Source organism: Schistocerca cancellata, chromosome 5 (assembly GCF_023864275.1).
Source record: "Schistocerca cancellata isolate TAMUIC-IGC-003103 chromosome 5, iqSchCanc2.1, whole genome shotgun sequence".
NCBI classification, from domain to species: domain Eukaryota; kingdom Metazoa; phylum Arthropoda; class Insecta; order Orthoptera; family Acrididae; genus Schistocerca; species Schistocerca cancellata.
This window is the reverse complement of record NC_064630.1, coordinates 779,634,568-779,706,656: the sequence shown is the minus strand read 5'-3', so window position 1 is coordinate 779,706,656 and position 72,089 is coordinate 779,634,568. Positions and strand designations below refer to the sequence as shown.

General features: G+C 41.8%; 1 protein-coding gene across 1 annotated transcript; it reads left to right on the top strand.

Annotated features, from left to right (window-relative positions):
* The first annotated feature begins 13,924 nt into the window (after positions 1–13,924).
* On the top strand, positions 13,925–63,705 carry LOC126187711 (tubulin alpha-8 chain-like). The gene is made up of 6 exons (XM_049928957.1): positions 13,925–13,945; positions 17,817–18,036; positions 36,323–36,624; positions 38,657–39,184; positions 62,980–63,291; positions 63,493–63,705. The coding sequence occupies exons 1-5, from the start codon at positions 13,925–13,927 to the stop codon at positions 63,268–63,270; spliced, it is 1,362 nt and encodes a 453-aa protein (XP_049784914.1). The 3' UTR covers positions 63,271–63,291; positions 63,493–63,705.
* The last annotated feature ends 8,384 nt before the right edge of the window (positions 63,706–72,089 follow it).

Below are 72,089 nucleotides of genomic sequence, written 5' to 3'. Positions count from 1 at the left end.
TCTTTACTAACGATGATTATTTACTGCAGTATCAAACAGAACCATCTGGCAAAGATCATGATGGTGACACTTTGAGTCACACGATCTTCTAAATACTACCACACTATACTGTGTGCGCCATGACCTGGATACCTCAGGACCATGGGGTTTTAGGAAGTATGGGATCCAGTGACGACAAGCAACATGTATAGTGCTGCTCTGCACACCAAAAACGCGTAGTTAGCGGTGTAGATGTATTACAGTATCAGCCGAGATGTCTATAAGAATGCGAGATGCGGCTGGTACAGTTCCCAAGCTTGACAGCTGCATGGAAGATTGTGATGATGCAACGTTAGCCTGGAGGGTTACCATAATATATAAATGAATCTGATTACGTTTTAAGTAGAACTACGACGTGTGTTTTGGTGAAACAAAACGCGTAATCTACACTCAGGTACTCAGTCCGCGCTTATGAACCCTCTATAGCAGTACTAAACGGCTCAGAATATATTATTTTTTATACGAGCACTCACCAGAACACACGTTTATGCAATCGATTTCCACGTTAAACAATTAAAATCATAGACAGATGGATAATATTCTGCACATGTCAAACACATTTACTCGATTATCCAGATAGATAAGAAAAAATTATGCTTAAAGATTCCAAATGACAGCACTTTCGCTTATAACCTCTAATAGTGGTTGTAATTACACTGCTTTACGTGAATACCACGATGCTGGGTGTAGAGTGGATGCGGTTTTATCATCTGTGGTCATGACATTCCGTTAAAAAGACACCCAGGCCACTAGACTTGGCCACTGTTTCTATGTTTCGATACAGTGTATCGATACGTGGAATTGTTTCAGTGTTTCGGAACGGCTGTGGTTCACTGTTCCGAAACAGTGGTGTTTCATTCCGTCCCTGCCTCGGATAACCGGACCAGATTCCATCTCGAGCCAGACACAGAAACTGTGTCGTTGTTTCGAAATAAGGCTGTTTCAGTCCACCTGTGCTTGGAGCGGACTAATTGTATCGAAACAGTGATGTTTCATTCCGCTCTGTGTCGGACGAGATTCGGGCTCGGCACAGGTACTGAAACACATTTAACATACCACTTCATGAAACACTTTCAAGAGCGTCGAAATCTTTTTGACAAGCAATAGCATGAAGCTTAAGATATCCGAAAATAAAGCTTCGTTTCTTGCTGACTGTCCTATTTCGAAGTGGCGTAACATCTGCTTCATAAACACTAACCAAACAATAAAACAACGCATACTATTCACATTCAAAATAATAAATATGTGAAAATCATTCAGTTAAATTACACTTTTTTTATAACATACGCTCCTCTATTCATGTACAGTAATCATATTAAGAAACGCAAGTAAACCTACAACATTTTGAATAAAAAAAGGCTTAGAATGACAGTTATTAGACATATACATAAATTTGATGTAGGTATAATTGCAAGCAATCTGTTTGGCATATCACTGATAGTGTAATGGTGAACGGGAAGGGCTGGGAAGCATGGTGAATTTATAGTAACGGTTCGAAACACCTTGAAAGACAAAATTTTTTTCTGTTATGTTTTGTTATTTATTCGAATTATTTGGCGTTATTTGTGAGTCTATAGTCACTGTGCATATTATCCACAATCATTCCCTTTGTGTGCTTGGAAATTGGCAGGATGGGTATATTACCCATACTAACGGAATGTGGGAATCCCAGTAGCATGTCCGTTGTTTCTGCACTTTGCTCCTACCTCCAGTTCCGTTCGTGGTGGTTCTTCTGTCTTCAGCTATGGCTGTCCTCAGCCAATTGAAAAGTATGAAAGTCACACGACACGAAAGGAGCGCATTTGCTGCAGGAAATACGAAGCTGCCTAAGTGATAGTTTCATACTTTCTGCGATATGATTAGCGGTCTCGCACCTCATTCGTGTTTATATGGACATACGTATACAGTAGACATTCAAGATGATAAAACGTGTAGGTTTATTAGATTACAAAACACAAACTGTTTCACTGTTCCGAAACAGCGTATCGAAACATTACATTGCACTGTTTCATTTGTTTCGAAACAGTTTCGTGCTTCAGTTTGCCCATCTCTACAGGCCACTTCGTAACAAGAGAGTAAATCCTCAAGTTTTAAAATAATAATAATAATAACGTACGACGGTAGAACTTGTAATACCAGATGGCTACAGAAGATCGCAGGCCTGCAGGCAGATACAGCTATTGCGCGATCCTGACGATTCGGCTGCGAGACAGCCATGACCTAACGTTCGACATCGTAGCATGGTGGGCACACAAAACAGGAATAGGGCTGACAGCATCAGAACTCGCATGTCTCTCTCCCTCCAGTGTGCGTTAATTCACATCCAAAACACTACATTGTATATGAGTCGAAAGCAGTAAGTTTCCCACTACTAATACCACCGGAAAGAACAATCAAAAAAGGGTAAATGTACGACAAATGCGATTAAAAATCAGATAGACACCGAGCAATAGTATTAGGAGCTAATCTGAGTCATGTAGGTAAAAAGAATGCTACCCATGTTGTCCACAAAGTTCTCATAATTTCATCTATAGCAACATAAATATGCAATCGATATGTTTTGATTATTCGCTTCCGAAATATTTTTTTTACGTTTCCAAATATATGACTTGCGAGTGACATGTATTGGGTGGGGAATGCCACGATATTCAGAATAAAATATCACTACTGTTTCCTCTCTCTCTCTCTCTCTCTCTCTCTCTCTCTCTCTCTCTCTCACACACACACACACACACACACACACACACACATACAACTAGTGGAAGCATGTCTCTCAAGAATGCACCATGGTTCCACTACAAGGCCATATGTGTTACCACTCCCTCTCTCATATGTACTCATTACAGTCCCTCTCGACCGATTACCCGATCTGTATAATGATCTTGATTTTTTTCCTAAGCATATCTACAACGCCATGTCCATCCATCAGCCGCGCGTGGTAGCCGCTCGGTCTAGGGCGCCTTGCCACGGTTCGCGCGGTTCCCCCCGTCGGAGGTTCGAGTCCTACCTCGGGCATGGGTGTGTGTTGTCCTTAGCGTAAGTTAGATAAGGTTAAATTAAGTGGTGTGTAAGCCTAGGGACCGATGGCTTCAGCAGTTTCATCCCATAGGGACTTACCAAAAACTTCAAAAAAAATCCATCTATCAATCTGTATAAATAACAAACTCCATACATTTCTTCCAAGGGTTTATGAGGAGATCTCTCTCTCAACCTTCAGTTCAGATCTCCATCAGTTTGGAGGCAGATGGTGCTGTGACTGCAGTAGATCACTCATCTGTGCAGCTTTCTAGGAAAGTGTACAGCAGACCTCTCCAGACACTTTGATCTGGTGCTTATGTCACATATTGACTACACTCTAAGTGTAAATGCAGATATCATGTTTGACCATATCGTATCTAGATTTTTTACCGAAATTTTGATGTTGTCCATATTTATCCATTTTTTTCATATGTAAATGTACAAGAGTGTAGATGCTCTTATCGCTTACATAGTCAGGCGTGGCTTGCTATGTTTCTATACCACACAAATTTTATGCAGAGTCCCAATCCGGCCAGGGATCGACTTATTCCTCCAATGGTCAACTTTAAGCGCCGAAGCCAACGCTAAAACACACGTACACACATATACATATGGACTGGTAAGGCATCATCGGAGGCAGCATCCGACCTAACATAGGAAGATTCAGTTTTTGGACGTACCCTGGATCATAGGTGGGTGGAACCATACAGAACATCATCCAAGCATTTTTTTATGAAGATGGATCCATCAAACATTATCCAAGCCTGAGCACATGTGTATCTGACCCGAGCAATATACGTACTGCATTGTAGATACACCATTAGCAATATAGAACACATCACGCAGGCAGATTCACCTTTCACATGCAACTCTAAACACATCTCCGGCGAACCCACTCTCCCCACGGATCCTGGCGCCTCCCCTCCCCCTCCCCCTCACCCTGTTGCCCCTCCCAGCGCCCCTCCCCCCTGTCGTCCTTCCCAGCGACCCCCCCCCCCCCCCCCCCCGCCACTGATCACTGATGGGAACCAATACACGAAATAGCATAACTGTGCTCTGTGTGTGTGTGTGTGTGTGTGTGTGTGTGTGTGTGAGCAAACGGTAGTGCTATTTGATTCTGAAAACTGTAGCATTCTTCACCCAGTAAACGTTAGTCGCAAGTCTCACGTATTAGCAGGTGACTTGTGAGAAGCAAGCACGCAATTGGGCCATTGTTGCCAAACTATAGCGCAGTACATTACTGAGAGAAGTTATGCGAAATGCATAACGGAAAATAACGTACTGCACAGAACTACACAATAATGCACATATATACTTGGCATAGACGAAGAATAAGATATGGACTATCTAATGTAGGTACCAAATTTTGGTTTGTGGTATGAGTTATCCGAAATTCTGTTCAAGCTGCAGATTCTTCGATGGACGTCGGTAGGGACCGAACAGCTAGTGTGGGTTAACTGAGTTTTCTGTTTATCCTATTACAAAGTAACGAGGGTCTACTGTACGATGTCAGTGAGTACATTTGAAATCAATTAACTCCTAAAAGTACCTCGGAGTAACAATTTACAGGGATATGAAATACATAGTTTGGATAAAAAGCGTTGGCAACACTGCCATAAAATGAACGATGTGCGGCAAATGGCACGCCGCGCTGTCTGCAGCAGATAGCAGGTCAGTTGAAGTCACACATTGCTGTGTTTGAGTCAGTTGCCGTGGTGTGTACTGTATGAAACTGCAAGAGTCCAGTTAAAGCATCCTAACAGAAGGTCACTGCAGTCCACTACTGTAATTTCTTGCGACATCACGTTCGTCCCACACTGATAAGGAGAAGACAGCGACGGCACGTTCTGGCAGAGCATCTAATCATCCTTTATGTCAATGCACGATGCCACAAGGCGAACACCGAGCAGGTGCTCCAGCGTACGTATGGGTGAAAAAAATGGCTCTGAGCACTATGGGACTCAACTTCTGTGGTCATAAGTCCCCTAGAACTTAGAACAACTTAAACCTAACTAACCTAAGGACAGCACACAACACCCAGTCATCACGAGGCAGAGAAAATCCCTGACCCCGCCGGGAATCGAACCCGGGAACCCGGGCGAGGGAAGCGAGAACGCTACCGCACGACCACGAGATGCGGGCACGTATGGGTGAGAGGTACCGGAACATCCACCACATCACCCAATATGAGTCCGTGAGATTACGACCTGGCCGCCAAAATGAAGGAACATCTTTGTCGCACACGCTACGACACAAGAGATGGCAACATCCGTGACACAGGACGGTCCCTGCGAGTCATCGACAGAAAATGACGCACTGACGAACTACGCGTGGGGAAAGGTGATCGAGATGCGGAGCGATTGTATTGAGGACACGTAATACGCTAAACATCTGTCAATAAAGTCTGGTATGAATTATAACAGTGTTGCCACTATTTTCTATCCAACCCACGTATCATATCAGATAATCATATATCAGATAATCTCAGGTAAGTAAAGCAGGTTTGTTGGCAGGAAACGTGTAAAATGCAGTCGTTCTACAAAGGAGGCTGCTCCCGCAAACACACGGGCGTCTAATCTTAGAATGTAATCAAGAATGTGGGACATATACCAAATAGAAATATTGTCAAAGAAATGCTGGAAAATCTGAACAGGTAGATGTTTGAAGGTCGACGCCGATTACCCGACGAAAGCACTGAGATGTTTAAGTACTCATTCTTCCCACGCTCCGTTAGTAATTGAAACGCGAAGAAACTCTAACATGTGCTAACACGCTAAGTACCCTCTTCCATGCACTTCACAGTGCTTTGAAGAGTATGTACGTAGCTGTAGCTGACGATGTAGAGGTAGAGGGCCAAAATATGTCAAAAAACGGACAGCAAAATTCCCGGAGTAATCCGTGTCCATATTGTCTAGATCAGTATTTCAGACGTTGATGGAAGCGACTTATTCACACTGGTATACTAAACTGTTACCACGAGTAGGAAATAGGTTTATAACTACAGAAAGTTTTTTTTTCTTTTTAAGTGGTTTCTGGCCTACAAGCTGTCCATCCATTTCTTAGTAATTTACGAGTTTTGTTGGGTGTAAAAAGTTAAAGTTACATTTCCACCAACTTCATAATGCTTTTAAAATTAATATACCATTTTGAAGAAGGAGATCGGTCATATTTAATGGACAATGTTTGATGATCACTGCTTCACTGTTGTAAGAAATAAGTTTGTTGCTTTGCCCTAACTGTGTGGAGCAAGGCCTTGTAGGGAATGTATCTCTGTATTTGCCCACAATATATTTAGTATCCTTGTTCTCATTCACGCTTTCCTCGTATACAATGTAGCCTTCAGGTCTGATGACAATCTAAATGTGCCTTTTTTTAGCGAGTGGTTTCCCTAAGTCATCGACCATTTGATTATATTTTATTTTAGCACACACTGCATCCACACAAATTTTACCTTCTTCCGGTTTTGTTTTCTTAGTAGTTTCCATAATGTCTGTTACCAGTGTGTCAGTTTTCTTGAGGAGGGTGGATGCCTGAAAGCTTAGAGCAAGCATCTACATTTCTAGCACTTTTATTTTCACAAGTCCATATAAAATATAAAATATTTATAGTCAAGTAAGTCATGCAGAGAAGCCACGACATATTCGAACTCTAATATAATATCAATTATCAATTTTCTATTTTTAGTTAAGGGTCACTAATGTATTAATTGTATTATGTTTTCGTTCACTGTCAACTGATCTTAGGTTAGAAGATTTTGTGATTATTTATTTTTTATTTTATACTTTTTATTCTGGCATTCATAAAAGTTGTATGTTACCTAACCAGCTCGTTTAGCCAAGGGGAAAAATTTTTTAACTTAAGACAATGCATATCGCATTTTAATCATTATATTGGCGACACTGGTTTACTATGTTCACTGGCTGAAGTGCCCTCTGCTGACATTAGATTTTTGTATAAATACTGACGCAGTATGAGTATTAGCACGCACATGTTTAACTTGACGATGATTTATATCAGAATACTTTAACGGTATATATGACTGCCATACATGGCTATAAATATTTTATATTTTATATTTCATGCATCAGTAAGACTTGTATAGATTTAATCTTAATTAATTGAACCTGGTCGCTTACACAAAATTTATATTTACAACAGATCTGAAGATGGTGATAAGCCGAAACCGGTCATGAAGGGTAAAAAAATCTGTGAACAAGACGGACTTGTGATAATAAAAGTGCTAAAAATAAAATGATCGCGGACTCATATACAGACTTCATGTCTTCAGTTGATAAACTTCTACATTTCGTCATAATAAAAATATTTTTATTGTACTGTTCTGTGTGTAATGCAAACGTACAGGTGCACTTGTAACCCGAGATGGGAAAGAGGAAAGCACAACTCACTCTGAAAACATCCGTGTACAGTTCTACATACTCGACGAAGTTATCATTCAGACAGTTGGTTGCTACCTACTTCGTTCCCGCCAATGTTCTCGAAGGCAAGTAGAAAAGTTGGCTCCTACAGCAATGCGGGAATTGAAGGGCAGGAACTCTTGTTCTTACTTTGTCATCAGAAGTAAGGACGAACCAAGATAGTGACGTATCCATATTGAGCATAAATCATGCTGAAAGGTGCGGACCCTCCCGCCGGAGGTTCGAGTCCTCCCTCGGGCATGGGTGTGTGTGTTGTTCTTAGCATAAGTTAGTTTAAGTAGTGTGTAAGGCTACGGACCGATGACCTCATCAGTTTAGGAGTTCACACACATTTGAACATTTTTTTCATGCTGAAAGTTACTCGCAAAAAATAGGCGGACAAACAACGACAGGAACTCGAATTGTTACCTTCACGAGCAAGGGTGACCGCATGTATGATGGGGATAAAGTTAAACCATATCGTCAACAACTGATGTTAGCTGGTCAGAGTGGCCGCGCGGTTAAAAGCGCTACAGTCTGGAACCCCACGACCGCTACGGTCGCAGGTTCGAATCCTGCCTCGGGCATGTATGTGTGTGATGTCCTTAGGTTAGTTAGGTTTAAGTAGTTCTAAGTTCTAGGGGACTTATGACCACAGCAGGTGAGTCCCATGGTGCTCAGAGCCATTTGAACCATTTGAACTGATGTTAGCCCCCAATAATGTCTTATATCAAATTCCTCTTATCTTCAGTCATTTTCCTGGCCTAAATGCTACCCAACATGGGAAAAAATGTCAAAAATAGTGCTGAATGTGAATATGCTTTGATTTTACAGGGTAGTCATAGTTGCCGTAACTTACGAGGAGTAAAATTCCATAGATCTTTGCACTAGGGCAAGAGACACGTAAATCTACTGTAGAGAGAATGTTTTATGTACAAAGTCAACCTATAATAAAAAACCAAACTATAATAAACAGAAGACATTTGTTTCGGTATTCAGTAGGCGACGCGCCTATTAACTTATATTGAAAAGCAATGTGTTTCACCGCTGTAATATTCGCTGACTAACAACAATCTACGTTGTCCATAGAAATTCTAGTTAAGACAAAAGCACGTCAGTCGTGCGGTTCCAAATTTTCGGCTTCACGTCTCACCGCCCACATCAAAATTTTTCAGCCTTCTAAATTTTACAGATAGCAGTACAAGTTTCTCCAACATGGTAAGAAGTTTTTTACTAGTGTAATTGCTGTGCGGTGTGCTTTATTACGCATAATGAGCAAAACTTTAGCGAAATCTCGAGATGTGTGTTACTCATACATCCCCATCAACCAAACAAAGACCTTTATCGCCATTAATGGTAAGAATACACCCTGAAATCGTTTCAGGGAGCCCTGTTTCACATCATGATGTATTTTTTTATGAAAGTAAAATTTTATTTATGGCAGCGGCGGCGTGGGAAGTTGATGTTGGCAACGACCGGCCATGAAGTAAATAATTAATGCTGTTCCTGCTCTATGGTTGATATGTTCTTGTATGTAAGCTTGTCCGCTCAGTAAATTAATTGTCCTCGTAAAGCGAACATTTGCGTTAATATGAACGTCGCGTAATTCCCATCATTCAACGGCCGTTGCCAACATCAGCACACTACGCCGTCGCTCCCGTAAGCAAAATTTAATCTTCATGACTTTAACAGTGAGACTTAAAATTGAAGATCGGCTTCGAATTCAGTCTCACAGTTTTCTGTGTAGCTCCAAAATCGTCAATTTGACAGTTGAGCTGGCAGATACATAAGGGTTTTTTTTATCTTAAGTAAGCAAAATACGCATTTGTGATCATTACTACGAAATAACTGAGCCAATTTTCGCTTCGTCGTGGTCTGAACAGTAATACTAAAATTAGATTTTCCAAATATAATTAACTGTTCTGACAACAATCAAAAGTACTTTTTATGTGAACTACACAAAGTTGTATGTGGTGTATCTCAAACTGGCAGTAAGAGTAAACATTTTGTTTTGGGTGCCATTCCGTCTCCAAACAATGGGACTGTCGTACGCAGTAGTTCGTCATGTTAAATTGACTGTAGGTAATCTTGTAAAGCAACCGTCTAACAACCAGTCATATTTATGGAACCGTGTACCAATTGTCGGTATGAGCGCGTAGTGTCATTGCAGTTTGGATGCAACAAACCGAAGTTACTGAATTTCTTATTAAAACGATACCGGTAACCTATAATGTTACGTTCGTCCATGCGCTATTACTTCACAACGTAAATCGAAATTCCTCGCGCAAGCTATTAACAGTGTTTAGGTTAATTTTAATTAGTCGATATTTATCGAAAGCCTCTAACCGTGTAACTAATGATTTAAATAATAAAACTATGCACCAGTGATGTTTTTTATGCATCTCATGACGTGTAACAGTAATTTATTCCCAGTTTCAAATGCAACACCCACGCAGGCTTCACACACAGTAACAATGTAAATATTGTACTTGAAAATAGGAATTAGTTCCTGAAACGTGTCGCGCCACGCATATAAAATGTAACTAGTTGAGCGTTTTATTATTTAAATCATCAGCGTTTAGATTGTTGCACTATATGAGCGAAAACAGAACTGTGTTGTTTGCACTCATTCTGAGCAAACAGTCTCGCAGCGTTTCCGATTTTCACTTTGTGTAGAGCTGATCGAATTCCTGACAACGAACACAACCGAGACCATCACTTGTAGCATAATGTCGACAAGGTCAGTTGTCAAACTACAGTACCGGCAACAATTCGGGTCTAGTGCAGCAGGGGATACAACCCGTTGGCTTTGAACAATGACGTCATTCCTTAGTCATAGATCGTAATGTCTTCACTTCGAGGCATAGATAATAGCGATTGCTTGATATTCGGTACATCATTAAACGTGTGATTTAATTAACTTAATTGTTTGTTTTTTATTCGGCCGGTACTTAATATTTTTCGTAATGATATTGAGGTAATGTGGATTGTGTTTTTTGGCTTTTTTAAAAAAAAATCTCACGAGATAGAATAAACTGATCCTACTTTATTAAGCAATCAATAAAAAAACTAAACTAAAACATAACAGCTTTTGCTGTTATGTTTCAATTTCGTTTTTTTACTGATTGCTTAATAAAGTAGGATCAGTTTATTCTATCTCGTGAGATTTTTTTTAAAAAAAGCCAAAAAACACTATTGCTTAATAAAGTAGGATCAGTTTATTCTATCTCGTGAGATTTTTTTTAAAAAAAGCCAAAACACAATATTGCTTAATAAAGTAGGATCAGTTTATTCTATCTCGTGAGATTTTTTTTAAAAAAAAGCCAAAAAACTCTTATTACGTACTGAAGGGAGCTAGAACACTTAGAAGAATCGGTTCTCGGCTTTTGACAAGATATTGCTTAATAAAGTAGGATCAGTTTATTCTATCTCGTGAGATTTTTTTTTAAAGCCAAAAAACACTTATTAGGTACTGAAGGGAGCTGCTTAATAAAGTAGGATCAGTTTATTCTATCTCGTGAGATTTTTTTTAAAAAAGTCAAAAAACACCTATTATGTACTGAAGGGGGCACTTATTCAGTTTAGCAGGTACGGAAAAAATTTTTCATTTTTTTTCAAAATTTGATCGATTATAGTCAAATTTGATACGCTGATTACGAATACGATATTTATTTTCGCCCCAGTCAATTATTTACATCAAAAAAATTGTTTTAAATTTTTTTAAATTTTTTTTATTTTTTTTATTATAAGCGCGGCGCTGCCGATGACGCAACATTGCGTAATACACTAACTAATCAGTATTTTCAAATCATAGGCGGCCGCTGCCGCGGCCGCATTCCAAAAAAAAAAAACTCCCAACCTAACCTCAAGTGGGCTACGCTACAGATCAATTTATGCAGTTTAGCAGGTACGGAAAAAATTTTTCATTCCAAATGTATCTGGCTTGGAGAGCTTTGTGGGTGAATATGTAAAGTTTGTTGGTGATTGTACTTTGTATTTTCATAAATAAAGTGATCTGTAGCGTAGCCCACTTGAGGTTAGGTTGGGAGTTTTTTTTTAGGAATGCGGCCTCGGCAGCGGCCGCCTATGATTTGAAAATACTGATTAGTTAGTGTATTGCGCAATGTTGCGTCATCGGCAGCGCCGCGCTTATCGGGCAGAAGATATCGCCGACGGTCAAGGGAAAATGAAAATGGATGTTATATTCGAAATCAGCGCATCAGAATTCACTATATCGACAAAATATTGAAAAACAAAAAAATTTTAAAAAATTTAAAACAATTTTTTTGATGTAAATAATTGACTGGGGCGAAAATAAATATCGTATTCGTAATCAGCGTATCAAATTTGACTATAATCGATCAAATTTTGAAAAAAAATGAAAAATTTTTTCCGTACCTGCTAAACTGCATAAGTGCCCTGAAGGGGGCTAGAACATTAAGAAGAATCGCTTCTCGGCTTTTGACAAGATATTGCTTAATAAAGTAGGATCAGTTTATTCTATCTCGTGAGATTTTTTTTTTTTAAAGTCAAAAAACACTTATGCTTTTGACAAGATCAGTGTTTATCTCTCTCGCATTCCTTTGTTTCTCAACATTCTCCTCAGCTCTTTCATCTCTGTAATACATGCTCTCTGGCGACTTGTGACGTCATTGTTCAAAGCCGACGGGTTGTATCCCCTGCTGCACTAGTCCCATTCATATGTATCTGCAACTGGTGGAAACTAGTTCGTATATTATCCAGTAGGGGTCATGCTACAGCACTTATTTATCATTGCCGATTTTCCTTCCGTTTTGAATAATGTTCAAGTATAGCGTCAGACGCTACGAATTAATGATCTTGGCGTGTGCTCGCTGCCTGGACATCCGGAACCGAACCATCTGTCAATCACGTCGGGAAGATATCTGACAACTCAGATATAAAAATCTTTTTCTAAATGTTTAAATGTGTGTGAACTCCTAAGGGCCACACTCATGCACGCGGGAGGACTCGAACTTCCGGCGGGAGCGGCCGCACAATCCGTGACATAGCGCCTCAAACCACGCGGCAACTCCGCGCGACATCTTTTTCTATCTCAAAATATTTGCTGTTTCGAAAATGTAATAGGATGTAACCTAAAACTGAAACATTCGGTGCCTGAAGTAGGCTAGCTATTATCTTTTGGGTTCAAAGCTTATTTCAAAACCAATGTTTTAATTTTAGCTGCAAGCGGATGTTTGTTGTTAAGTTATTTAGTATTTGTGTTTTTGGAAAAAAAGTGTGAACGAAGACTTTTTCTGGAAGAATAAAACAACAATCGATGTGTTAAAATAGTGCCCCGTTTGACACCATATAGTCCTACTTTCTGTATTGACAACTTGTGAAATGGATTACCAAAATCAGGTGGCACTTGATGTGGACAGAATGTAAGTCCTGAGAGTGTTACCGACGTGTACTTTAGTATACCGAAGAGGCTCAGAAAGAATTTTGATGTACTACATTATAACAGGGACAATCTTTCACGATCCGTGGTTTTCCCAGTTGTATCTTCACGAGCCACTTGCCAAACGATTTCACTATCTGTGACTCAGAGGTTCATGAAATCTTGAGGACACTGAAGCATATGAGACCTATTCGAGCTAAAGAATCCCTTGTCTATTCTGATTTACTTGAATATACTGCAAGCAATCCATTGCATGTACCCTTGTTGTCAAGAATATCCATGACTCTCTCCTTCGCCTACAGGGCCTAGAAATGTGAGCTGTGCATCAAGGTATGTAGGGGTTAAGCGCAGCCGAGAAGGCTCCTGTGACGCTTTGCTCCCTCCCTTCACATGCACTGTCCTCAGGGCTGAGACAACAGGTACTCTATCATTAGGATGAGGTGTCCCTGGAACTGAGCAACAACAAGCATCGGGTAGTGAATACAATAGCCACAAGCACAGATGCTGCCAAACATTCACAAGAACCTGGTAATATGTGAATATCGCCCATATTGCAATGATCTGACGATTTCTCATATATTGTCTATGACACTGCTCCGTAGCCTTGCTGTGTCACAATCACATCATCGTCTGAGAGGCAAGACTTTCACCGCGTTACCAGACGTGACACAAGTAAGATAGGACTCCCGAACCCCTTCTTGATTGTTGTGACAGACTGACCTCCAGCATAGCCAGGGTGTAACTTAGGCTAGAATGTGGCAGTGTAGTTGTGAATTGTTACAAAACAAGAAATATCCGTATCCAACAACGGCGCTGATATTGATGTTGAACATCTTCACCTATTACTTTTTCACAATCGGTATCATCATACAGCCACAGAGACGAGATCAAGTCATTCTAACTGACCGCTGGATTGGATAATGTCCTCTGACACACGATTGCCTCCTCCAGGCCCATTTGAAAGAGTGTATCCACTTCATTTATGAGGGAGCAGCTACGTTTTGATTGGTGACGAGGCATTTATTTGAGGATGTGTAGAGAGTGGAAGAAAGCATTCGGCAGCTTTTCATTTATTTGAGAGCATGTGTATAGTGGGAGAATGCGTTTACTTTGATTATGAGAAGGCAACCCATGCATTGGTTGGGGACTAATATTTTATTTTGAATGCGTCTTTTTTCTTCTCATACCACAGGTGTTGACAGGAACAGTTAGTATTTTCCTGAGACTGCTTAATACAAACCATTTTCAAAATTTTTCAGTTCTATCTTTAGACACATTTTCGAAGAGCTCCTCTATTTTTTTAAAGTTTCTTGCTGTCGTGAATATCGTTCTCTTTGATTTATTTGCTTTATATATAAATACTACGATGCCAGTCACAACCACCGCGCGCTCTCTTAAACCAAATGATAACAACTAATTAGCTATTCTCAAAAGGCTAGCAAACTGTGCAGAATTAGTACATGCAATGACATTCGCATTGGCAGAAAGTGGCAGCCCAAGAGTGTCACTGACTGACCACAATCCCATAGGGGCTTTAACTGTCAAATACCAATGTACTCAAAAGTCTAGCTGCCCCTCAGTCAGTTTATGTTAATAAATGCATTTCTATTCTAAGAGTGTTTTTAAGAGGAGTCTTTAATTTTGTCAAATGAAAATAAATTTTAAAATACACATATGTGCCCGTTCTTCCGCCAATTTATCAGTGAAATTCTGCATTTGTAAACAATCCATGACTGTTGGTTAATGAATCGAAAACTGCAGCGCTACAGATCGCTGAAGAGACAATATCGATACTGTCTAACAGACAATTACGATTAGCTGATTCGCAAGAATCATGCATGCAGACTTTTCAAACAGAAGTTGCTGTTTTGTCGTATGTTCTTACCTTATTCATGATCGAAGTACAGGTGTGGAGTTTAAATGAAGTTATAGTAATACAGTGGAATACAAATGTATGGACACCTTACAAGAGGAATATGGTACTTGCAGTATCCGTATATCAAAAGCAATATTGATCAGTTAATCCATATCTCTGCCACGAGCGCTTCCATTCTGCTTTGTTTTAATCACTTCATTCACACTCCATACCTCCAGTTCGATGACGAAGCAGGAAAGAACGCACGACAACATAACTTCTGTTTTGGAAGAATGATCCTAAAGGTACTGCAGTCGTTAAGGTATATTGCTTCAAGAAAATGTTTAACATTTTGCCAAGTAATCTACATCTGTTCTCGGCAAACGACTGGGAAGTGCATGATAGAGAGTACGTCCCACTGTACCAGTTATTGGTTTCTGCCCGTTCCATTCTCGTATGGATCGCAGGAAGAACGATTCTTTATATGCCTTCGTCTGTGCTGTAATTAATCTAAGCTTGTCATCACGATCCCTGTGTGCGATACGTAAGGGTGTAGTATATTCCCAGAGCCCTCAATGAAGCGGTTCTTGAAACTTTGTTAGTGAAATTTCTCGGAAAAGTTGACTTCTATCTTCAAGAGTCTGCAGTTCAGTTTCTTCAGCATCTCTGTGATACTTCCTCAAGGGTCAAACAAACACGTGACCGTTCGTGTTGTCCTTGTTTGTATACTTTCAATATTCCCTGTTAGTCCTATTTGGTACGGGACTCACACATTTGGGCAATATTCTATAATGGGTTGCAGAGAGATTTGTAAGCAATCTCTTTTGTAGACTGCATTTCTCCAGCATTCTAGCAATAAAGCGACGACTACCACTCAGTCTATGTGAACATTCCATTTCATATCCCTACAAAGTCTCACACACTGTGTTTGTATGAACTGACAGATTCCAGCGGTGACTCACTAATACTATAGTCATAGGATCCTACGCTTTTTCGTTTTGTGAAGTGCACAATTTTACTTTTATGAACATTTAAAACAAGTTGTCAATCTTTGCATCACTTTGAAATCATATCAAGATCTGACTGAATATTAATGCTTCTTTCAGGCAGTACTTCATTATAGATAACTGCATTATCTGCGAAAGTCTGAGATTACTATTATATTATCCACAACGTCTTGATTATACAATACGAACAGCAAAAGCCCCAACACGCTTGCCTACGGTACATTCGAATTTACATCTAAATCTGAGGATCACTCTCCATCCAAGATAATGTGCTGCATCCTCCTTGCTAAAAAAATCCTCAATCCAGTAACAAATTTCGCTTGATGCCCCATACGATCGTACTTCTGACAACACACGAAGATGTGGTATTGAGTTAAATGCTTTTTCGGAAATCAAGAAATAGTGCATCTGCGTGAATGTCTTGATCCAAGACTTACAGGACTTCATGTGAGAAAAATGTGAGCTGCGTTCTGCGCGAGCGATGTTTTCGGAATCCGTGCTCCTTGGGGTGGAGTACATCATTCTAATCGAGAAACTTAATTTACGACTCTTATGAATCTGTTGGTCGTAATTGTCTGTTACACGGCGTTGTTTCTTCAGCGACTTGTTCTTCAGATTCGGTCCACAAACGAGGGCGAAAGTTTGACGTCAACATGGCATGTCGATAACGTCATCGGGCAAACCCTCCGGTTTGTGTCGTAAACCGTAGTTAGCGTATCCCCCCTCCCCGCTTTTTAATGGGTGTGGAGCGTGTGGCACCCCAACTCCAGGGTTTTACCCGCCTGCCTCCCTGGTTGCTCCAGAGGCCCAGCGTCCTTTTAGACTTGTCAGAGTACCGAAGGAGCTGCACTCCTGCGTTTGTTTTTACCTCCTTATTTAAAGATATTTTAAACCAGCATCCCGACCATGTACCAGTATTTACGGATGGCTCTAAACAGGGGGACTCTGTTGGTTGTGCTGTTGTTTTCCCTGATCGAGTCGTCAAGTTACGGCTTCCTGCGGCGTTTACCATCTTTGATGCCGAATTGTTTGCGATCTTGCGGGCATTGGAGCAGATGAGAAGTGTTCCCAGTCTTAAGTTTCTCATCTGTTCTGACTTACTGAGTGCCCTTCAGACCATGCAACACTTGTACCCAGCAGATACGGTCGTACAGAACATCCACGATGCCCTGCTCCACCTGCAACGGCAGGGGAAGGAGGTTTCTTTCTGCTGGGTGCCGGGGCACGTGGGTATTAGGGGAAACGAACTGGTGGATGTGGCTGCCAAAGATGCATGTTCCCTCTCTCACGTTGTTGAATGTGCAGTACCCCTCCATACTGTTACCCCCCTTTTGCGTTTTCGTGTTATGCGTCAATGGGAAGAGAAGTGGCTGGCAGTCGGTGAAAATAAGTTGCATCTGGTCAAGGCCACCACGCGGCCATGGCGTACGTCCTACCAGTCATGCAGGCGGGATGAGGTTCTCCTCACTCGCCTCCGCATCTGGCACAGTCCCTTAACGCACGGTTTTTTACTCCGGCGGGAGGACCCCCCAATCTGCATTGCTTGTGGCGTCCAGATTACTGTCCGCCACATTTTACTTGACTGTCCTTTATTCTCTGACTAGAGGGCGGTGGTTTCCCTGCCACCGGATTTGCCCTCTATCTTGCAAGACGACGCAACGACTGTGGTTAAGGTCTTACAGTTTTGTGTGCTGTCCAGTTTGTTGCCTCGGATTTTTGGGCGAGGATTTTAATGTGCTGCTGGGTTCACCCAGGTTTTAGGTAAGACGTCCGCCAGTCACAATTACCTAATGTTTCACTTCGGTTTCTGTTCTCTTTTCCTTGTGTTTCCTTTCCTTTTTAGTGCGTTCCTTCTCCTCTTGTTTTGCCTCTGTATGTGAGGATTTGGAACTGCGTCAGGTCTGTGTCTTTTAGCCGTTCTCCTTGTTCGCTGTCCGTCTTCGTCCCTTCACCGCAAGTGTTACTGTTTCTATGCGTTTGGGCGCTGATGACCACGCTGTTTAGCGCCCGGAAACCTCAAACCACACCCACACATTAACGGGAAGGCGCTGTGTTCGCAGCGGGAGTGCGTGTCGGTGCACATTGGGCAGGCCGGCGTGCAGATCGGCAGCGCGTGCTGGGAGCTGTACTGCCTGGAGCACGGCATACAGCCCAACGGCCGCATCCCCTCCGACAAGGTGGCCATCGACACCGAGTGCTACACCACCTTCTTCTCGCAGACCGAGGCGGGCAAGATCTCGCCTCGCGCGCTCATGATAGACCTCGAACCCACCACCATTGGTAAGTCTGCCTCTGTCATGATGCTTCAAAATCTTTAAAACTGTTCACGAATACACTGTGACGAATCATAGAGCTGATTCTGCTGTCATTCTTTAGCTCTTTCGCGGTCAAGTTGGCAGAGCACTTGCCCGCGAAAGTCCAAGGTCCTGAGTTCGAGTCTCGGTCGGGCACACAGTTTTAATCTGCCAGGAAGTTTCATATCAGCGCACACTCCGCTGCAGAGTGAAAATCTCATTCTGGAAACATCCCCCAGGCTGTGGCTAAGCCATGTCTCCGCAATATCCTTTCTTTCAGGAGTGCTAGTTCTGCATGGTTCGCGGAAGAGCTTCTGTAAAGTTTGGAAGGTAGGAGACAGGATACTGGCAGAAGTAAAGCTGTGAGTACCGAGCGTGAGTCGTGCTTCGGTAGCTCAGGTGGTAGAGCACTTGCCCGCGAAAGGCAAAGGTCCTGAGTTCGAGTCTCGGTCGGGCACACTGTTTTAATCTGCCAGGAAGTTTCATTACATAATGTACTTCTTGGAACGAAATATTTCTCACTCGCATCCCTGATTGTCATTTATAGACTTCCGACTTTCCTGCGGCTTCCGTCATGTTATTGTCATTCAGTTTATGTCTCGATTTCTTCAGTTTTGCCTATTGAAGAAAAAAACCTTAAAAATTTAAGTTTTTATGCTCTTTGTTTTATTGTTTTTTCCAATAGAATCAGAGCGTATCGCTTTGTTAGTTTGGCATTCCCATTGTTGTTAGTTGGTATAGACGTTGTCACAGCCTACAATGCAGACAAAATACCAGTTGCAGCAAAGGAAACAGTAAAAATGTAAAATTACATACCTGCAAACAACACAACATTCCAATTTTTCTGCACACACCGAAAAATGGCTCTGAGCACTATGGGACTCAACTGCTGTGGTCATAAGTCCCCTAGAACTTAGAACTACTTAAACCTAACTAACCTAAGGACAACACACCCATCCATGCCCGAGGCAGGATTCGAACCTGCGACGTAGCGGTCGCGTGGTTCCAGACTGTAGCGCCAGAACCGCTCGACCACCAGCGACCGGCTACATCGAAAATCTCGTTGGGATCGGTAAGTTGTTGCCTCTCCGAAACGCACTGTTGTTTCGGTTCAAAATCACTTGGGCGGTCCTGCTCCTCCATAGTTCACACTGCAATGTCCCGACAGAGTTTAGAAATAGCGCTTGTCCAATATAACCCACTGTCCAATACCACCTGACTTGACGCTAGTGCCGAATCCTTAGTTCATAGAAGAAACAGACCACAAATGACACCATTATATTGAAACCAACATCTTGATCAGTTGTCGGATGGATGTTTTGCATCGGATTATGGAGTAAATGTTAACTATTCTTTACTGTAGTGTTTTCAGTTAAGATTTTTTCATTATATCGGTGGAGTCTTCTGCAGCGTTCACTTAAACAGTTCAAGAAATATGTGTAAGGAAGTATTGTTCTGTTTCATAGGTAATGTGGTTTTAAAAATATCAAGAATTTCTAGGTCATAGCATAAACTGTAGACTGAAGCTAAGCAGTCATAGACGTTACCGAGAAGCTGTGGATGTTCTTCTGGTTAAGAATATGCATTTGTGTACAAATGTTCTGAATTTATTCAGAACGGTCGTTAAATATCGGTTTCATAAATAATTCGTGCAAAAATTTGTTAAATGTTAATTACTTAGACGTTTTTGTGTTCACAACGCGAACATAGTAGCTTTGTACAAAATCAACAGCATTGGTAACGGTTTACGCAATAATGAGGGACGAAGAAATGTTTCGAACCATGGCCAAGAAAAGAGAACATACACAGCTATACAGTCAACATTTTTTTGCCGGAATGCATTGATATTGAAGCATTCGGTGTAGGAAGAAAACTGCCACCAATTTTTATTATCTTCCAACACCTGAGGGTTAAAAGAGATAGCCACCTTTTCGGAGGAATATACAAACATAAGGTGCATGTTATCTGTACTCTTATCGATACAACTGTAAAGGAAATTATGATGCACAAGTTTTAATCGTATAATTTCATTTTGTTTGAAACTACATTTAATTGAAGTTTGATTTGATTTGCATAGAAATTCGAGAGGAGTATCACAACTCGTTTTGTCCGCCTGCTTAGCTGGGTGGTAACGTTCTTGCATCCCGAGCAAGCGGGCTTTGGTTCGATTCCCGACCGGGTTGGAGATTTTCTCCGCTCGTTGACTGGGTGTTTGTTGTCCTCATCATCATTTCATCGTCATCACCGGTGCGTAATTCGCCCAATGTGGCGTCGACTGAAATAAGACTTGCACTTGGCGGCCGAACTTCCCCGAATACGGGCCTCCCGGCCAGCGATGCCATAAGCTCATTTCCATTTGGTGAAAAAGAGCTGCTGTTAAAGTATCAGAGCATTAATAATCGCTCCCTGCCCTTTTACTAGATGACTCTGCCATGGTGGACTTAGTTTTGCGTTTTATTCGGGCAGGGGGTTTTTATCGTTTAATCTGAGTGTTCATGTTTTTTAGTGTTGATTCTGGCTTTTAGCCTCTGATTTTAACCTGCGTTTTTAATGTGTTCTTGGTGGTTGGCTTTTCCTCTTTTTTTTCTCTATGGTCGGCCAACCACCGTCACTCTCTGTGTGTTTTAATTTGTTTTGTCTGATCTCTGTCGGAGTCTTTCCTGTCCCGTGTCGTCTGACTCTTTCCTGCTGTTCGTTTTTCTTCTCTTTGGGCGGTTTTAATTTCTTTGGAAATAGGGACCGATGACCATCGCAGTCTGGTCCCTTTAATCCCGCAAACCAACCAACCAACCAATAGTGAAAAATCTTTAAACAACTTCTGTATCATAATGTAGTATGTACATACCTGTAGACGTTAATAGCAATTCGTTTATTGGGCAAACATCTTGGATATACATTGATCCTGAGACCCAAAACGCGATGAATGATGACGATTTTGAGGTGACACGACTTTAATATTAAATGACTCACAGTTTTCTTAATAATCAGTTTCTTCTCATGTATTCTGTTTTTTATCTTAGTATTGCTTCAGTATATGTGCTGAATCTAGTACCAGTCATAAAACGTAGCACCAATTTTGTGTAAAAATAGGATGTGACGGCTAGAAGCGTATATCATTCCTTATAACAACAGAGAAAAAAAAGTTTTACTCATATATTCTAGCAACTGATAAATATCTTCCACCCTGTGCGAATGATAAACCCGATATGGCAGAGAAAAGGACTCTAACGTAGAAAGATCATTCTGAAGCTGCCAGAAGTAAATGCAGAAAGAATTGTAAATGCAACGCCTCCAGTTTCGTTACGGTATTAAGTGATCGGAGGTTAAAACAGTAACTATCGCATTAATACTGAGAATCTGACGAGCACTTAACAGAGACGGCGGCTCTTCCGTTGCATGTTGCTGTTGGCAATTCGTTATCGTTGCTCGTAACCAACCGGGTGATGGTGTACAGTAGCCAATAAAAATCGTTGAATCTAACGATTTCTTTCGCAGAAAGATACAAATTCATGACTTGTTTATGTGAAGAGTAATTACAGTAATATCAAAAAAAAAATGGTTCAAATGGCTCTGAGCACTATGGGACTCAACTGCTGAGGTCATTAGTCCCCTAGAACTTAGAACTAGTTAAACCTAACTAACCCAAGGACATCACAAACATCCATGCCCGAGGCAGGATTCGAACCTGCGACCGTAGCGGTCTTGCGGTTCCAGACTGCAGCGCCTTTAACCGCACGGCCACTTCGGCCGGCCCAGTAATATCCTTTAATGCTAGTTTGTTAGTATTCACAATCTTGTTTTTCCGAATCTGTCGCGATTTCCGAAGTTGTAGTTAGGTTGGGACTTACTGCAATAGTTTAAATTCCTGAGAGTGAAAGCAGCTGTTGTTCCGTATTAATTCCCACACAGCCCTGTGTGTGACACCCATTCCACGTGCAACTAATCGATGCTGATTGTAGGCTTGTTATCAACTTGAGTAAGCACTGCTTCTCCCACGTCGGAAGTCCACATAGTTTGTTATGCTCCTCGATCATAGTATTGCAGAGAACTTATCCAGTATCCCTAAATGTTGAAACAATTTTGAGAAGATGGTGTGCGTCTGAGATCTCTTACGTGGGTACTTGGCCCAATACAACCTGTCACCTCCTCTACAGTACTCCTCTGCACGTCCGTACACGATAAATCAAACCAAATACGACCTCATTTTACTGGGGCTGGTATAGTGTATACTTGATGATGTAAACACAAACTGCAGTGATTTTTAAATTATAGATAAGAAAAAAAATATTATCTGTCTTTTGCAACTGCATTTATATTATTTCTGTACCATCATGTATTACCTAACTGGGTCAGGTACCTTCTGTGGTTTTATATATCCTGTCCTTTGTGTGTGCTCATTGGCTCTTGTCTAAGCACTAGATGATACACAATGTAAAGTTTTCAGACATCATGTCACACTATAGCATTCGTTGCAAATAATCTTGCTGCGCCCTCTGCTAATATTAAACCATATATGTACTCCAAGTTTAAACGCAGCCAAAATCTCTCAGACAAACAGAAGCTAAACGATGTCAAAGTTAGCGTAAGGAGGGCTATGCGTGAAGCGTTCAGTGAATTCGAAAGTAAAATACTAGGTACCGACTTGACAGAAAATCCTAGGAAGTTCTGGTCTTACGTTAAATCAGTAAGTGGCTCGAAACATCATGTCCAGACACTCCGGGATGATGATGGCATTGAAACAGAGGATGACAAGCGTAAAGCTGAAATACTAAACACCTTTTTCCAAAGCTGTTTCACAGAGGAAGACCGCACTGCAGTTCCTTCTCTAAATCCTCGCACCAACGAAAAAATGGCTGACATTGAAATAAGTGTCCAAGGAATAGAAAAGCAACTGGAATCACTCAACAGAGGAAAGTCCACTGGACCTGACGGGATACCAATTCGATTCTACACAGAGTACGCGAAAGAACTTGCCCCCCTTCTAACAGCCGTGTACCGCAAGTCTCTAGAGGAACAGAAGGTTCCAAATGATTGGAAAAGAGCACAGGTAGTCCCAGTCTTCAAGAAGGGTCGTCGAGCAGATGCGCAAAACTATAGACCTATCTCTCTGACGTCGATCTGTTGTAGAATTTTAGAACATGTCTTTTGCTCGAGTATCATGTCGTTTTTGGAAACTCAGAATCTACTATGTAGGAATCAACATGGATTCCGGAAACAGCGATCGTGTGAAACCCAACTCGCTTTATTTGTTCATGAGACCCAGAAAATATTAGATACAGGCTCCCAGGTAGATGCCATTTTCCTTGACTTCCGGAAGGCGTTCGATACAGTTCCGCACTGTCGCCTGATAAACAAAGTAAGAGCCTACGGAATATCAGACCAGCTGTGTGGCTGGATTGAAGAGTTTTTAGCAAACAGAACACAGCATGTTGTTCTCAATGGAGAGACATCTACAGACGTTAAAGTAACCTCTGGCGTGCCACAGGGGAGTGTTATGGGACCATTGCTTTTCACAATATATATAAATGACCTAGTAGATAGTGTCGGAAGTTCCATGCGGCTTTTCGCGGATGATGCTGTAGTATACAGAGAAGTTGCAGCATTAGAAAATTGTAGCGAAATGCAGGAAGATCTGCAGCGGATAGGCACTTGGTGCAGGGAGTGGCAACTGACCCTTAACATAGACAAATGTAATGTATTGCGAATACATAGAAAGAAGGATCCTTTATTGTATGATTATATGATAGCGGAACAAACACTGGTAGCAGTTACTTCTGTAAAATATCTGGGAGTATGCGTGCGGAACGATTTGAAGTGGAATGATCATATAAAATTAATTGTTGGTAAGGCGGGTACCAGGTTGAGATTCATTGGGAGAGTCCTTAGAAAATGTAGTCCATCAACAAAGGAGGTGGCTTACAAAACACTCCTTCGACCTATACTTGAGTATTGCTCATCAGTGTGGGATCCGTACCAGATCGGGTTGACGGAGGAGATAGAGAAGATCCAAAGAAGAGCGGCGCGTTTCGTCACAGGGTTATTTGGTAACCGTGATAGCGTTACGGAGATGTTTAACAAACTCAAGTGGCAGACCCTGCAAGAGAGGCGCTCTGCATCGCGGTGTAGCTTGCTCGCCAGGTTTCGAGAGGGTGCGTTTCTGGATGAGGTATCGAATATATTGCTTCCCCCTACTTATACCTCCCGAGGAGATCACGAATGTAAAATTAGAGAGATTAGAGCGCGCACAGAGGCTTTCAGACAGTCGTTCTTCCCGCGAACCATACGCGACTGGAACAGGAAAGGGAGATAATGACAGTGGCACGTAAAGTGCCCTCCGCCACACACCGTTGGGTGGCTTGCGGAGTATAAATGTAGATGTAGATACTGCAATCTTAAAGCCCTACATTTATGCCTCCTCAATATGGGGAAAGCGACACACTGCAAACTGATCATCTACAGTCATTAACCTGTCACTTTGCTCTCCTAAACCAGCTCATACTGTCCTTCAGGAATTGGCGGCGGAATTGCACTCTGATAACCATTTTTCCATTTGAATCCGCCTGCCACATACTTCATCAATTGTCACCAACCTACATAAATGTATGTTAAACAAAGTCAGCTGGACGCTTCATATTCCAGCATCAACTACCGTCGCCTGCAGGGCTGCTGATATCTCTGTCCCGAAGTCGTCTGTTAAACTGGGGGTCGGCCAGTCCCAAACTGTGATGGAGTAAAGGGTGGCATTGAGCCATACAAGGCACAGGTTGGCGGCACTGCGAAAACTCCATCGCTGTCCATCTCTGACACACTTGCAGCACATCGCAATGCTCGGCTAAAATTTCGGGACGTTATCAGAAAGAGCCATCTTCTAAGCATTTTATATCGTCAACAGAAGGGTGGGAGTCGAATATGAGAGGGTCGATGGGAAATGTTGTGCGTACACTGCAGTACCTACACAGGCCAAAGGTATTCTAATCACTACACCGGAAACTGAAGCCCAATGGCGAAATACTTCAAACAAATCACATATAATGCCAGTCACTACCTCACATTCGAACGTAGACGAATATAAGCTGAAAAGCGTTTTCTCTAGCTGGTAATACAACACTAGCACCAGATAAAGTGCACTACGACATGTTGGAAATTTGAATACTGAATAGAAAAATTATCTCATCATGCTTTTTATAACAGACTCTGACCTGAAGAACAATGGTTCGTGGAGGGAAGTAATCCTGACCCTATCCGGAAAGCCAAGGAGGATGACACCAGCCAAAGCAGTCATCGCAGTGTAGCACTTAGCAGTGGTGTGGTGGAGACATTGGAACGAATTGTCAACAGCCGGTTAGTATAGGCTCTAGAAACCAATCAGTCGCCTTCAGTGTGCTTTTCGTACTCAGTCTAGTATACCTGGGCCAGGAATACAAGAGGCTGTTTTTTGCATAGACAGTATTTGATGAGAACAGTTTTTGCTATTAAAAAAGCCTATGACACTACATGGAAATACAACTTCTTACCTTTATAGTGCGACCCTTTCCTTCAGGACGGTATCTTACGTTCAGAATTGGCACTGCACTTTCAAACCGACGTACCGTGGAGAACGGTGTCCCTGATGGGATTGTGTTAAATGTTACCCTTTCCTACAACAGCCATTAACAGTATAATGTCAGTAGTCAGGGGCCCTGTCCGGTTCTCTCCCTTTGTGAGTGATTTTGGAATCTTTTGTTCGCGTTTTAGTAAGTGCCTTTGCTGCAGATAATTGGAGGTCGGATAGGTCCTCCCTGTTGTTATTTTCCGGAGCGTTTGTTTGGTCACAGCTGGGCGGTGGCTGTATCTGCACTACCATCTTGTCTGAAGACCTTGGATCCAGTCAGCGTGTACGCGTGAGACTGCCGACAGGAGCCTTCAGCACAAGCCCTGTACCCACCCTCTGTATTGAGGCCGGAGTGCCGCCAGCAGATCTCCATAGCGTGACAACTGCGACATGCTTATAAGATACGGGCAGTCTCCCAGTATCCGGCCTTTACTCTTTTTGTACGACCATCGGCAGAGCTAAAGTATGTAAAATCGCAGGCCAGCAACAAAACTGAAATTGGAGCAAAGCGTTTTAACGCAGGGCTGGAGCAAGAATCGTCCCCGGTTAGCAGTGAGGTGAATGGTACACTCCTGGAAATGGAAAAAAGAACACATTGACACCGGTGTGTCAGACCCACCATACTTGCTCCGGACACTGCGAGAGGGCTGTACAAGCAATGATCACACGCACGGCACAGCGGACACACCAGGAACCGCGGTGTTGGCCGTCGAATGGCGCTAGCTGCGCAGCATTTGTGCACCGCCGCCGTCAGTGTCAGCCAGTTTGCTGTGGCATACGGAGCTCTATCGCAGTCTTTAACACTGGTAGCACGCCGCGACAGCGTGGACGTGAACCGTATGTGCAGTTGACGGACTTTGAGCGAGGGCGTATAGTGGGCATGCGGGAGGCCGGGTGGACGTACCGCCGAATTGCTCAACACGTGGGGCGTGAGGTCTCCACAGTACATCGATGTTGTCGCCAGTGGTCGGCGGAAGGTGCACGTGCCCGTCGACCTGGGACCGGACCGCAGCGACGCACGGATGCACGCCAAAGCCGTAGGATCCTACGCAGTGCCGTAGGGTACCGCACCGCCACTTCCCAGCAAATTAGGGACACTGTTGCTCCTGGGGTATCGGCGAGGACCATTCGCAACCGTCTCCATGAAGCTGGGCTACGGTCCCGCACACCGTTAGGCCGTCTTCCGCTCACGCCCCAACATCGTGCAGCCCGCCTCCAGTGGTGTCGCGACAGGCGTGAATGGAGGGACGAATAGAGACGTGTCGTCTTCAGCGATGAGAGTCGCTTCTGCCTTGGTGCCAATGATGGTCGTATGCGTGTTTGGCGCCGTGCAGGTGAGCGCCACAATCAGGACTGCATACGACCGAGGCACACAGGGCCAACACCCGGCATCATGGTGTGGGGAGCGATCTCCTACACTGGCCGTACACCACTGGTGATCGTCGAGGGGACACTGAATAGTGCACGGTACATCCAAACCGTCATCGAACCCATCGTTCTACCATTCCTAGACCGGCAAGGGAACTTGTTGTTCCAACAGGACAATGCACGTCCGCATGTATCCCGTGCCACCCAACGTGCTCTAGAAGGTGTAAGTCAACTACCCTGGCCAGCAAGATCTCCGGATCTGTCCACCATTGAGCATGTTTGGGACTGGATGAAGCGTCGTCTCACGCGGTCTGCACGTCCAGCACGAACGCTGGTCCAACTGAGGCGCCAGGTGGAAATGGCATGGCAAGCCGTTCCACAGGACTACATCCAGCATCTCTACGATCGTCTCCATGGGAGAATAGCATCCTGCATTGCTGCGAAAGGTGGATATACACTGTACTAGTGCCGACATTGTGCATGCTATGTTGCCTGTGTCTATGTGCCTGTGGTTCTGTCAGTGTGATCATGTGATGTATCTGACCCCAGGAATGTGTCAATAAAGTTTCCCCTTCCTGGGACAATGAATTCACGGTGTTCTTATTTCAATTTCCAGGAGTGTATTTTTAAAGTTGACGAAGCACAAGAAATCTTGAACACTAATATTATTTTTAAAGCAGCCTTTTCTGACTTTTTAAATGAGCACCGAAATTTAATATACTACTGTCCATTAAAATTGCTACACCAAGAAGAAATGCAGATGATAAACGGGTATTCATTGGACAAATATATTATACTAGAACTGACATGTGATTACATTTTCACGCAATCTGAGTGCACAGATCCTGAGAAATCAGTACCCAGAACAACCCCCTCAGGCCGCAATAAAGGCCTTGATACGCCTGGGCATCGAGTCAAACAGAGCTTGGATGGCGTGTACAGGTACAGATGCCCATGCAGCTTCAACACGATACCACAGTTCATCAAGAGTAGTGACTGGCGTATTGTGACGAGCCAGTTGCTCGGCCACCATTGACCAGACGTTTTCAATCGGTGAGAGATCTGGAGAATGTGGTGGCCAGGGCAGCAGTCGAACATTTTCTGTATCCAGAAGGGCCCTTACAGGACCTGCAACATGCGGTCGTGCATTATCCTTCTGAAATGTAAGGTTTCGCAGGGATCGAATGAAGGTAGAGCCACGGGTCGTTACACATCTGAAATATAGCATCCACTGTTCAAAGTGCCGTCAATGCGAACAAGAGGTGACTGAGACGTGTAACCAATGGCACCCCATACCACCACGCCGGGCGATACGCCAGTATGGCTGTGACGAATACACGCTTCCAATGTGCGTTCAACGCGATATCGCCAAACACGGATGCGACCATCATGGTGCTGTAAACAGAACCTGGATTCATCGGAAAAAATGACGTTTTGGCATTCATGCACCCAGGTTCGTCGTTAAGTACACCATCGCAGGCGTTCCTGTCTGTGATGCAGCGTCAAGGGTAACAGCAGCCATGGTCTCCGAGCTGATAGTCCATGCTGCTGCAAACGTCGTCGCACTGTTCGTGCAGATGGTTGTTGTCTTGCAAACGTCCCCATCTGTTGACTCGGTTCTGCACACAGCTTGAATCTGCAAGGAAGTTTCATATCAGTGGACACTCGGCTGCAGACTGAAAATTTCATTCAGGAAGTAGTATTGTACTAACATGATAAAAATTTGGATTGCCAGCTTGTGCCTTCGAGTGCAGATTAGTTCTTAAATCTCTGCAAATATGCAGAGCAACTAAAAATGAAGCATCGGAGCAATAAGACAAAATGAAAGCCGGAGAAGACTTTTACTATGATTTTATGAAATTACAGAAAGACAGACGACAGCTGAATACACGAGTTTGAAGCGGGCAGCAGGTTACAACAAGGAACAAGTTGATCGATTCTTGGACAGGCTGTGAACTGATGCACAAGTTCAAGTTCATAACCATTTGCGACTTAATAAAATCGAGACGTGGCTGCACGATTCGTTACAGCCATGCGGATAAGATGCCTGTCATCTCGACTGCTAGTGATACGAGGCCGTTGGGATCCAGCATGGCGTTCCGTATTACCGTCCTGAACCCACCGATTCCATATTCTGCTAACAGTCATTGGATCTCGACCAACGCGAGCAGCAATGTCGCAATACGATAAACCGCAATCGCGAAAGGCTACAATCCGACCTTTATCAAAGTCGGAAACGTGAAGATAGGCATTTCTCCTCCTTACATGAGGCATCACAACAACGTTTCACCAGGCAACACCGGTGAACTGCTGTTTGTGTATGAGAAATAGGTTGGAAACTATCCTCATGTCAGCAAGTTGTAGGTGTCGCCACCGGCGCCAACCTTGTGTGAATGCTCTGAAAAGCTAATCATTTGCATATCACAGCATCTTCTTCCTGTCGGTTAAATTTCGTCTCTGTAGCACACCATCTTCGTGATCTAGCAATTTTAATGGCCTGTAGTATAAAACTTTGGTTAAAAAGTAGGGAGTAATCAAGTAACTCGAAATGCGGAAAACTGATTTGGCAACACTTCGTTCTTACGACAGAGACGATAAAGCCCTACGTTTTCGTCTTCTGTATCTCTTAGCTCACTCATAGAGTTACTCAAGTAACGAAGACTTCAGTGCTGTCCCATATGTCCGATTCACAAGAGTAGCAAAAGAGCTCGTGTTCCTTCTTTCTCTAAAGCGTCTGTTTACTCAAACAGTTCGTGTGCAGTTTCTGAGTGGGACAAACTTCCCATGCGCAGCTCAGTTCTTTTCCATCAATGCTATTTACTACGTTTGTTCAAACATAGTAATATTTTCTTCAGGATGTTCACACTGTGCTATCACTAGCTTTACGTCGTCATACTGTTGTTTGCCAAACACTGCCCATTGTCAGGCCAGTGTTCACAGTAAAGTTCTCTGTCACTATTCCTTTGTCTTGCGGTCTATTACTCCTGGGATTTTCAAGTACGCGTCGTGGACACTGTACAGGACAAAGGTCTATTTCGCAGGAATAAATATCTTTCTAGATATCCGCGATTCGTAATGAGTCCTAGCTCAATCCATACATAACCGAATCGAATCAGATCGTGTAGGAAATGTACACTCCTGGAAATTGAAATAAGAACACCGTGAATTCATTGTCCCAGGAAGGGGAAACTTTATTGACACATTCCTGGGGTCAGATACATCACATGATCACACTGACAGAACCACAACACATAGACACAGGCAACAGAGCATGCACAATGTCGGCACTAGTACAGTGTATATCCACCTTTCGCAGCAATGCAGGCTGCTATTCTCCCATGGAGACGATCGTAGAGATGCTGGATGTAGTCCTGTGGAACGGCTTGCCATGCCATTTCCACCTGGCGCCTCAGTTGGACCAGCGTTCGTGCTGGACGTGCAGACCGCGTGAGACGACACTTCATCCAGTCCCAAACATGCTCAATGGGGGACAGATCCGGAGATCTTGCTGGCCAGGGTAGTTGACTTACACCTTCTAGAGCACGTTGGGTGGCACGGGATACATGCGGACGTGCATTGTCCTGTTGGAACAGCAAGTTCCCTTGCCGGTCTAGGAATGGTAGAACGATGGGTTCGATGACGGTTTGGATGTACCGTGCACTATTCAGTGTCCCCTCGACGATCACCAGTGGTGTACGGCCAGTGTAGGAGATCGCTCCCCACACCATGATGCCGGGTGTTGGCCCTGTGTGCCTCGGTCGTATGCAGTCCCGATTGTGGCGCTCACCTGCACGGCGCCAAACACGCATACGACCATCATTGGCACCAAGGCAGAAGCGACTCTCATCGCTGAAGACGACACGTCTCCATTCGTCCCTCCATTCACGCCTGTCGCGACACCACTGGAGGCGGGCTGCACGATGTTGGGGCGTGAGCGGAAGACGGCCTAACGGTGTGCGGGACCGTAGCCCAGCTTCATGGAGACGGTTGCGAATGGTCCTCGCCGATACCCCAGGAGCAACAGTGTCCCTAATTTGCTGGGAAGTGGCGGTGCGGTCCCCTACGGCACTGCGTAGGATCCTACGGTCTTGGCGTGCATCCGTGCGTCGCTGCGGTCCGGTCCCAGGTCGACGGGCACGTGCACCTTCCGCCGACCACTGGCGACAACATCGATGTACCGTGGAGACCTCACGCTCCACGTGTTGAGCAATTCGGCGGTACGTCCACCCGGCCTCCCGCATGCCCACTATACGCCCTCGCTCAAAGTCCGTCAACTGCACATACGGTTCACGTCCACGCTGTCGCGGCATGCTACCAGTGTTAAAGACTGCGATGGAGCTCCGTATGCCACGGCAAACTGGCTGACACTGACGGCGGCGGTGCACAAATGCTGCGCAGCTAGCGCCATTCGACGGCCAACACCGCGGTTTCTGGTGTGTCCGCTGTGCCGTGCGTGTGATCATTGCTTGTACAGCCCTCTCGCAGTGTCCGGAGCAAGTATGGTGGGTCTGACACACCAGTGTCAATGTGTTCTTTTTTCCATTTCCAGGAGTGTATATCGTAGTAATTCAGCTCGGTAAGGAGAAAAGGAGAAATGACGACGACGTGCAGTTCCTGATCACCATACTCGACTATACTCTCGTTGCTTCATTTCTAAACCTGTCTGCTAGAGATATGATTACAGACACATGTGCTTATCTGGCAGATTGGACGTGAAGACTACCAACAGTCGAAGTGAATCACTGAAATGTGGTTAATTTACATACTTTCACCCTCTAACATCTCGTGACATGTGTGATGACAACTTTGTTCACGCACGGGCATCGAACCGCTGACCTCCCGAATGCAAATCCAGTATCTTGAACATCACGCTCGGTAGAAGTGTTTCAGTTGCACTTAATAATGTATCTGATTTGCCACTCATTTCAGTGTATGGCACCCTATAAATCCAGAATGAATTGTCGCTCTGCAGCGGAGTGTGCGCTGATGTGAAACTCCCTGGTAGATTGGAACTGTGCTGGGCAGGGACTCGAACCTAGGACCTTTGCCTTTCACGGGCAAGTGCTCTATCGACTGAGCTATCCACAATCTGTCCTCACATAGGTCCCAGGTTCGAGTGCCGGTCAGGCGCATTGTTTTAATCCTATACCTGTTCATACAAGATTACTTCAGTTCCACTTGAGAGTGATATGGTATTTGCCACTTGAGAGTAACACAGTATTTGTAACTTACTAAAATGTGTTTCGTGTAAGGAAAACGGCCCATGTCAGTATGATTCAAACCTGTTTATATGGTCCAGTCATCTCGATTTGAGTTTGCTGTGGTTTGCCTCAGATCAATTCAGATGTATGTTGGGTTGGTTCGTAGCACTAGACCGTTACTGAAATGTCCACCTTCTTCACTCATTTTTGAAATATGTCAAATTAAGTAAAGTCTCATGTAATTGGTTATTATTATATTCTTTATTGCAATTTCACATACACTGGTGCTCGTTAGAATGGAGAATAAGTACTGAGTTACCAAAAACTGGGAAACAATATTTTCACTTTTAATCTCCACTATCACAGAATTTTCTGACTGCCCTTGTCCTAAACGGTTTATCTCCAGATTTCTACTATCGTGCATAGTTCCCACGGACCTCCATGCCCTGAAAAAACTGACTTCTGTCCTGAAAATGATGGTTGAAGTTGCTAAAGGAAGGAGGGAAGATTGATTTTAACGTCCCGGTTGGTGTTGTTGGAACAGATGTAATACACTCCTGGAAATTGAAATAAGAACACCGTGAATTCATTGTCCCAGGAAGGGGAAACTTTATTGACACATTCCTGGGGTCAGATACATCACATGATCACACTGACAGAACCACAGGCACATAGACACAGGCAACAGAGCATGCACAATGTCGGCACTAGTACAGTGTATATCCACCTTTCGCAGCAATGCAGGCTGCTATTCTCCCATGGAGACGATCGTAGAGATGCTGGATGTAGTCCTGTGAAACGGCTTGCCATGCCATTTCCACCTGGCGCCTCAGTTGGACCAGCGTTCGTGCTGGACGTGCAGACCGCGTGAGACGACGCTTCATCCAGTCCCAAACATGCTCAATGGGGGACAGATCCGGAGATCTTGCTGGCCAGGGTAGTTGACTTACACCTTCTAGAGCACGTTGGGTGGCACGGGATACATGCGGACGTGCATTGTCCTGTTGGAACAGCAAGTTCCCTTGCCGGTCTAGGAATGGTAGAACGACGGGCTCGATGACGGTTTGGATGTACCGTGCACTATTCAGTGTCCCCTCGATGATCACCAGTGGTGTACGGCCAGTGTAGGAGATCGCTCCCCACACCATGATGCCGGGTGTTGGCCCTGTGTGCCTCGGTCGTATGCAGTCCTGATTGTGGCGCTCACCTGCACGGCGCCAAACACGCATACGACCATCATTGGCACCAAGGCAGAAGCGACTCTCATCGCTGAAGACGACACGTCTCCATTCGTCCCTCCATTCACGCCTGTCGCGACACCACTGGAGGCGGGCTGCACGATGTTGGGGCGTGAGCGGAAGACGGCCTAACGGTGTGCGGGACCGTAGCCCAGCTTCATGGAGACGGTTGCGAATGGTCCTCGCCGATACCCCAGGAGCAACAGTGTCCGTAATTTGCTGGGAAGTGGCGGTGCGGTCCCCTACGGCACTGCGTAGGATCCTACGGTCTTGGCGTGCATCCGTGCGTCGCTGCGGTCCGGTCCCAGGTCGACGGGCACGTGCACCTTCCGCCGACCACTGGCGACAACATCGATGTTCTGTGGAGACCTCACGCCCCACGTGTTGAGCAATTCGGCGGTACGTCCACCCGGCCTCCCGCATGCCCACTATACGCCCTCGCTCAAAGTCCGTCAACTGCACATACGGTTCACGTCCACGCTGTCGCGGCATGCTACCAGTGTTAAAGACTGCGATGGAGCTCCGTATGCCACGGCAAACTGGCTGACACTGACGGCGGCGGTGCACAAATGCTGCGCAGCTAGCGCCATTCGACGGCCAACACCGCGGTTCCTGGTGTGTCCGCTGTGCCGTGCGTGTGATCATTGCTTGTACAGCCCTCTCGCAGTGTCCGGAGCAAGTATGGTGGGTCTGACACACCGGTGTCAATGTGTTCTTTTTTCCATTTCCAGGAGTGTATGTCACTGTCTCTATGATGATGCCGTCTGCTCAGAGTGTTTATTTTCTCCCAGCGCTTTAAGTGTAACTTGTTCTTTCGTCAGTAAGATGCGCACCGCGATTAATCTAGAGAGCAATGTGCCATGACTGTTCGCTGATATACTATCTGTTAAAAATACTTGGTCCTGATACACTTCCTGCTAACCATTTTCTAGTACATTTGGAGCAATCTTTGGTGTAATTATGTTCTTTATCCCCCAAAATGGAATTACTTGCTCTTTTGTTTGGAAGATACCAAATTTCGTCCTCCCTTGGTTCCATAAAGTATGCGCATAAGGTTTCTTACGACTTACAAAATAGAACTTTATCTTCTTTACGATTTGTACGTCCTTTGTACCTGGAAATAGGAGTCGTTATAAATAACTTCCATTTCAATCGATATATCTAGACTTTGACTCTGTTATTGGTTCGATAGTTCTTGTCGGCTGTGTGTTCAGAGTTCCTGACGATGTTGTCACAGTACCGTTCCAGCATACTCCGTTGCAGCTTTCTTGACATTTTACCAGCTTCAAGCCCACCAATATGCCTTCTCAGATCATCAGTCTTCGTCATCAACCGCTGTTCTCATGGTGACGTAGGTCTGTCGGTATTTTTCCTTGATAGAGCTCCTTATATCAGAACAGCAGCTGTCCCACTTCAGACCATAGGATGCAAATCCCTTTAGCTGTTGCTGATTCTCAGATATGAATGGATTAGCTCTCAGTTCGTTATAATTATTCAACAGTTGTTCTATTTTTTTTGCAAATAAACATATAGCCTAGGTACTCACAAGTCATTTCGCGAATCTTCCACTTCGAATTCAGTCACTATCCTAATCATCTGTTTGCAGATCTACTACGAGCTTTCCCGTTTCTGTCGTGTGAAACGTCTCATTTGATTCAGACATTATCATTTGGTTCTCAGTGATAAACTGTTTTAAAACAGTTTTAATCTGCCAGGAAGTTTCATATCAGCGCACACTCCGCTGCAGAGTGAAAATCTCATTCTGGAAACATCCCCCAGGCTGTGGCTAAGCCATGTCTCCGCTATATCCTTCCTTTCAGGAGTGCTAGTTCTGCAAGGTTCGCAGGACAGCTTCTGTAAAGTTTGGAAGGTAGGAGACGAGATACTGGCAGAAGTAAAGCTGTGAGACCGGGCGTGAGTCGTGCTTCGGTAGCTCAGATGGTAGAGCACTTGCCCGCGAAAGGCAAAGGTCCCGAGTTCAAGTCTCGGTCAGGCACACAGTTTTAATCTGCCAGGAAGTTTCATGTCAGCGCACACTCCGATGCAGAGTGAAAATCTCATTCTAGAACCTCGATTCATCCGAAAAAAATGACGTTTTGCCATTCGTGCACCCAGGTTCGTCGTTGAGTATACCATCGACGGCGCTCCTGTCTGTGATGCAGCGTCAAGGGTAACTGCAGCCATGGTCTCCGAGCTGATAGTCCATGCTGCTGCAAACGTCGCCGAACTTTTCGTGCAGATGGTTGTTGTCTTGCAAACGTCCCAATCTGTTGACTCAGGGATCGAGACGTGGCTGCACGATCCGTTACAGCCGTGCGGGTAAGATGCCTGTCATCTCGACTGCTAGTGATACGAGGCTGTTGGGATCCAGCACGGCGTTCCGTATTACCCTCCTGAACCCACCGATTCCATATTCTGCCAACAGTCATTGGATCTCGACCAACGCGAGCAGCAATGTCGCGATACGATAAACCGCAATCGCGATAGGCTACAATCCGACCTTTGTCAAATTCGGAAACGTGATGGTACGCATTCTTCCTCCTTACACGAGGCATCACAACAACATTTCACCAGGCAACGCCGGTCAACTGCTGTTTGTGTATTAGAAATCTGTTGGAAACTTTCCTCATGCCAGCACGTTGTAGGTGTCGCCATCGGCGCCAACCTTGCGTGACTGCTCTGAAAAGCTAATCATTTGCATATGACAGCATCTTCTTCCTGTCGGATAAATTTCGCGTCTGTAGCACATTATCTTCGTGGTGTAGCAATTTTAATGGCCAGTAGTGTATTTTGAAAAGTGGAGCTAGTTGGACACCTTTTAGTCGTTTTTGTAATTTTGTGGTACACACGTAATTTGGCATTTATCGTGCGCAGACGAGGTGCGGACGGGCAGCCACCGCGACCTGTACCACCCGCAGTCGCTGGTGGCCGGGAAGGAGGACGCGGCCAACAACTACGCGCGCGGCCGCCACTCCATCGGCGCCGAGATGATCGACACGGTGATGGACCGCGTGCGCAAGGTGGTCGACGGCTGCGAGAGCCTGCAGGGCTTCCTGCTCTTCCACTCGTTCGGCGGCGGCACAGGCTCCGGCTTCACCTCGCTCGTCATGGAGAAGCTCTCCGAGGAGTTCTCCAAGAAGAGCAAGCTCGAGTTCGCCGTCTACCCGGCGCCACAGGTACGGCTTCCTTCTCCAGCGAGAGCATGTCACTGGTGGAATGCGTCTCGTTTGTTGATAGTAATAATAATAATGTCGTGTGACGAGGGCCTCCCGTCGGGTAGACCTGCGCGTCGATGGGGATGAAATGATGATGATTAGGACAACACAACACCCAGTCCCTGAGTGGAGAAAATCTCCGACCCAGCCGGGAATCGAACCCAGGCCCTTAGGATTGACAGCCTGTCGCGCTGATCACTTTTTTTTTTTTTTTTTTGCATGGAGTTGTGGGAGGACGAATGGCTGGCGGTGACGGCCAATAAACTGCGGTTGGTAAAGTCAACCACTCGGCCGTGGCGTTCCTCCTGCCGGCTGCTCAGGCGGGAAGAGGTGGCGCTCACACGTCTTCGGATCGGGCACTGTCCTCTGACACATAGCTATTTATTACGGCGGGAGGATCCTCCGTTTTGTGACGCTTGTGGTGTGCACATCTCTGTCCGGCACATTTTAACAGACTGCGTTTTATACCGTGATGCAAGGGCAGAAGCACAAGTTGATGGGGATCTACCCTATGTTTTAGCTAACGATGAGACGTGTGTGTCTAGGGTTTTTAAGTTTTGTGATGCGTCTGGACTCTGGCCTAAACTTTTAGGCTGGAGGTTTTAGTGTATTGCAGAGTGGCTGACTCCTCCCTTTTTTCCTTGCGGTCAGCCAGCCACTTCCATCTGCTACATTGTTTTCTTCCCGTGTTGTCCATGTTTTACTGTTGACGCCCTGCTTCATCCCACGCTTCAGTGTGGGTGAGCACATGTTTTTCAATGATTGTTCCCCGTGTTTTCTGTTCCGTTATATGTAAATGTTCTGAGTTTTTTTCTTGACACCCGTCTCACTATGATACTGAACGGGCGCTGAAGACCTTGGTGTCGTGCGCCCACACAACCCTTCTACTACTACTACTACTTTTTTTTTTAATCTCATTTTGTTCGTTTTCGTTCGTTGTATTCGCTCTGGGCGGACGTCGAAAGACATGCGTTTCAGTTCGTTGTTCATCCACTAACTCAGTTTTTTTATTACAGAGGGCAGCTGGCCCTCTGACCGAACACGCTGAGCTACCGTGCCGGCACCACTCAGCTACGAAGGGCAGACGTTTACCGATAACACAGCAGTCTGTAGACTATGTGCGAACTCTCTTGTTCGTATTTAGGTAAGGTAACCCTTTCAGGTTTTTTATTGCTTTTATTTGTTTGATTCGCTAGGCAGGTTCTAAGCAGTCATCCGGCAGGAATTTGCTATTTAAAAACACCTCTGGTCGCTGAAGTAAGCTTGTGCGGCTGTGCTCGACTCAGAGGTGGTCGGTTCGAATCCTAATAGTAGAAGGAATTTTCATTTGCAATATTTGGCTGGCAGCGGGTGGAGAGGCGATGGCAGGAAACCTGTCAAAGTCTCTGACATGGGAAGTTGCGACACTATCGGCCCTGGCAATCGCCGACAGTGTTATCTCTCTCTGAAGGGTTTAGCCTGACCGTGACTGTACATAATGACGAGGAATCAGACTATACTTTCGTAATCGCGAAATAAGCGAAACAGTTACAACAGCAAAGCAAAAGGGTTTTGAACTGACGTTCTACTAATACGAAAATAAACTGTGTGGTCGGCAGCCTAATTAGGCAATGCGGTATCAAGTTTCATGGCAAAGTGGAAATAAACTTCACCTAAGAAAACTAACCTTACTTGATACACTGACTAATCTCTTGTAATACAGTTACTCTCACTATTATACAGTAACTCTCCCTAGCAAACAACACAACAGTTAACCCTTATGCACAACACAGAATGACCAATAAAGACAAAGCAGTACACACTGTCTCACGATAACACTTGCTATTGGCAAAAACTACTATCCAATGTGATGAACAAAGGCAGAAGTGCAGAATATGAACCTACTAACAAAGTACAGTTTGGGCTGTCCCACTGGATTTTCAGCATACGTTCACAGTTCATACACTCTTTGCACCGCCTACGCAACCGCGTGCTTAGGACTTCTGTAACACAGGTATCTACGGCGGTGGTGGAGCCGTATAACGCGGTGCTGACGACGCACGGCACCATGGAACACTCGGACTGCGCCTTCATGGTGGACAACGAGGCCATCTACGACATCTGCCGTTCGCGACTGGGCATCGGGCGGCCGCGCTACATCAATCTGAACCGCCTGGTGAGCCAGGTGGTGTCCTCCATCACGGCGTCGTTGCGCTTCGACGGTGCCCTCAACGTCGACCTGACCGAGTTCCAGACCAACCTAGTGCCCTTCCCGCGCATCCACTTCCCTCTGGCTGCGTACGCACCCGTCGTGTCCGCGGACAAGGCCTACCACGAGGGCATGTCCGTGGCGGAAATCACGGCCGCCTGCTTCGAGCCGAGCAACCAGATGGTCAAATGCGACCCGCGGGCAGGCAAGTACATGGCCTGCTGCATGCTGTACCGCGGCGACGTGGTACCCAAGGACGTCAACGCCGCCATCGCCACAATCAAGAACAAGCGCGGCGTCCGCTTCGTCGACTGGTGCCCCACTGGATTCAAGGTAAGCCACCGGTCATGCCAGAATCTCTCTTCCTGTACACAGATCTCGCAGGTTATCCGCACTATAAATGTATATGTTTTTCGTTCCTCACCATGTGTGAACCAATTCGCTCGTTTAGTGACTCTAATGTTCAAAAATCTTTGATTTTGTTTTTTACTTTATTGGCCTTGCGTACAGTACAGCCACATCAAAATTACAGGGTTTCCTTTGCATTGAAGACACTAATCGTTCATTACCACAAATCGATGAGTAATTTAAAACACAGGTGTCACTGACATTAACGGTACGGTACCACAATATCACAGTCTTAAGAGAACTTCAAAATGCACCTCATAATTCTTCAGTACCTCAGATTCCACTTCTTTTCACACTGATTCTTCTAGATGATTCTCTAAAACTCCAGTCTACTCTTCTTTCTTCATCATTATGAAACTGTGTTCCAAGTCTGTATCTGCTCTTGGATAAGCCTTAATCCAACATCGGATTTTTCAATCTCTCTCTGACCATGATGTAGTCCAGCTGGAATCTTCCCTTGTCTCCTGGCCTTTTCCACACATCACTACTCCTCTTGTGATTTTTGAACAGTTGTTCACTATTACTAGCTTAAATTTATTGTAGAACTAAATTAAACACTCTGCTCCTCATTCCTACAATTGAGTCAATATTCTCTCATAACTCTTTCTATTCCTCCCTCTACTACAGAATTTCAGGCCCCCCACAAACTTACTAAATTTCATCTCCCTTCAGAAGTCCACCTCCATAGCTGTGTGGTCAGTGTAGATTTCTGCCATGTGGGAGACCCGGGTTCGATTCCCAGTACTGGCAAGGATTTCTCCTTGGTGGGAGGAATGCTATGGGGTGCAATGAACCTTGTGATGTCAATTGAAGAGCTACTTGTATGAGAAGTAGTGGCTCAACAGTACGGAAAGTCAGCAAAATGAACAAGAGAGTGGTGTGCTGGCCCTCTATATTATGGCATCTCTTGGGCCTACAGGGCCTGCATGAGTAGCTTGTTTACATAAAGAATTACACATTCAATATCCTCACATACTTTCATCTTCTGCTTGTACTATCAGCATGTTGTCTTGAATTGTCATTGTTGGTGTTGGTTTGATGTTGAGTCTTTTGAGAATAATGTTACCTCTAAACTGTTCACAACAACTTATTCTCCATCCTATTCCTGTTACACCATTTTTGTCAGACTATAAATTCTTATCTTCTTTCACTGACACTCTCTATATCTACACTGAGCCTTTTATTTTCATTTTCAGATTTTCTAGCTTTCGTACCACATACGGACTTCTGACATTCCACATTCCTACTCAAAGGAGCTACCTTTTCATTCATTATTCAGCCTTTTTCTCATTGTTACCTTCCCCTTGGCAGTGCTCTCCTGCATATCTGAATAGGGGACTGATCCTGGATCTTTTGCCAATGGAGATATATTGTGACACTCTTCTACTTCTATATCTACATCAATATTTCACAATCCATCTTATGACATATTGTGGAGGGTACCCCATACCACTATTAGTCATTTCTTATTCTGTTCCACTTGCAAATAGAACAAAGGAAAAATGACTGTCTATAAGACTCCATATGAGCCCTAATTTCCCATAGCTTATATTTATGGTACTTATGCAGAATATATGTTGGAGGCAACAGAATCATTCTGCTGTCAGCTTCAAATGCCAGTTCTCTAAATTTTCTGAATAGTGTTCCTCAAAAAGAATGTTGCCTTCCCTCCAGCGATTCTCTTTGAGTTCCAAAGCACCTACATAACACTTGCACATTTTTCGAACCTACCACTAACAAATCTAGCAGCCCGCCTCTGAATTGCTTAGACATCTTCCATCAATTTGACCTGGTACTGGCCCCAAACACTCTAGCACTATGCAAGAATGAGTTGCACTAGTGTCCTGTATATGTCCTTTGCAGATGAACCACACTTTCCTAGAATTTTTGCCGTAAACCAAAGTTGGACCATTCAACTTTCCTTCTACAATCCTCACATGCTCATTCCATTTCAATTCCTTTGTAACATTATGCCCACATATTTCATTTTTTTTTTTTTTTTTTTTTTTTTTTTTTTTTACTACTCACCCTACGCTTTTCTACATTTAGAGCTCACTTGCCATTCATCACACCAACTAGAAATTTTGTCTAAATCATCTTGTATTCTTCAACATTATTCAATGATGACACCTTACTGTACACTGCACACCACAGCATCATCAGCAAGCAACTGCAGATTGCTCCCCACCTTGTCCACAAAAACATTTATTTATACAGACAATACATGGTGATATCCTTGTCTCTGATTAACATTTGCTGTCAAGGACAACATACTGGGTCTATAACTTAAGAAGTCTTTGAGCCAGTTGCATATCTGCAGACCTGTTCCATATGCTTGTACCTTCTTTAACAGCCTGTAATGCAGCAGCATGTCAAAAATTTTCTGGAAATCTAGAAATATGGAATCTGTCTGTTGTCCTTGTTTGCAATATATCATGTGAGAAAAGGATTAAGCTGAGTTTTGCATGAGTGACACTTCCTAAAAACATAGTGAATCATGGATATTAGCTTCTGAGTCTCAAGAAAATTTATTTTATTTCACCTGAAAATATGTTCAAGGATTCTGCAGTAAACCAATGTTAGGGATATTGGTCTGTAATTTTGGCAATCTGTTCTTTTATCTTTCCTATACAAAGGAGTCACTTGTGCTTTTGTCCATTCACTTGGGACTTTGCACTGGGCAAGGGATTCGCAGTAAATGAAAGCTAAGTAAGAGGCCAATGCCATGGAATACTCTATGAAAAACTGAAAAAACCAAATTGGGATTCCATCTGGACCTGATGACATATTTGGTTTGAAGGCCTTCAGTTGTTTCTCTATGCTAGGGATGCTTATTACTATGTCGTCCATACGCAAATCTGTTCAATGGCAGCTTCCAAACCTCATTATTAAATCATGGTGGGTCTTTTCCATCCTTAATCCACTTACTAGGCACAAATTACAATCTTCTTAAACTTTTCCCATAATTCCTCTCTGTTCATTTTACTGCAACTAAGTGATGTCAGTTCACTATCTAAGTAAGATGCTAACAACTGCTTATCTGCTCTTTCTAGTAGAAATACTCTTCTAGCCTTCTTGACTGATTTAATAACTTTAGTAACCATAGTTGCTATAATGACATCATGATCGCTAATCCCTGTTTCTATACTGATGTTGTCGATAATGTCCAGCCCATTTATAGCTGCAAGATCTACAACATTTCCATTGCATATGGACTTCCAAACTAGCTGCTCCAGACAGTTTTCAGGAAATATGTTCAAAAGTACTTTGCATGACTGTCTGTCTGTACCCTCTGCAATGAATCCATAGACATCCCAGTCTATACACGGACCACATTTTCTGTGGATACATATTGAGTATCTTTAGTGCAATGGTTTCCATAACCTTCTGCATCCTCATGCTGTTGATCATTGCTGTTTCTTCCACCTTTTATGGGCAGTTCCCCACCCTAGGTGCAAGAAGGCGCCTTGACCATCTGTCTGCTCTTGTCCTGTTTCGCATGGCTGTTGGCAGAATAATGATGACTCTCTATATGGGAAATCTTCATTGCTATTGCTGTTGATTTTTATTCAAAATTCAAGCAGTGGCTGGGATAGAATATAGGACTCAAGGGTGCTTCAATTACTGTCAGAGAAACTGCACCTAGATGTCCACTAAGAAAAAAAATTTCCTGGCTGTCAATGAGAATGACAGAAAGAAACAACACTCCCCCACACGTACACACTCATATAGCTTGAGTTATCAGACCTATGCTCATGGTTGTAGTGCTAAGTGAAAACTGATAGTGGTGAGGGCTCACTTCTATTTTATATTGTGTAAATTATGGCATTGTCGAAGTTGTGAGGGTTTTTTACTATTATAGTTCTTAAATAAATTTTGTACCACATGTTCTTCAAATTTTCATATGATTGCTTTCCAAATGCTATATTTCTATAAATTGCAATTTTATGGATGTTATAGTAAAGTGACGTACTAAATACTGATGTAAACAAATTATGATTTAAAAAATTTTTATTTTATAGTAAAACATTTTATTATTATTATTAAAATTAAAGAACTCTGTGGCATGTTATAAGTGTGGGTGACCACAAGTAATATATCCAGGAAGAGGAAAGGGGAGTGGCAGACAGTAACAAGCTTTGACCCCCAAGAATGTATCCCTGGATCGACCCCTGAACAACAAGTAGGTGATGAAGTATAGAATGTCCACACTTCATCACAGAATGAAGCAGGATCAGCAACATCCACCTTACTGCGGATGCATGCCGGTAGGGGCAGTAATATGTTATACAGGACAGTCATCTTGGCTTCCATATAACCTTTAGTAGTAATGGGAGGAAACATGACATCTGTGGATTATGTGAACAGTATCATAGGCCACTTGCATCACTTCATGTCTTCCCCAATGATGATGGCATCTGTCACAAGGACAGAATCATGCTACAGTGGTTTGAGCAGCATGATAGTAAACTTAATTTGATATCTTGGGTACCAGCTTTGCCTAATCTGCACTAATGGAACACTTCTGGGCTGGTATCCCTGCCCACAAATGACATTGATCAGCACAGCTGAGTGCCAGCCAGGGTCCCTGGGTTTGATTCCTGACTGGGTCAGAGATTTTATCCACTTGGGAACTGGGTGCTGTGTTGCCCTTACCATCAATTTATCATCTAAAATGTGCAGATCGCTGAAGTGGTGTAAAATAAAAAGACTTGCACTAGGTGGCCAAGCAACCCCAGATGGGGTCTCCCAGTCAGTAATGCCATACAATCATTTCACTTCATTTGAATTCTAAAGATGGACCAACACATTTGTAGTGATTTGGCTCATCATTGTGAATGTTACGGTAGTGGATATCACAGCAGGCAATTCAGTTGATGTGGAATGGACACCACTAAAAAGATATTAGAAGTTGGGCAGAGAAGAATAAGTACAAGGAGGGTAACTGTATAGAGAACCTTGTGTAATAGAAGAAACGTTTCAATTGATTGATGAAAGAAGTAATAACAAAAATATTCAGGGAAAGACAGCCACTTGGAATTGAGGTAAATAGGAAATAAAGAGAATCCAAGGGGAAAAGGCAGCAGGAAAAATGTGAAGAAATTGAAACAGAAATGGATTGGAAAGGCTGTTTCAGCATTTAGGAAAGACAAAACAACCATCAATGAAACTAAAATCACAGCCAAAAAAGAGCAGACAGGTAGAAAAAAGTACATTGAGGTCGTCTATGAGGTGAAGGAAGTGTCTGATGAACAGATAGAAGAAAAAATCTTGAGTCAACATGGAAGACATAGAGCATACAGTATCAGAGTCAAATTTTGACACAGTTTTTGAAAATTTGCAATCAAAAAAGGCAGAAGGCTTGGGTAAGACAGGGGAAAGTTGCAACCAGATGACTACTCAAGTTGATTTCTAGAGTAAATGAGTCTGGAGACTTACCACGAAAGCTTCAGAAAAATATCATCCACGCACTCCTGAAGATAACAAGGGAGTCATGAGTTCCCACATAACCAGCTTAACAGATCATGCATCAAAGTTCTTGAGAAGAATAATACACAGAAGAGTGGGAACATACTGCTCAATGTCAATCAATCCATATTTAGGAAAGTTAAAGACAAAGGCATGTAGTTCTGCCATTGTGCTTATAATGAAAGCAAGACTTCAGAAAAATCATGGCACATTCATAGGATTAGTGGTCTCACAACAAGTGTTCAATAATGTAAAATGGTTTGATGTTCAAAATTCTGAGAATAGTAGGTGTGAGCTATAGTAAAAAACACATAAAATACAGTACGTACAAGACCCAAGAGGGAAAAATAAGAATGGAAGATCAAGAACACTGTCAATATTTACATTAAAGAAGCAATAATGGAAATGAAAGAAGGATATATAGTAGGAACAAATTTCAGAGTGAAAGGATATCAATGATAACATTTGTGATAACACTGCTATCTTCAGTGAAAGTCAAATTGGGGAATGAACATTGTAATGAGCACAAACAGTGGATTGAAAGTAAACTGAAATAAGACAAAAATAATAAGAAGTACTGAAACTTAAGATAGCAATAAATGTAACCTTAAAATTGTGAATCATGAAGTAAATGAACTGAAGCAATTCTGCTGTCTTGTTAAAAAAGAAAAAAAAAGAAAAAAAAAGAAAAAGAAAATCGATCTTAATTTCAGGAAGAAATTTCTGAGAACCTCCATTGGCAGCATGTCGTGTACAGAAGTGTATCATCAACTGTGGGAAAACTGGAAAAGAAGAGAATCAAAGCATTTGGGATGTCATTCCTTAGAAAGATGTTGGTAATTACGTGCACTGATAAGATGAGGAATGAAGAGGCTCTACACAGAATTGTTGAAGAAAGGAACACGTAGAAGAAAGAACAGAATGATGGGAATGTGTTAAGGCATCAAGGAATAACTTTCATGGAGAGGCCCTGTATGGGGTAAAAACTGGAGGGAAAGTCAGAGATTGGAAAATATACAACAAATAATTCATGTTGGATTCAATTGCTTCTCTGAGATGAAGAGGCTGGCATATGAGAATAATTTTTGGTGTGTCCCATAAAGTGAGGAAGACTAGTAACAAAAAGCTGGAGGACCTTTCCTTTCCATCTACCCTCACTTCCTGTAGTTTATTGGTCCTACCTATGGATTTACAAACCATGGCAGATTTTTTGTTGGTAGGAGACAGTCACCCTGGGAATACGCACCTTACCTAACTAGAACATTACCCATACATGTGGGCAGGCCCTCATATGAGCAGCTGAAAAATGTCCTGTTAAATGTAACTTTTAATTTATATAATTCCTTATTTTCAAGACACTTACTTTTCAAGCTACTTTATTCTCCAAAAGCTATTTATGAATTTGGAACTTGAAAAAATATAAAAACTTCTACTGCCCTTTGTCAACATTGATTACTGGTATATCAGTGGAGTTATTGGTTTGTAGCCCATGTCACCACTAGAATGATATCCCATCCATCTCTGCCCTGCACTTGCCATGAACATATACATATCACCACCAGACTTCATTCAGTGTTGCAGTGGCCATTGGTTATAATGCGCGCGCGCATGCACGCACGCACGCACACACACACACACACACACACACACACACACACACACACACACACACACACACACACCGATTAACCATATTTTAATGTCAGTTTTCAACAGGAATTCATCCCTGTATGTATATATTGCATTATTGGCTGGGAGGTTCCATCTGGGCTGGGAGGTTCCATCTGGGATTGTTCAGCCACCTGGTGCATGTCTTTTATTTGATGCCACATGGGCAATATGCACATTGATGAAGATAAAAATGTAAATGTTGTGTGACTAGGGCTTCCTGTAGAATTGACTGTTCGCTGAGTGCAAGTCTTTCAGTTTGACACCACTTCAGCGACTTGTGTGTCGATGGGGATGAAATGATGATAATTAGGACAACACAACACCCAGTCCCTGAGTGGAGAAAATCTCCGACCCAGCTGGGAATCGAACCCAGGCCCTAAGGACTTACATTCTGTCCCACTGACCACTCAGCTACCAGGGTCGGAATTGATGAAGATGAGATGAAATGATAAAGCTAACATAAACATCCAATCCCTGAGTGATGAAAATCTTCGACTCTGCTGGGAACGGAACTGGGGGCCCCATGATCTAGAGGCAGCGACACTAACCAGTAGACTAGGAGCTGTGGACATGTAAAGAGTTAAGTGCCAGTCACTAAATTGATTGGCAATCCTCTGCAGGTCTTCCTGCATTTTGTCACGGTCATCTGATGTTGCAACCTTCCTACAGATCCATAGCAAAATGGCATCACAGAGCCTAAAAGGATACCTAATAGGCCAAAATATGTATTGTTGACAGTAATAATGGTGTCACACTTCCTTAGGATATTCCTGAAATTACCTTTACATTTGTTGATTTCATTCCATAAAGAACCATGTGTTCATTGGCTAGAAATTCAGTCACATCTATAATCTGCTATCAGTAAGCTTGTTTGCTAAGCAACAGTTGGAATTGTATCAAATGCTTTCTGAAATCAACAACACATATTTCAACAACAAAGGCAAAAAACTAGAAAAATCTCTTCCACAGCATACAAAACATAATCTGGGATGGATATGACATCTCCTAGTTGTCACACGTACTTAGCTGTGATATAACACATCTCTACAAATTAATTGAGTTTTATAATCAGCCAGTATAATGCTTGAGTGAGACTTATTCAGGAACCTGGAAGGCTCATTGGCAGGGACTGATTACACACTGTTCGTAATTATAAGCAGAGTTTTCATAAATTTGGACCAAATTTGATGTTTGACCTTGAACTTTGGTGATAGTGATGTTGACATCACATCATACTCCCCTCCCCTTCTTGCACCTTAGTCATAGGTGTATTGGTTGAATGAATACAGAATGATGTAAGAGGTACTAGTGTAACCTACAGTGTATGACACAATGTGTGCTTATATTGTTTGGTGATTCAATACATATCTGTTTCAATGATAAATTTTTCCTAATCAAACAAACGAGCAGTTAATTTCCTCACACTGCATGGTCTGTGTGGCAGGTAGCAGTGTGGTTCCAGTGGGGATGACACACACCACTCTGACACGTGCAGTGACAACAAGCCCAGTGGGCCTTAATGTGAGGGTGACACAATGCTGCACCAGCAACTGCAGTGGGAGTGGCACTGCACTGCAGTCGGTTGGTGTGGTGGGGTGTGCTGTGGTATGGGGGCAGAGAAAGTGGTAATGTGTGAGTGCATAGGCAGGTAACATATGGGGGGGGGTGGCGCACTGTGCACTCCACCTGCGTGGTGTACTGTGCAACGTCGTGTCTCAGTGCTGTTGGTATAAGGTACTGTTGCCCTGCTTTGGTAGGCTGGGCCACACATCACCACGGGTGCATGCACCAACATTGTGGTGGTGGTGACCGCTCTCTCGACACCACTGGCGCAGCAATGCTGCCTGGTGATTTGGGCACGGTGGGTGAGGATGGGTCAGGTGACAGCGACAGGGTGGTGGGCATCGGCAGCAGCTCTGCTGGAGCGGATGATGGTGGTGCGAACAGCAGGGCAGCTCTTACCCTGGGGTTCCACAGCCTGCCACTTGGCTCAACATTGTTGGCCAAGGTGCCATCACTGTTGCTCGGTGCCTCATAATTCTCAATGGGCCAGTGGTGTGCAAGGTCTTTGTGGGTCAAGTGTGTATGCCAGCCTCAGACAATCAGTGGAGTTGTGATGGTGGCATCTTGGAGACATGTGGAGAGCACCTTGGTATTGTGTGAGAGTATGAGGTGCAGGCCCGGATATTGTCGATGGAGTAGCAGTTGGCATGCATCCACCCTGAGCATCACGTGAGTACATATGCCAAGGTTCTGGTACGGCTGGTGCTTGCCGTGTTGCCTGGCAGGAGGCAGTGCATGCAGCTGTATAACTCAGTTCCGTAGTTGCTGCATGAAGCCCAAAATGTAGGTTGTGGGCAGCAGGGTGTGTGGCTTGATGAGGTCACCTGGGACAGCGAGCAGCTGCCCATAAATGAGCTTGGTTGCAGATGTGCCCATATCAACTTTGTGTGTTACCCGTAAACCTATGATGACTATAGGCAAAACGGCAGACCAAGTTTCAGGGTGGCGTGTAAGTGTAACTTTTGAAGACATGTGAAACTGCTCCATCATGCCGCTGGCAGCAGGGTGGTAGCACCACCATGTTCTAAAGTGCACATGTGTGCTGCCAGTTTCTGCTATGATCTTAAGTGAACAAGACAGGAACTACTATCCACTGTCCCTGGTGACATGGTGGAAGCACCCAAAATGTGAGCCCCGCATGTTTATAAAGGCCTAGGCCACTTTGCCTACGATTATGTCGGACAGCGGTCAGCTTGTTCCCAACTGATGAATCTGTCGATGACAGTAAAGAGAGACTGATAGCCATTGGATGATGGCAGGGGAGCATACAACATCCTTGTTCATGTGCAAGAAGTGATGATGCACTGAGCGGAAAGAGGCAATAGTCATGCTCGTGCCTCCCATCTTTTGAACCCTGGCACAGGACGCAGGTGTGGGCCCAGTCGGTGCAGTTGCACTCGGTACTGGGCCAAATGAAACACTCCTTCATGAGCACAGCAGATGCATGGACACCAGGTTGAGCCAGGACATGCAGGTATTTGAAGGCCTCCTTTTTGAAGTCCCGGGAGGGGGGGGGGGGGGGGGGGGGAGCCAAACTGTGCTTCAAGGGGGGCACCAATGTCAAACCAGACAGGTTTGTGTATGCCTGGTATCCCTCACGGTTGCAGGCCATATTTTCATCATTGCACAATTGCAGGAGCTCAGGTTGTATGTTTTTGATGCCAGCCAACTGCTGCACATCTGTAGTAAACTGTACAATATATTCTTGCTGTGGGAACTGGTGGGGTGATATTTGCATGCCCTTCTTGCAACTGACACCTTTTGTCAGGGGCCAGTGGTCAGTAAAAACTGTGAAGTAGTGTTCCTCCACAAGGGGGAAGAAGTACTTAAATGCCTCAAACACAGCTAGGAGCTCTCAGTCGTATGTGTCACAATGCTGCTGTGGCTCTGTGAGCTTTGCTGAGAGAAATGCCAGAGGCTGCCAAGTCCCCTCGATGTGTTGCTGCAGGATTGCTCCTATGGCAGAATGGCTGGTGTTGGTAATGGTTGCAAGTGAGGTGTTCGGGTAGGGTTAGGCTAGTTGGGTGGTTTGTGAGGGATCATAATACAATTGCTCAAAGCTGTATAACATTTATACCATTCAGGAAACAAGCCTTTGCCTTTTGTGCAATTGCCCTGGAGTGTGGCCATGAGTGGCTCTTGCATGCTCCCAGCTTTCTTCAGTTGGCACCTAAAGAAATTCACCATTCTGAGGTACCTGCATCATTCCTTGTATGTAGTGGCAGACGGGAACTTAAATACAGCCCAGACCTCTCACTGAGGGGGCAGGAGCATGCAGCTGGTAGTCTGTGCCCCCCAGAAATCAATCTCTGGAACACTGAAAACACACTTCTCCAGGTTGATAATGATACCTGCCTTCTTGAGGCAAGATAATACCTCCAGGAGACAACAGCAGTGATCTGAGAGGTTGTGTGGTAAATCAGGATATTATCCAAGTAGGTGAAATGTACCAAAATGCAGAGGAAGACATTGTCAAGGGAAGCACTGCCACATCTGGGCAGCATTTCAGAGCCAGAATGGCATGAAAACACTCTTGAGGAGGCCAAAATATGTAATAATGGCCATCTTTCCCATGTCCTTGGGGGCAACCAGTTCTACGTAAATGCTTTTGTGCAGTTCACTTTGCTAAAAATGGTTACACGACACAGGTCTGAAATGACCTTAACCAAGACATGTCACAAGGGTCAGCACACAAGCCTGTGGAGTGGAGGGGGTTTGCCCAGTGACAGCAATATTACTGACAGCTTCAATTATAATAAAAATTTAATTTATACAGATTTTGATCAGTTACCATATGGGCCCAAATTAAGCAATTTTTTTTAATGACAAAGAAACAACAACAGGGACTGAAACCACTTGGAACAGTGTTCCAGTATAGTTTTTCATCATGACTCACTGCTCTCTTCATTAGCATTGGCCAGGTGGAGAGTTTGGGAAAGCTGTGCGATGCTTGCGACCCAGTGTGGCAAGTGGTAGCTGGGTAGTTGAGAAGCATGGTGCTGACAATTGCTTGTTGCAGTCAGCCATGACTAGGTGCGGGCTCAGGAGGGGGAAAGGGGGTGGGGTTGGAGGGCAGCCTGGGTTACCAGTGTGGGAAATACATTCCTCACTGTCTTGATACACATGAACTCAATTTGTGCTGCGCACTGGTGCGCACAGGACTGGGTCTGCAGAATGAAATATTACTGTGACAAAGAGATGTTCTCACGATTCCTTTATTGGAAATGGACACAACTACATATAACATACTAATGCCCTCTCCCCTCTCTTTGTCCATCTCCTCCTCCTCCCCCCTCACTGTCCTCCTCCCCTAACCCCAAAAATTTCTCTCCATCTTCTCCTCACCCCTCTCTCTGTCCATCTACTCCTTCCCCTTCTCTCTGTCTGGTTTCTTCACCCCCCCCCCCCCCCTCTGTCCATGTCCGCGATTGGGAAATGAAGTCACTTAAAACGAATGTGTAAATTGGCTGGAATCATTAATATAAGGGGTACAGGAAAGACGTCTCCAGCTGCTGTATCTTGAGGATAGTACCTTAAATGAGAGTTTCCTCATATTTTTAATCTGTGAACAGTACATTAGTATTCTCATAATAAGTCGATAAGCGATAAATACAACATTCCTCTTTCCTCCAAAAACTGAATGTAGCAAAGAAAACAAAACAGCACATTGTTCTGTATACAGTTTTTATTTGAAATTATGAATAAGGAGATATGTGGAAGAAACAATCCGTCTAAAAGTTTAAATGCCCTGATATCTAATTTAAAACTGACCATGAAAAAGAAAGTGCTGTGCTATGGAAATGTGTAATTTCGTTTCCTGTGCTGTGAAAATGTGTGCATTCATTTTCTTTCTTGAAATTGGTTTTAACAAAAAATCTTTACATTGTTGTTTAAAAAATACAGGATTTCTCAAAAAGGATATATGTCCATTGAACATATATATTTATTAAACTGTAAGACATACTATGAAACTTGGGACACATATTTACAAATCTCTCAAGCTTAGATTACAGACATTCATTATGTCCTCCACCAGCAATAAGAACAACATCACATCAATCCTTGAATTCTTCACATACTCCATCATTACTGTTATAGCAGTATGGGTCCAGTTCTTCAGATCTTCTAGACCCCATGATAGTGCTGGTGCAAAAACATTGTTTTCAATGACACTCCAAAGGAAGAAGTCACAAGGCATCAAATCCAGTGGCCATGGAAGCAAGCTCAGAAGTGTTAAGTCACAGGCTGTTTGATGGTCAGTCTAATGGTTCAGTAGTGTTTCCTTCAGATATTCACATATTTTCCAAAGTCAGTGAGTGGGTGCCCCATCTTGTTGAAAAATGAAGTTGTCCTTGTGCTGCCTTTGAAACAACCAGGTTTGTAATGTAGGAAGATACTCATGACCATAGCCATGTTTCCATTGAAGAAGAATGGGAAAAGATGAGTTGGATAGCATACTAAACACATTGATTTTGGGTGAGTGTCGTACATGTTCATTGTGGCCGAGCGGTGCTAGGCGCTACAGTCTGGAACCATGGGACCGCTACGGTCGCAGGTTCGAATCCTGCCTCAGGCATAGATGCGTGTGCAGTTCTGTAGTCCCCAGATTTGAGCTTTTTTTCTCCAAAAGCAAAGGTGTACAGTCACTTCATCACTGAACATGATGCTTTGTGCAAAAGTGAAATGTGTTGTCATTGTCAATAGCATTCTGAAACTTGTCAGAAAATGCCACATGTTTGTATTTGTCATTATGGCAGAGATCCTGTAAAAGCTGTAACTTTTACAAGTTCATAACCAAGGAACATCTCAAAACATGCCAAATTTTCAGATTGTAACTCCTGACTCACACAACATTTTGTAGTACTAAGTTGGAAATCAGTTTTAATTTGTGCGACATTTTCTGTGGAAACTGGAGGGCAGGCAGGTCTCTTTCCTTTACATACCCATCCTGTTTCTACAAACTGTTGATACCATCTGCAAATGTTCCACCCGTTCGGAATTACACTTCACAAATTTGGGAACACAAAATGATTTCTCCCGCAAAGTAGCCATTTTGCAACAAGTAATGGAAACAAAGCAAACAGAAGGCAATCAACATCTAGTGGCAATGAATATTAAGTAAAAAATGTATTTGTTCCTCCAGTAACCAAACAGTGACACAGCAATAGATAGTTTTAACAGCATAATACTTTGTAATATGTATATTTGTATATAGTAATGGGTGATTTTAATGCACAGGTAGGCAAGGACAGAAGAGATTTGAGCATGTATTGGGATGTTTTGGATATGGAAGCAGAAATGAAGGAGGAGAAAGACTCCTGGATTTGTGCCAGTGGAATGGAATGAAAATAGCAAACAGCTAGTTTACGAAGAGAGAAAGTCATGTTATCACCAGATACAATTGGGATGGAAGAACCAAGATTGTGATTGATTATATTCTAGTAGATAGGGAATGGGGAGAGATAGTAACAAATGTGAAGGTAATTCCAAGTGTGAGTGCAGATGGAGACCATAGATTACTGGTGGGACAAGGGAAAATGAATCAGTGTGTGAAACATAGAAAACAGAAGAAAGTGATGAGGATATGGGATTGAAAACTGAAGGAGAGTGAAAGTGCTGAAAAGTATAGAGAATTAATCACACAAAAATTTCCAAAAGAAGTTTTCTGTGATGTAGAAAAAGAATGGAGTTTATTCAAAGACACTTTAGTTGAAGCAGCACAAAAAGTATGTGGTAGAACATCTGGAAAGGAAATGTAAGACAGGACAATTTGGTGGGATGATACCACAATGCAAGCAGTTATAAGAAAAAATGGAGTGTGGAGAAAGTGGTGGAAAATTAAAAATGACGAGGATCATAAAAGATATATAGAGGAAAAGAAGAAGTGCAAAGAAATAGTGGAAACAACAAAGAAAAAGTCATGGGAAGAGCTTACAAAAATACTTGAAGAAGATGTCTAAAGCAATAAGAAAACGTTCTATAAAATGATGAAAAATAAAAGAAAGGCTTCTGAAGTACCAGTAAAGATAGAAACAGAGGATGGTACTGTGATTCAAGATTCAGGGAATATAAAAGATCTCTGGAGATAACATTTTAAATAACAAATAATGGATAAACTGAGAGAAGTTGAGAAGCAGAATTAGGACAAATTGCATGGGAAGCAATGGAAATAACTGTGAAGAACATGAATGGGGGGAAAGCCACAGGACCTGATTAAGTATCAGTGGACGTGATAAGAGCAGCAGGTCTAGTGGAAATGCAGCGGCTGTACAGAGTATTGTCAAGTGTGTGGAGACGATTGGAGGAGACATTGTTCCTATCTTCAAAAAATGTAATAAAATACTTTGTAAAAACCACAGAGGAATAACCCTTATGAGTCATACAGCCAAGATTTTTGATAGAATTTTACTAAATCGAATAAGTGAAAAGACAGAAAAGGAGCTGAGTGAAGAACAGCATCAGTTTAGGAAAGCAAGAAGCATGATCAACCTGATATTTTCTATCTGTCAACCGATAGAAAAAAGTTGGGAGTATAACAAAAGGGTGATAATGGTTTTTATAGACATCGAAAAGGCATATGACTCGGTTAACAGGGAAATAATCTGGGAAGAAATGAAGAAGATAGGTATAGAAGGTGGATACATTAATGTAATACAGACAATGTACAGAGGGCCCAATTGTAGAATTAGAACACCATTGGGAAACTCTGAATACTTCAAAATAAGACAAGGACTGAAATAAGGAAGTATTCTACCTCCTGCACTTTTTAATGTTGTGATGGAGGGAATGAATAGGGCAGTTAAAGATATACTAACAGAAAAAGACAAAGATGATTTTTGCAGATGATATGGTAACATGGATGATAAAAAGGTAGATGTACAGCTACAACTTCATCTGTGGAAGGAAGTAATGAAAAGGTATGGATTAAAAATAAATGAAGATAAGAATGAAGTAATGGTATTTGGAAGAGACAAAGGGATCAACAAGAATATTACTTTGAATGGAGAACCCCTCAAAGTGGTAGACAGTTTCACTTATTTAGGGAGTGAAATATCTAGTGATGGAAGAATAACCAACGAAAGTAATGGGAGGTTACAGGAGGGAAGCAATTTCTACCAAACAACAAAACACCTGATTTGGAATAAGTAAGTTTCAGAAAAACCAAAGTTCCTTATGTCTAAGAATTATTACTTCCCTATTGTCACCTATGGAGGAGAAACATGGACAATGGCAGAAAGGGACTGGAACAGACTGCAAGTAGGGGAAATGAAATTCCTCAGAGAAGTTAAGGGAAAAACAAGAATGGACAGAGTAAGGAATGTAGATATTTTTAAAGGACCTTAAACAAGAAAGTATGAGAGAAGAAATAAAAAAAAAATTAAGATGGCACAGGTATCTTAAGAGGATGCATGGGCAGAGACCTCCCAAAATTATGGAAGAACTAAAGATGGATCAAAAAGACCTAAACAGCACCCAAGAACACATTCGATAACAGGAGTGAGAATATCGGTGGAAAGGAGAGGTGTGACCTGGCAGCAATTGGAGGAAGAAAAGTGGTGGGAGGACCGAGCCAATGGAGAGGTCTCATCAGCACCTAGACCTGGCAGTAGCTGGAGCAGGATCCGGATACAACAACAACGCTTTGTAATACATATATTCTTTTTGAAACACCCTTTATGTAGTCAGTGTCCATCTGAATGTTAGTGTGGAGTATCATGTAACAATATGACATAAAAAGGTCAGAACTATTCATGATTTTTGCTAACATTGTTTCATGTACTTATATATATTTAAAAAGTGTACAGCCAATGTTTGTCTGAATGCCTATTAGAGCATCAGGTAAAAATCTGAAATAAATTGGTCATGAACTTTTCTAGATTTCTGCTAGCATCATTTCCCCAATGTCTTACTTATTTATTCATTTTCCATATATATTTAAAAAATAGGTAGCCTATGTCCACCCAAAAATTTATTAGAGTGCCATGTGAAAATCTATATATATAAAACAAAGTCGGGTTTGTTACAACACTTATAACTCGAGATCTGCTGGACCAATTTTCATGGTTTTTGATTTGTTGGATTTGTCTCCACCCCGAATAGCAGAATACATTTTAAAAATAATGAAAAATTGACGAATAAAAATTTTCATAAAACAAAGTCGGGTTTGTTACAACACTTATAACTCGAGATCTGCTGGACCAATTTTCATGGTTTTTGATTTGTTGGATTTGTCTCTGCCCCGAATAGCAAAATACATCTTAAAAATAATGAAAAATTGACGAATAAAAATTTTCATGGTTTTTGATTTGTTGGATTTGTCTCCGCCCCGAATAGCAGAATACATCTTAAAAATAATGAAAATACTGGAAAAATGCGTTATTTTCCCTAAAAGTTCTTTAGTTTCGGAGCTGTCAAATTTTTTTGTCAAAATCTGTAAGTAATGATTGACATTTATGCATGCGTTCATAAACTATTTAAAATGGATGAATAAACTATTATGTGTATTTTTTTTAAAAAAAAGATTGAAAAATATTACGCGTGCGTTCAGAAATCTGGCGATTTCCGACAAACACTACCAGTAATTCCAAGATCTACTGCTGCCGACGAAATAAATGCTTGCCTCAAAGCATCAAATCTGTGGCGATATGTAAACAAACTTCAACTGTCTGTAAATATGAGAGTTGCATTGTTGAACGATCTATCTGCTGATGATTTCTCGAAGCAATTGCTGACTATCGGTAATGGCCGTGTTCCTGTTGACGAATCGAGCGGTTTGATTTCATTTCCTCCAAATTTTTGCAATTTCGTCTCATCAAAAGACGAGCTTATCAACAAAGTATTTCTGGATATCATTGCTAACCACAAAAATACTAAATTGTTAAGTGGACGAGCAATTTTGGCGGCTAAAAATAAAGATGTAGATGACCTCAATTTTATAATTCAAAATCAAATCGTAGGTACTCTGTATTCATTCAAATCTATCGACTGTGTAACAAACGAAGAAGAAGCCACTAATTATCCAACCGAATTTTTGAACTCCTTGGATGTGCCTGGTTTACCACCGCACAATTTACAACTGAAGGTTGGCTCGGTAGTCATCATGCTTAGAAATTTAAACCAACCAAAACTGTGCAATGGAACACGTTTGGTGATAAGAAAACTGATGAGCAATGTGATTCATGTGTCGATACTTAAAGGAAAATTTAAAGATGAGGAAGTTCTTATTCCAAGGATTCCAATGATCCCAACAGATATGCCCTTTGAGATTAAACGAATTCAATTCCCGATTCGTCTTGCCTTCGCCATGGCGATCAACAAATCACAGGGCCAATCCTTGACTATTTGTGGCCTCAATCTAGAAAATGTGTGTTTTTCTCATGGTCAATTGTACGTGGCATGCTCACGTGTCGGCAAACCATCCGCATTATTTGTTCTTGCGCCTGACCAAAAAACAAAGAATGTCGTTTACCACAAGGTGCTTGAATGAAAATCCGATTAATGAATTAATCAGAGTGCATCCCAACCTGCACAACATAGTTTTCAATGATTTTTTTCTGACATGTGTTTGAAATACTTAATTATTATTATTTTTTTAATTTTTATTCTCATTCTGTATGTATTCATCATCATTCATCAAAATAAAATACTTTTATATTTCTATCTATATTAATATTATTTTGTATCATTGTATTACGTTCATCAAAGCCTAAATTAGTTCAGCTAAAAGGTAACACGACATTCATTGACTGTTAGGCGGTACGAAGTTCGCCGGGTCAGCTAGTAAGAAATAAATTGGTGAAAAACTTCTCAAGATTTTTACTACCAATGTTTCCCATTTATGGATTACATACATATTTATGTACCATATACATTAAAATATATGTAGCTTATGTTCATATAAATGTTTCTTAGAGAATTGTCTAAAAATTTGAAGTAAAACAGCCAAGAACTTTTTGAGCTTTCTGATAATGTTTGCTCTTTATGTACTACCTAAACATACACAGAGCCTATGTCTGTCCAAATTTTTATGAGAGCATCGTGTAAAAATTTCAAATAAATTGTTCAACAACTTTTTGAGATTTTTGATAACAACATTTTCCTTTTATGTATTACATATATATTTATATACCATACATATTTAAATAGTATGTTGCTTATTTCCATCTGAAAGTTTTTTGCAGTATAGTGCAAATACAGGATTATCAATTTTAGCAATGTTAAACGATAACTTATTTTTATATACTAGTATAGATATAGATTTTTTTGTGCACCATATAAATGCAAATATTTGAAGTAAATCAATAAAGAATTTTACTAACTACATATATTTTCTAAAAAGCAGCATATGTCCAACTGTATTTTTATTAGGATAATGTGTAAAAAAATTAAGTAATTTAAGTAACTTCAAGATTGTTGTTAACAACCTTTCCCATTTATGTAATGTAGATATATTTATATACCATATGTATTTTAAAATGTGTAGCCTATGTCTGTCCAAACATTTATTAGAGTATCGTGTAAAAATCTGAAGTAAATGACTCAAGAACTTTTCAAGGTTTTTAGAAACAGTGTTAAACTACAACTTGTCTTAGAAATTTTCGAGGTTTTTGGTAACAATATTAAATTACCCTTGTCTCTATATAGTAGTATAGAAAGTAGGATTACATAGGATAATGTATTAACTTGAGAACTTGAGCTGTACAAAAAAAAAAAAAAAAAAAAAAAAAAAAAAAAAAAAAAAAAAAAAAAAAAAAAAACACTACTTCTCTTCTCATGGATACTATTATTCACATGGAACTGGATCTGGTGTGCACACCAAAGTGAAACTAAATACTCGCTTTAATGTGTCCATATAAGCATATGCATGGTTATATGGGGCTGCCTGTACTTGGCTTAAAAAGGGCAGATGCCAAACCATGAGTAACTCATGGTGGTGACACACAGTTGCTGCTCACAGTTTGAGGTGTGGGCACTGTTTATTACAGGCAAACCCATTGATAAGGCACTAAGCAATCTATAGGTTGTGAACAAGCTTGTGGTGATCTATGTACTGTATGATAAATACACCAACACATAGTTACAATCAGACTGGTCACAAGCATTATCATTATGAAAACAAAACACTATCATGCACTCGTAATACTAAAGGAGGTGGGCAAAGTGACCATGCATGAATTTACTCTAAGCTGAATCATGCACAACACAAGCAATACAATTAAATATTCTCACTACAGAGGTGAGGAAAATGGCACACCATCTGCAAGGGTACATTTACAGACTAATACTGTAACATAAGTGAGACACACAGCAGACAGACAGATAAAAGGACAAGCCATGTATGAATTTACTCTATAATAATTACAATGTGAGCAAGGCAACGTGATTAAATCCTCTCACTACCATAGGGAAGGAAATGACTGATTAGTACTGGAAGGGCAGTGCACATGTGCACTCCTTTGATCATCTGAGTGGCAAGACCGACAGGGTCCGTCAGACCTTAGACATTAACATTTGGGATTCTGTGAAGCAGAGAGCTGCAAAAATGAAGCTGCTTGGCAGTGCATAAGGATCAATAACAAAACTTGGTCTTTAAGCACTCTGCCACTATCTCTTGATAATGCTTCCATATGTCAGCAATTACAGTTTGGCCCAAGCGTGCAGTTCTGACTCACCAGCATTGTCTTCACTTCACTCTTACCTATTTGGATCATTGTTATGGCAAACTGTCAAATGTTCATTCTTCTAATACAAATTGCTCTGGAATTAGGATTCAGTAAATATTATCTTGTTTGAACAAATATGCGAGTCACCCAGCATCGATGTGGGAAGTTCCTTTCTGGAAAAATCCCAAACTGCAGCAAAGAAATGCATGGCAGAGAGAGATTCCAACTCTTGGGTCCACTTTTGCTCGTGTCCCAATCTGACATTGAGCAACATGTCATCTGCTGCTGAATGTTGCAATAGACGGATGGCAGGTACATACACACAGTAGTGCATCGCCACAATGTGGTACCAACTCTGATTCCCGAGCTGAATTTGTTAACTGCCTTATCTACGGAGAATGCCATACAAAGCCTCACAAATGAAGTTCTGGCAGAACTAAACAAGATAAATTATCCTGCTGAAATATTTTATGATCTTCCCAAAGCTTTTGATTGTGTTGAGAACAAAACTTTACTTGGCTAAGCAAAATATTAATGGCATTTATGACATCCTTACTGCCATGGACAGAGATCTTACTTTGATTACAGAAAATAATGTGTCACATTTGCAGACTGTATTACAGGAAACAAACTAACCTCAAAGTGGGAAACGTAACATGTGGAGTCACACAAGAGTTGGTATTGGATCTGCTCTCATTATTAACATACATAAATGGTTTTCAAATGACTTTAAAGTAATGTTTGCCGGTGTCACAAATATACTAATCAAGGGTCCAAAATCAGGTTTACTAAACAGTCTCAATGGTAAGTGAATAGGCTTCTGACTTGATAACACCAAACAGTTTGTCTTAACCTAAGATAGACTTATTATGCAGCTTCATACATGTAAAGAAGTCCCACTAGTATCATGAATATGACTTAATGATCACACAGAAAATTAAACAGTTTTATGGGCACAATTGGACAACACATTAAAAGTTAATCATCATATGCATAAATTACTAAAGGAGCTCATTTTGGCACATTTAGGTGTTAGAATCATCTCTGAATGAATGTGCAGACCTGTATACAAGGATGTTGATTTAATTTACATATTTTCAGTCCCTGTGCTTTTATAAAGTAAACCTATGGGTAATACAGCTTAAATAAATCAAGCGTTTATTCAACTTTAAGTGTACCGGTACTGTGTAAAGTGGATAGCTGAACAACTTGCAGAGGCCTCTTTAATGAGCTTGGAACTCTTCCACTAACTTTCCGGTACATCTACTCCTTAATGGTTTTTGTTGCTGATTGTAAAATCAAATGCAGCTGAACTATGATTTTCACAATCACAATACAAGACACACAAATAATTTTCATGTGGACATTGCTTCCTTGACTATGGTTCAGAGTGGATTTGTGTGTTCTGGTGCATAGGCATTCAGTAGGTTACCATGTAACATAAAACAAGGAATTAGGGGGCCTGATAATTCAAAACAAAATTAAAATTGCACCTCATGGACCATTCTTACAAATTATCTAGTTTGAAGAATTGGAAATTCCTTTAGCTAAAGGCAGTTGGAATTGTTTCTATAGCTGCATGAGAGATAGTAGTTTATTGTAAATAGGTATCTGTTACACACGTATGTAACTATTCACTTTTGAAGGTATGAAAGTAATCACATAAGAGCGAAGCTACCAGTAGAAGATTAACAACAGCTATTTGATATAACTGAAGCAGCTATTTACAGACTGGCATATTTTCTTATAATTTATTAAGTTAAATTTATCTGGCACAAACACATTTAGTATTAAGAAATATAATGATAATTTATTCTTAATACCTTGACAGATTTAGAAACTTAAAGAGATGCTTCTCTTTTGTAAATGTATCTTTTGATTCATTTGATATCCCTTAAGGATCCCTTTGATGTAATCTGTGTAAAGAGATGAATGAATTAATGAGATCTCATAACCTTTTATACTTTATTTTGACTTTCATTTCAGTCAGTATCATATTCAATGTTGATCACACAACATATTTACTTCTATTTTGTAAACTGTACTTTTAATAGAATCACAACCCGAGAAATCTTTGCTCATTTGTTGGATATGATGTTGCCATATCTTTTATTTCCACTTCATGAAGCTAAATAAGAAAACACATCATGTCTTGTGTTTTTCAAGTTAGCCAAAGTATTTTTGAGTATCCAACCAGGTTGACAGTTCCATTTTTATGCAAAGTACAGCATGTCTCGCTAAGTAGTTCATAAATTTGCAGTTGTATACAGTTATACTTTGGTGATATGAAGCTTGCCCCATATATTATCCTTTAGCAAACTGCATGGGTTTACTCAAAGTTCAGTAAGACTTTCATTAGTAAATCTCCACATATCCCACCTCAACTCAGTTCATTACCAAACCCGCTACACTATGTCTGGTGTACATCTGCAGTGTAGATTATTGTTGATTTCAGTAAGCATAACTGGTAATGACTGTGTGAAAATTCTTTCTTCATGAATCCCTGAAGTTAAAATCAAAAAGTGTCAAGTGATGTGAACAAGGTAGGGATGCAACTGACACAGCTCAGTGTATTCACCAATTTGGTAATCGATCACTGACAGACCATTGACTTTATTAAGGCATTGTGGCAGTGTGCAAACTTGTTGAAATGTTACATCCTCATCTACATGTGTGATTAAAAAGTTTTTCAGATCTGGGATTTATTGCAATAAATTTAGATGCAACTGCTACATAAAGTCATTATTGAAGCACAAAACATTTTCCAGCTCTGTGAGTCATCACAATAAATTTGTATACAGCTTCAAAGTTAGGTCATTATTGAAGCATCTTATATTTTTGTATTGTTGGTGAGACCATTAACCTGCTTGGTCACCCAAAATTATATCATCTATATGCTCATTTACTCCGGATCTTAAATAATTTGTCCTTAATGCTCTCCGGTACTGCATTAGTTTAAAAAATTAACCATCCACATTGCAGTACATCATACATTTAGATTGGAATGGTATACTGTCCTGTACTTGGCAAACCAGTGTTCTACAATGAGAGAAATAAAGCTTTACAAGCAATAATGAAAACTGTCTCTAACTTCATATCATAGCAATTGAATTCAAATTTTGTCATTGTGTTCTTCATTTTTATGTTCACCATATTGTTATCCTATTTTGTGGCCATATTTATATTAATTGCCTGGGATCACAATGAAGTCTTTTTACATCATTTTCCTCCAGTAACATGCACAAAATGAAAAACTCTAAAACCTTGTAAACTTCAATGATTAGGTCACAATATAAATGATTAATTTTACTCAAAAGGACTCATTAATAAATATACTTTTGTTTGCTTTGCAAGGTTGGAATAAACTACCAGCCCCCAACTGAAGTGCCTGGTGGGGATTTGGCTAAAGTGCATCGTGCAGTGTCAATGCTAAGCAACACAACAGCCATTCAAGAAGCATGGGAGAAACTTGACAGAAAATTTGACTTGATGTACGAAAAACGTGCCTTTGTACATTGGTACACACGAGAGGGTATGGAAGAAATGGAATTCTCTGAAGCCCGTGAAGACCTGGCTGCTCTTGAAAAGGACTATGAAGAGATTGCAGTTGACACTGAACCCACACCTGTTGACAGTGAATACTAACTTTTCCACATAAAAAGTATGGTAAGTGCAAGAAATTGTGAAATAATGCATTATAATTTTGTGAATACACCCAAGTTCTCTCATATTGATGTCCTTGTTACAGATGCAGCAAATACTAACTTTTCCACATAAAAAGTATGGTAAGTGCAAGAAATTGTGAAATAATGCATTATAATTTTGTGAATACACCCAAGTTCTCTCATATTTATGTCCTTGTTACAGATGCTGCAAAGAGATTCTGACAAATATAATCAGAGTGTACAAACAAAAGAAATGTGGGCTTTACACAAAGATCTGTGCATGCTTCCATCATACTGCATCAGGTTAGGTGTAATAGCACAATATCACAGGCTGTCTAGATCTGCAAGCATTCCACCCATACTTTCTCCCAGATTTACTGAAGGTCTTATTCCTGTATGCTATTAGTCATGTTTGGCTCATATACCTTTTTCTTGTACTTATACTGTGGATAGGTGAGACGGAATAAAAACTTTTATCTACATTTTTTGGCAGAAGGTTGAAAAGAAACTGTGTTTTTGAGTGGTGATTTTGTGTCCTCTTTTTTCATATTAAATCATTAAAGTATATTTGACTTGTAAATGATGTGTTTTGTGAAATACAATAACTATTTTAGCTATTATATCTGCTGCATATGCCCTTGACAGCATAATAGTAGTTGCAGTAAATAACAGCCAGAGTGAAAGTCCGGCACAGCTCTGACATGAAAGAAGTACAACATGCCTTTTTCCAACTAACATTAAGAACACACAAAAGAAGAATTGCTCTAATTATTGCACTAAATCTCTCACTGAAAATAGTAAAGAACTCCAACATGATGACACTTGACCCTGAATTTTTTTTTTTTTAAGGGGACCTATATCTTAAATGGAAACATTTAGAGAGCCAAAACTGTTTAATTTCCTTTACAACCACCATATCCAAAGGGGGATGTTATTCTCAAATAATTTATTACATTATACATTATATGTTATGGCAGTATTCTGCTGCACTGACTGACAATCTAATGTGCAAGTTGTGTGGGTCATTGCACCATTTTTTTATAATACCCAATGTCAGTACATGGTTCAATGTAAGATTCTTGAAAGTGGTTCAAGAATCTGACATTGAACCATTTATTGTCACTGGGCACTGAACCACTTTCTTTGAGTCCAGTCACTTAATCCATGAGCCATGTCTCATCATCATCAAAATAAAATAAGAGAAATCAGAGCTCGAACAGAAAGGTTTAGGTGTTTGTTTTTCCCGCGCGCTGTTTGGGAGTGGAATGGTAGAGAGATAGTTTGATTGTGGTTTGATGAACCCTCTGCCAAGGACTTAAATGTGAATTGCAGAGTAATGATGTAGGTGTAGATGTAGATGTAGATGTAGATCAACAGGCTATTTGTGACCATATTGCTCTTGTGGAAGAAGGGAATTTGACTGCATCAGAGTCTGGGGCACAGTCATCTCGCAGTGACTGTTCGTCTGTGGCAGTTTGGGACTAGATGAGCTCCCATGGGCTTGAGATGCCTCATGGGATAGACAGCCAAAATTTTGCTGCCCTGTTGTAACATAACCTTATTTACCTGTTCTAATATGCCTCTGGTAGCTGTGATTCTGTAAAATCTGGCTCAAAAGTGATTGTCAAAAGTAAGCTATTTTAAATGATATGGCTCCACACCAGGTTTACAGTCCAAAACACTTTAATTGCTCTTTGATGTTAAATAACTAGTGCCTTATGACCAGATTGTCTCTCATAACTTATGCACAGATAAACTGTTAATTACATGCTGCACTCAGTTGATATACTTTTGTAATCATGATTTTTCAAGTGCAGTAACCTAACACAGACATATGTCTTCACAAGAATTAATGTGTGGCAAGTAAATCATTAACACATTCACCAATTACACTGTCCTTCCAAGTAGATAGTCATATCAAAATGAAAATTATGTGCAGAGTAAGTATAATTTGGAGATAATATCACAGTTTACAGTTTGATCCTATTATCGCCTACTATTATCAGTGTAGATGATCATTATTGAAGTCTGACAAAGTCCATAATAATACTTACACATTTACTGTCCAATTAATCATCAGAAACACTAACTAAATTGCAGAATGATCTCTTGGATATGAAATTCAGATAAAACTTGGCACATTACACTAGATGTAATTTTTGCTAACTTGTCTGCATGCATCGTGCAGTAATTTTGGTCACAGGCCTTGCTCATATTGCAACCTTCTGCAGACTGACTGAAATGGCTTCCAACAGCCTCTTTTCTACAAAATAACAATAATTAGAACTACATTTATCTATTGTTGACTGCAGTTTTACAAGTTACAATTAAAAATTTGTTTCTGAACGAATGAATAGTTAAGGAAGATTCTTCTAAATGTATAGTTTTAGAGAGAACAGTAACTTTTATTGAATTATGCTGACTAGTTTGTGAATATTCTATTTCAGGAACAATGTTTTAACTGTGAATGCTAATTGCTTTGAAAGTAAATGAGTGTAAAAGTTGCTGACATATTTCCAACATTAGCGGTATGGATACTTCATTTATTTATAAGTACTTTTTATTTACTTTATCAGTAAGTTAACAATCAGTTATATGTTTACACATGAACAATGATAATGAACTTCTACTTAACTGGTATTTGTAATTTTTAGTAAAAATTAGGTAACCTAATTATACTTATGAGTTCTAATTAACAAAAAGAATATAACAGATAAAAGAGTTAAGTTGCCTAAGCCCTGAGTTAATGTTCAAGATGTTTGGTACTGTGCCCATGTCATAAAAATAACACTATTGAAGATATATGAAAAAAATTGGACAAAAGAAAAATACAAAAGGGAAAAGATTACACCTACCTTGTTGCACAGTATATTCATATTATTTGTAATGTTGTCAATATGGCAATTATTATTCTGAGGAATTTTTTGTTCCTAGCAGGATCAGTCTTACAAGACAGAACTTAGCTAAGATGCAGGAGCAGTTTGTTGCTGAATGGAATGAGATTTCTCCTCTTGACTGACCTCCCATGCCAGATCTCAGCCCCATTGAAAATGTATGGGCAGAGATGAAACAGATGATGCAAAGCAACTGGCCTCATCCCACACCAAGAACCCACAGTAAACTTTGAGAAGTTACCTTAACAGCCTGGGAGGATGTGGCAGAAAATGAGATATTTATTGCTCATCTTATAGAGATAAAAATTCAGTCTTCAAATCTAACACTGGTTGCTGTATCCGTTGCAACAATGGAATGGAAGAAATTTCATTGTAGGGACTCCTTTCCTTGCAGAATGAAGATGGTCGTAGCTGTGGAATAGAATATTAGGCAGTAAAAAAAAAATGCTGTTGCTCTTTTGAGAGAAAAAATATTATGAACTAAGAAGTGTGCATTCTGTAATTTTCGTATTTCTATAGATTAAACAAATTACTTCAGTAAAACAAAAACACAATTAGCAAAAGTAGGATACAATCTGAAACCTGCAGTTGTGCAGTTGCCTTTTAGTCTGTCGACTGTCACCTAACTACAAAGTCTCCATATGAAATGCTATGATATTAACGTATTTCTTACTTTCATTCCACACTTGACTTCATGTCATCACTTCAAGTGCCTTTTCCACATCTGAAATCCAATGAATGACAAGGGCAGAGTTTCTTGTGTCTTTTTATGGCATGCGTGCTTTGGAGTGCCAATTACACTCACAATTACAACTGTTCTTAACTTTTATGAGCTATACTGTACATTCTGTAACATGATGGGCTCTGGAGTAACATGGAGAGTAATTGAAATTTTGGCCACCACACTTTTGTACAGTCAAACATATGTTCAACTGCATTTTAAATCACATGACGCTTTTAAAATGCACTGAGAACATTTTACTGTTCGCTTCAAAATTGAAAGCACATCTGTATGAGTATACTGCTTTCAGTACTTGCTTCAGGCACTGAAAGCACAGCTGTTTCTTTTAGTGACTTATACACTGTGCTTCTTGGATTTAAATATTTAATGAGGGCCAGAATTTTCCATCAAATGCAATACAATTACTAGCCAATTTCTGAAGATTCACATGAAGTATGAACAGTTTTCAGATATTCTACATGTGATGATTGAGTCCCAAGAATATATTCGATCTTCTGTCAGGTGCACCAGTCATCTCATAAACACAAAATATATTTTTAGTAGTGGCTGTTGCACACTCTCTCTCTCTTTCTCTTTCTTTTGTCTGAACTCACTGAACTACCAGGAGACCAATGATTATGAAAAGATAAAAACCATCAAATTCCAAATGTAGTTTCTCAAGACAGTGATCCACATTCAAACCAACTTTTAAAATCACAACAGTGTCTCAGAAATTAAGTATGCTCAAGGCTTTCAGAGATCCTAGTAACTAAAATTACAACAGTCAACAAAAGTTAATTCTTTTAGCTTTACCTTTATCACATCACTAACATGATAAATGATTAAAACTTCATTCATTCAGTCACTTGTTAGTGGGCCTACCACCTTTTACAGAGGCATTACTGCTACCTGGTGTTGCTGTTACACAATCTGTCGCTCACAGCTGTCTCTTCTGCCAACAGCCAACACTGCAACTGATTATTCAGCCTTTGCAAAGGCACGCTATTACTTGGTTTCTCCTTTGCACCACTTTGTTGTATCTTACCTGCCTGCTGAGTAATATTTCCGTTTTTTCAATGACTGTGTTGAGCAAGAATGGGTAATCAACAAATGAATACAAGATTTCAGTTGCTTATCAACCTGTTGCAACTGCACTAACTATTTCAAGTTAAATAAAAAATTGAGATGTTACTCTTGTAGCTGAATTGAGGATACGAAATTTTGGAACTTTATTTTGCTAATTACTTTATTTGAAAATTGTAGTCTTTACTGTTATTGTTCTCTCATAGAGCTTTCTTGTCATAAATGTTCTTATGTTAATTACACATGTCTATGTCTCTCCTGTATAAAAAAAAGCACCTTCTGTTTATTTCATACATTCTTCAAAAAAATTCACTTTCCCTGTGCCATTAATTAAAAAATTCTGCTGTTCCATGTTCCACGGAATTCTTTCTGAAGGAGTCCATATTTATTGTCTTTGGTCACTTCATTGCCCTTTGTTGAGTAACATAGCAACTGCTCTCCACACACTGCTCTGCTGTGGCACTCACAGAGCCTTCTTTGTCTAGTCATAATACTTTTTCCAGCCAGAATCCATAGCAACATATTAATAACATAACAAAATTAATTACAGACTCTAGTTTTTGGTCTTCATACATACATACAGGGTGTTTCAAAAATGACCGGTATATTTGAAACGGCAATAAAAACTAAACGAGCAGCGATAGACATACACCATTTGTTGCAATATGCTTGGGACAACAGTACATTTTCAGGCAGACAAACTTTCGAAATTACAGTAGTTACAATTTTCAACAACAGATGGCGCTGCGGTCTGGGAAACTCTATAGTACGATATTTTCCACATATCCACCATGCGTAGCAATAATATGGCGTAGTCTCTGAATGAAATTACCCGAAACCTTTGACAACGTGTCTGGCGGAATGGCTTCACATGCAGATGAGATGTACTGCTTCAGCTGTTCAATTGTTTCTGGATTCTGGTGGTACACCTGGTCTTTCAAGTGTCCCCACAGAAAGAAGTCACAGGGGTTCATGTCTGGCGAATAGGGAGGCCAATCCACGCCGCCTCCTGTATGTTTCAGATAGCCCAAAGCAATCACACGATCATCGAAATATTCATTCAGGAAATTAAAGACGCCGGCCGTGCGATGTGGCCGGGCACCATCTTGCATAAACCATGAGGTGTTCGCAGTGTCATCTAAGGCAGTTTGTACCACCACAAATTCACGAAGAATGTCCAGATAGCGTGATGCAGTAATCGTTTCGGATCTGAAAAATGGGCCAATGATTCCTTTGGAAGAAATGGCGGCCCAGACCAGTACTTTTTGAGGATGCAGGGACGATGGGACTGCAACATGGGGCTTTTCGGTTCCCCATATGCGCCAGTTCTGTTTATAGATGAAGCCGTCCAGGTAAAAATAAGCTTTGTCAGTAAACCAAATGCTGCCCACATGCATATCGCCGTCATCAATCCTGTGCACTATATCGTTAGCGAATGTCTCTCGTGCAGCAATGGTAGCGGCACTGAAGGGTTGCCGCGTTTGAATTTTGTATGGATAGAGGTGTAAACTCTGGCGCATGAGACGATACGTGGACGTTGGCGTCATTTGGACCGCAGCTGCAACACGGCGAACGGAAACCCGAGGCCGCTGTTGGATCACCTGCTGCACTAGCTGCGCGTTGCCCTCTGTGGTTGCCATACGCGGTCGCCCTACCTTTCCAGCACGTTCATCCGTCATGTTCCCAGTCCGTTGAAAATTTTCAAACAGATCCTTTATTGTATCGCTTTTCGGCCCTTTGGTTACATTAAACCTCCGTTGAAAACTTCGTCTTGTTGCAACAACACTGTGTTCTAGGCGGTGGAATTCCAACACCAGAAAAATCCTCTGTTCTAAGGAATAAACCATGTTGTCTACAGCACACTTGCATGTTGTGAACAGCACACGCTTACAGCAGAAAGACGACGTACAGAATGGCGCACCCACAGACTGCGTTGTCTTCTATATCTTTCACATCACTTGCAGCGCCATCTGTTGTTGAAAATTGTAACTACTGTAATTTCGAAAGTTTGTCTGCCTGAAAATGTACTGTTGTCCCAAGCATATTGCAACAAACGGTGTATTTCTATCGCTGCTCGTTTAGTTTTTATTGCCGTTTCAAATATACCGGTCATTTTTGGAACACCCTGTACATACATACATACATTTATCACTCATTCTCAGATAAAAGTTAAAAGGATGATAAATTTCGTGTAATATTCTGACACCTTGATGAAAAATGCTAATCTTTATGCTTTTGTGGCATTTGATGAAATAAAAGGTAGTCCTTATGTTTTCAGTGCCACTGAAAGCTTCCAAAGAGATTTCAGCTTTTTTTAATTATCCTTAAAAGCAAATACCAGTTTTCATCTTACTGCTCCTCCTTGAAGCATAGATGGCACAACTGCTTTGCCTGCCATTTGAATAGCATTGCCAGTCATTTTCTGAAAATGGGCTAACATCAAATCACTCTCCTTTTCTTGGTACTTTTCTGGATCTTGATGAAGGTCTCTGTTATAACATCAAGTTTAACACACATATTTCAGAACGACACAATACATATAAGTCACAGAGTAAGTTGACAAGCAAGACATGTGTACACGTTAGCATTCGAATGAGCACTGAGTCCCAGTCTAGCGGCCGCTGCTCGGCTGGCCGCTTAGGTGGCACAGCTGCTGCATGGCTCGCAGACAGCTCTCTCTCTCTCTCTCTCTGCTTTCAGAGGAATAGAATATGATTGACACATAGTTGTTAAATCACCAGGTAATGTCCTCTCACACTATATCTCTCTTGCACTCTGGTTCATTACATGAATTATAAAACTGCCACTAAAGCCAAGAATTTTGTGCTCAGTAGCTTATGCTGCCACCTGGGTAGTCAGAACTCCTTTCGGCCACAGTTTAGTTGTGGCCATTCATTTGAGTGGGCAGTTAAATGGTTGGTACAACACAAAAGTTACAGTAGAGCTAGCATATAGCATTACTACTTTCACAAATGCTCCTGTCTCTGACAAGGTAGGATACAATTTCCTGAGCTTGCTGAGTGAGTCATTGTCATCATGTAGAATCAGGTGTGCCGCCAGTGGTCTCTGTCTTTCCAACATGACATTTTGATGCTGTAACTTGGTGTCTTTATCAGGTGTTTTGTGAGTTTGGCTCCTTTGCTGACTGAGTCCCGTATTTATACCTAGGTGGTGCCTGGTGTTCACTATGGCATCCATGCCTGGTGTGGCTGTTTCTTGTGGTGGTACACATCTCCAAGCATTACTTCCTCCATCCACATCCATTGTGGCTATCTTCCACTGTTGCAGCCATCCCAATGCTCTCCATATTAGATCTTTGCCCACCAGGCCCGTTCGTAGCACTGGTGTGACACTGTAGACATTTCATAAGCTGTTTGTGACTACTGTGGCTTTCTGTCATGGCCACATCATCCTTCTGGCATTCTGTATTCAGTATATGTGTGCAAGGTACACTTTCTGCAGCGTGAGGCTGCTGTTGATGTTGTGTATTATGTAAATGCACACTGCAGCAATCTCTTGTGATGGGATCAAGTGTCTCATGTTCTGTATTATGTCTGCTCACAAGTTGTGTGGTTCTGAGGTTTCAGGTGATTGATAGTGTTCCCTATTTTATCTGTGACCACTGTGGCTGTCTCCTGAGGAGGTAGTTTTCACCTCATAGTATGGGTTCTGAACCTCTTAACTATGCCCCTTCTCAGCTGAGGTTCATTACCAGAGAAGGGAGCTTTTTTTTCTGTAGTATTTCTAAAGCCAGATTGCACGCCATACTGAGCTGGTACCCTGCTTCCCAGTTGATAAGGTTGTCCGCAATCTTTATTTCAAACAGATTTGTTGATGGTGCTATCCCAGGCTCTGGGGGTTTGAGCCAGGATCCTGGTTTTCTCATAATTCTAAGTGTGTTCTAGGCAATGTTCTGCTACCCCTGATTTAGTGGTCTGGTATGTCTTTGGTCTTCCTTACATCTTATGTCTGGTGGTTTGACCAATGTAAGGCCTACTGATTCACAAGGTGTATGGTACATACTTGGTTTTCTTAACCCCATATCACCCTTGACATTCCAAGGAAGAGGCTCAGCTTTGCACTCCTAGAGACCTATGATTT

Coding starts and splice junctions, on each gene's coding strand:
- LOC126187711 (XM_049928957.1), top strand. CDS start 13,925: ATGTGTAGAGAGTGGAAGAAA. Junction 13,946..17,816: donor TGTGTAGAGAGTGGAAGAAA/GCATTCGGCAGC, acceptor CTGTGTTCGCAG/CGGGAGTGCGTGTCGGTGCA. Junction 39,185..62,979: donor GGTGCCCCACTGGATTCAAG/GTAAGCCACCGG, acceptor TTGCTTTGCAAG/GTTGGAATAAACTACCAGCC.